The sequence below is a fragment of the Schistocerca piceifrons genome, chromosome 2, assembly GCF_021461385.2.
Source record: "Schistocerca piceifrons isolate TAMUIC-IGC-003096 chromosome 2, iqSchPice1.1, whole genome shotgun sequence".
Classification (NCBI taxonomy): domain Eukaryota; kingdom Metazoa; phylum Arthropoda; class Insecta; order Orthoptera; family Acrididae; genus Schistocerca; species Schistocerca piceifrons.
The window spans coordinates 520,778,644-520,850,732 of record NC_060139.1 but is presented as its reverse complement, the minus strand read 5'-3'; positions in this window follow the sequence as shown (position 1 = coordinate 520,850,732).

The window sequence follows — 72,089 nt, the reverse complement described above, 5'->3', positions numbered from 1 at the left end:
AAGGTAAGGAATTAGGAGGTTCTTTGCAGAATCGGAAAGGAAAGGAATATATGGAAGAAAACCTGACAAAAAGTGGGGATAAGATGGCAGGATATCTGTTGAGATACCAGGGAATAACTTCGATATTGATAGAGGGAACTGTATAGCGTAAAAACTGTAGAGGAAGACAGAGTTTGAAGTACATCCAGCAAGTAATTGAGGATGTAAGTCGCAAGTGTTACTCTGACATGAAGAGGTTGTCATAGGGGAGGAATTCGTGGCGGGCCGCATCAAACCAGTCAGAAGACGGATGACTCAAAAACGAAAAGAAAGAAATCCTTCCGCATTTAGCATTTTCTTAAGAGCAGTAAAGGGACCACATCAACCACGAAATACACCTTCCTCATAATTCAGTGTTCGCATTACACATGATTGGAGGTAACGTTCTCCAGGCATTCACTAAACTCAAACAATTCCTTCGGATTGCCACAGAGTATAGCGCGGTTCATCCGAAACACTCGTTTCCAGTCAGCCACTGTCCTGCAGCGTCGCCCTTTACACCACCTGAAGCGTCTCTTAGCGTCGAGTACAGAAATGTTTGGCTTAGAGAAGCTGCCCGACCATTGTGCCCCCTTCTTTTTAACTCTCTACACACAGACATCGTGCTAGTTGGATTGCAAGTAGCACTTTGAAACTCGCGAGTGATTCCTTCCGCTGATTTCGTCGGATTTCTTACAACCACCCTCCGCAGAGCTCGACGGTCCCTGTCCGTGAGTCTTAGTTTAGATGTGGTTGTTACGGATTGACACTTCACAACCAAGCTTTGGAAGGCCTGAAATGTCCGTGATAGATTGGTTACTCAGGTGGCATTCAATTGCTAGTCCACTTCCGAAATCACTGAGCTCTCATGACCGAGCCAATCTGTTATTTTTGGTTCTCGGCTGACAACAGAATGCTCCCCGCCTCTTTTATACTGTCGAATGAGCCTCTCGTGATATCTAGTGGTCATTTCCGCATTAGATCGGGGTGCCCGTATATTTTTGATCAGATGTGTAGAATATCACTTGCGAACACCCTTATGGTATTTATTCACCTGTTGATTAATGTCGTGACAGATAGTGTCCTGTAATGATTCACTTGGTTATTACCGATGGTGTGTGTGTGTGTGTGTGTGTGTGTGTTTTTATTGAACTGGAGACCTAGAAACGACGGAGAGGCTTCGTCCCACCGTAGTCCTCTGGTTCACAACCCCGTAACAGGCCACAACAGTCCACCCACCCCACCGCTGCCCCACACCGAACCCAGTGTTATTGTGTGGTTCGGCTCACGGTTGGCCCCTCCCGGGAACGTCTCATACCAGACGAGTATACCCCAAATGTTTCCGGGCTAGAGTAATTATGGTGTACTCGTAGGTGGCGACAGTGTTTGCGCAGCAATCGCCGGCATAGTGTAACTGAGGCGGAGTAATGGGAACCAGCCCACATTCGCCGAGGTAGATGGAAGACCGCCTTGAAAACCATCCACAGGCTGGCCGGCATACTGGACCTCGGCACTAAACCGCCGGGAGGATTCATCGCCTTCATCAGACATACACAGATACTGCGACTATTTAGCTCTGTTTAAATGATGCATAGAGTCTTATAGACATTCACCCAAGTGACAGCGTGGGTAAAAAAATGAACCTACACAGACGTTCTCCGGTTTTCCTCTTTATGCTTCATGTGTGATACAGCAGTAGAGCAAGGCCCACAAAAAGAGGTATTATCGACATTTAATTTCAGCGTATACAGGACGAGCCATATGACCGGGCCTCTCTCTCGATGCCGATTTTTATTTGGTGTCCCATGTCAGTCAGCAGTAGGCTATGACCCAATATGAGGAATGGAAATGGGCGTGACGTAGTACATTCATCCACAACTACATGAGGAATGGAATTAGGCGTGACGCAGCACATTTATTAGGCAACACTTCGAAGGGAAACACAAATAAACACCCACCTATCACTTAACAACGCTTCGAAGGGAAACACAACGAAAGACCCGCTTATCACTTAAAACACATTTTTGGCCACCACCAACGTTGTTATAGACATTGTGCCTATGAAGCATACTGTGGTACAAACTCTCCATCCCACCTGGTGCCCCTCAGTTTCTAGTGCAGCAGCCACAACTCGTGCCAGCTGATCTTCTTCTGTCTCTACATGAGTCTCACAGCATGGCAGACGTTAAGTGAGATGAAGTGCCTTCTGAGATACTACACGTCATTTTGTCTACCCTACTGCACACCAGGGCAAGCAACTGTGAGACTTTTCGCTTTCCCTCAGGAGACAAGGACACGTTACACATCTGAACTGCAACCTTCGAGAAACGGAAATGTTACGTTTCTAGACATGGGTTCCTATTCAGAATAATATGTGCTCGCTTTCCTCTACAAGTACTAGAAGTTTGTGTCGGGAATTTCCCAACATCCTGTAGGTATAAAGAGGCACGACAAAAACTTGGGTATCATCTGTTACCTTCAAAATCTCAAGGACGAACAGACTAAGCCGAGTTTCACAACTTCGCTGTTCACGGAAATATTGTTTATTTCTACCGATTTCTGTGCTCAAAAGAGGTCCTAGTGTGAACATAATAGTGTCTACTCAGGATTGTGGGAACAGTATCTGAATGTCACGATTTCGAACGTGCTGAAAGCCGATTCCGAGTTCATACATTATAAGCAACATAGCAACATTTCGTTTTACACATTTGCTAGAAAATATTGTGCACAAACTCATAGCCGTAGTATGGGACCTATAGCACACGAACGAACTCAGAGAAAGCCCTCCGTGGAGAGCGTTCAAAAAATATTGAAATGTGTGTGAAATCTTATGCGACTTAACTGCTAAGGTCATCAGTCCCTAAGCTTACACACTACTTAAGCTAAATTATCCTAATGACAAACACACACACCCATGCCCGAGGGAGGACCGGATCCTCCGCCGGGACCAGCCGCATAGTCCATGACTGCAGCACCTTGGACCGCTCGGCTAATCCCGCGCGGCGTGGAGAGCGTCATCACCTGTCAGTCAGGACTGTTTTGCATATTCACGATGACTGCCCAAATGAAAATACAACTGTTGATTGGACGGTACATTTTTGAATGAATATACCAGTTGGTGATCCGTCTCCAAACTCACCATAAAGCGTCTTTCCAGCATGCAGGACACCATGGACTGTGGAGGGTGAAAAGTCTGTGGGACGCTGTACGCAGAAGTCGCTGGCGTTGAGATTGGTGTGTTGCCGATATCACCAATAGGTGATTAATGTACACCAGACTGGGAAGAAACAGGCTATTGCCAAGTGAACCTGTGCCTAGTATATCAATTTACTCAGTTAACACACACTAATAGACTTACAACCTGTGAAATTCCAGTTCATATAAAATTGTTCCATTTAAAAAGTACTCAGATTATTGCTTTGAAAATCTCAACAACTGGAAGAAGTCTGGGCACCGGTGGCTTTGTTGAATGTACTAGAAAGTGTTATCTTGAAACGTGTGATGATGAGATGATATATAAAAACTATGTTGGTGACCAAAACTATTGTATTTCGAGCCAGTGCTAAAGATGATCGCAGTTCTCCTATGAGGCTTCTTATCTAAAGTGGTATAAGTGTTGTAAATGTTACTATTTTCAAAACTTGACCACTGCTCTACTTTCTACCTTCTCTTCACTGAAGTAGTTCGACTACGAGTGTTATCTGTTTCTGCATATGTATGTGGTTTAAGATTTTTTCAAGTCTGGAGACTGCTTTCATCAATGCTATATCTCTAGTGAATTTCAGCAATTTGGAATACATGGTGACAGTACTGGTCCCCAAAAATTATGACCGATAATTAGTTTTGATGGTCAAACGACTGTTTGTTCAGCCGTTCCCGCCGACTGCGTGAAGGACAGAGTTTACACAGGGTGGTGTAACATCTGTATTTCATGTCATTTTCATATCACGTTTAATTACTACTAAAAAGCAGTACTATTCCGTCGTTTTACGTAAGGATCTTTTCGTAAAATCAGCTGGGATGGAGGCGGAGTAGAGGGGGACCCAAAAGCCCCTACTGGCTGAGCAGCAGCAGTCATGCGGAAAGGGAGCGACCTAAGCAAGGGGGCATTGTGGTGGCCGAATTGCGAGTGTAGACGTCACTAACTGTGACACGCATAACGCTAATATGAATAAACATTGGTATCCAAATTGATTATGGAATAGCTAATGTTTGCTCCATTCGCTATTTAAAACTCTACACTGCCCATAAATACATATAAGACGCAAGTAGAATGAGTGACGGTATCTTGGTTAAATAACAGTAAAATTAATCATAACTGAAATCCGATTTGCCGGGTAAGAGCAGTTGTGTGGTGATCGTTACCGGGAACACTGAAAATCGCTCTGTACCGTGAATGATGAAATTTTTACAGTATCCACATCTCTTCAACAGTACCAAGTTTTACTTAATAAAGGCTTTTCGCACTGGTCACCTTGAGGACAATTTTCACCGAAAAGAAGATGCTAAAATTTTTTATTTGTGCGGATCCGCAGCCTCCAGATGCTTAGTAAATATAAACATGGTCCGCAGTAGGCTGTAATACGATGTTTATTAATCGTGCGATTACCTAATTTCGATTAAGGGTCATTGTAGAGCATATTTGTAACATCTGTATTTCATGTCATTTTCAAATCACGTTTAATTACTACTAAAAAGTAGTTCTATTCCGTCGTTTTACGTAAGGATCTTTTCGCATAATGATGGAATATGACTACTTTTTACTTTGTAATTAAGAGTGATTTGCAAATGACATGAAATACAGATGTTTCAAGAGTGCTTGACAGTGACGCTAAGTGGAAATTAGCTAATCGCGCGACTAAATGAACATCGCATTACAGTCTACTACGGACCATGTTTACATTTACTAAAGAAGAAGCCATGAACGTAATTGTATGTGAACAGTAGATCTATAGATAATTTGACCTTCGACGGACGACCGTCCAATAGTTGTATATTAGCTTTGAAAAGTAGTATTTATGCCGATCATGTCCCCTTTTCACCGTGTTTATAGCTCTCCGACGTCCAACCCACCAGTCGAAAAGACTCAATGAAACGATCGAGATCTCTGAAAATGCTCATCGGATCTCTGGACAAAACGTTAAGAACAACAATGCAACGCGGAGCATTCGGCAGCAGCTAAGTTTTACTAAATATTCTGCATGGTTATCATTGGCTGTATCAGATATATTTTGAAATTTCACTTTAAAACTACTGATTATACTATTATTTTTCATCGCGGGTATCTTAATAATTCTTTTGACGTGTCTCTTAGCGTTTATACTGACGTAATCACACAGTCATATTATTCTGACATGTACATGATTACATACAAAAATGTATATTTCTCGATGTGAAAGTGAAAGACTGTATTTTTAAGTACAAATAGCTTCTCATTTGTTGAGTATTCCTCTGAAGTGGGATGCTGGGATTTCTGCATTATTGCCTTCAATGGTGAAAACGATGGAGCGCAAACGTTACAAATATTTACCAGCTTCAAATGAAATTTCATCGTCGACAATTTGTGAAAAAGCTATGAACTGAAATTGAAGAAGTTATGAGCAATAAATTCGCACACAAACGACACAAGTTCTTGTTCTGAAGGTGCTTCGGGTCATGTTTCAAGATTCCCGAATTTGTTTGGTTCTGTTTTCGGTTGTTTCCTAACTCATTATTCAAAAGTCTTTTCCCATACTTGCCACACAGTTTGTATCGAGTGCTGATATATTTTGTACATTGAACGTTTGCTCGGGATTTCCTTCATATGGCACTCCGTCCACTTTGTTGAGCAGTGTGAAAAAAGAACGGTACTGTACTATATTTGCAAAATATGATGAAGCTTCTTCAGTTTCACTAATTTGTTCATCAGCTTATTGTTTTGGCCATATATTCATTAATCTTTGATGATACTTCGTCAGTACCTGTACATTATTCCTTTTGTATTCGTGTGAGGCCTTTTACAATTCAGACGGGGACTGGATCCCCTGTCATCTTGCATTATGTTCTTATTTTCCATTGGATTAATTCCATGTGGGCATGTACAAAGCTTTGCCAATACTGTTTCCATCTTCTCGACTTTTTCATGCTTCTATTATCCAGTTATTTTTATCACCTCGAATCACTATGCTCCTTGCTCTTCCATCCCAGAAGTCATTGTTTACAAGTTTGTGTACAGCATAAGTTTTGTGTCTCACGCTCTTAGCATGTATCCTCGATCCATTCTTGTTTCCCTTTTTTGCACTTACAGTTAATTACATTTGTGATATTGTTCACACTGAACATATTTGTTTTCATTTTTGACGTTGCTTCTTAATTTCAGTATCTCATTTGTTAATCTTGCCTTTTTTATGGCTTTTCAATTCTAGTTCCTTTCTTGCTATATTAACTTCTTTTCTCATGTGGTCTTTCTGATCAGCCTGAGTTTTTAGTTTTTTTTTAACTTGCCTAGATTCCAGCATTTTATACTTTTCTTTTTAACATTTTGTGTTTTAATTAGTAATTAATGTTTACTAAATTATTTACATAATCGATTTCATTTTTTGAATAATTCTTGTAACCTTGAACTTGATTCATGAAGATTTGTTTCTCTCAAATATAGTTAACATGATAGCTACTTAAATCCTCTGGATTCATCTATCTGCAGATCCTTCTCAATGTCTTTTCTTTTATATCTGATACCAATATCGAACTTGATTGGGTGGCTCGTTTGTTGAATGAAGTCTGTTAATTATCAGATGTGAAATTTCGACAAGCTGAAGTAATAAAATAAGATTCAAAAGTTTACAAAGCAAAAGCTCGTAGTTTGGGGACAAGGAAGAAGGCCCTTTAGTGAATCATGAATGTATGGGTAAGACTCTAGTTTCATTCAGATTAAGTCTGATAAGACAGATTGGGACACACTGCTCTAGTCAGGGATAAGATGTGAACTTTTCGAAGTATGGTCCCGCTTACGGGGAAGTTATCGGACAGGAAGCACAAAGTGGCAGCCGACGAGAAGGAGACAGGAAAATTGCTGCGGGCTATTTGAAGCAATCATCGCGTCCCTCTCCTGATAGCCACAAGAAACTTACGGTCATTTCAAACCTATCTCTCCAGTATGGCGGCCCAATGCCTTAAACACTAAGCCAACTCGTTTATCATCAGACAATGAGACGAACATATTTTCTTGGACACGCTAATAATAATTCCTGTGTTTTTGTAATGTGCTGACAGTTCAGGTAGTTACACAAAAGGAATGAGAACTTCATTCCGTAGCTGGGATCAACTTTCGTGCGTTAAAATATAAATAATCATCTGGCGTCTCAGATAGCATCTAACATGGGATCCAGAATAGGTGTGGGGAGAGAATCAGTCCTAAGCAGATGCTCAGCTATAAGATTCTCAACGAAGTGTTTCTTGAATTTTCCTGCTCCTGCCTCACTGTATTTGAAGGACCACAAATTCAAGCTTACCGGAGTACTATTCCGCCTTAAAACTCAATCTTCACCATTTGTGAGATTCAACAATTACAACAACGTGAAAACTAGATTGTCTAATCGTTTATCGTGTCGAACAGCATTCGGAGAATTTATTAATGCTACAAAAGCAGCTTCAACATTCTGTTCATTGATGGAATCTTACTAGCAAAGACAATGAACAGTGGGAAGACATTGTAAGAGAATTTTACATTCTGATAGATTTAACTGAGCCGTTACAGTAGAGCATCTTGTGTCGAAGATGGCAGCACTCTGCTTGCAGCTACGGGACGCCCTTTTTTAAGTTTCACAGTCACTCACTCACGTACGTCGGTCGGCACTCAGATCGCACCAAGCGCCAAACGAGCGGCTGCTTTGATGTTCGTGTCCTCGCCACACACGTCGAAAGAGTCCGCTGCTACAGACGCTCTGCAGTCGGGCAGTGACGGTTGCCAGACAAGGCCTTTAAAATCAGTGTTTAATAAAACTAGCATTGATACTTTAAACTGTCAAATTTTAATTATAATAACCTGAGAAAGAGACACTCGCCATTCACTCGCTATCACTTACAACGAATAGCTGACGACACATACAGCTACACAACTGGCGACTAACTGCACCGCACCACTAGGTCAACTTGACATATGCTGCTACAAAGCGCTATTCGGATTACTACACTCTGATTAGAACTGCATGTAATACCGCGTTTGTGACGTGACGGTACGCGCGACGGTACGGCGCTTACACACAAAAAAGGATAGAAAGCGTTTTTTGCCTTTGCGGTCGGAGACACCTCCACGCTCTCCACATCATCTCCCAATGAAACTTATCCAATCATGAAATCCATCCTGGTTCATATCCGTCCTACCAGATCTGAAAGAAGCCCTCCCTCCCCGCTCTCGGACAGGGTTCCCTTCCTCTCCACTCACACCTTAAAGCTTGCTCCGCAACGGCATCCTTCTTCACTCTCCCGAATTCCTCCTCAAACACCCACCCACACAAACACCCAACATCCCCATTTGCACAATCCCAACGGCTACTTTCCCATGATATCCCTCTTCCTGGTAGTCACACATCTATGTCTCTCTCTTAACCAGTCAACACAACGGCCTTTTATTTTTTTACCTAATGCAACTACACCTCTGTCTTTTGTGAAACATTCATTTTCTTTCCTTTTTCATCTGTGTCATTCTTTTAATTGAGCAACAAATCCGCCTTTTACATTTACATTTTAAATTACGCAGCTGATTGTGTAACTTTTTATTATGCTGAACGTTCATTTTGTCAACCACCGTATCCAATTTTACAATATGTTTTAAAAGCTGTACTGTGGCGACTTCTATCTGCTGACAGCTCGCAGGCCGCCGATATGGGGAAAGGGAAATGAAATGACAATCAAGGGAAAAAAAGAAGGCCTGGCTTCTGACGAGTACCGTAAACTGTATATGGGCAGACGACCAGACTCTCGTAGTTTATTTTGTTGGGGGCCACGAATAAAATTGGAGAATAACCTTAACTAAGTGAATATAACTTTTGCGATCTAGGCTGAGCACGCCAGGAAAGTTGTGTGGAAGTATGAACATTATGTGCTCCTTCTTGAAGTGACGTTTGGAGCGACGTCTCAAGCCAATAATGGGAGCGCATCGTGATGTAAGTAATAGCTTTACAAGCAGTGTAAATATTGAATGCGAATAATGTGTGTGTGTGTGTGTGTGTGTGTGTGTGTGTGTGTGTATGTGTGATTCAGTGGTGTATCTAGTCTGTCTGACGTGACACAAATAAAAGACGAAATAAGAAATAATGCGCATGATGTAAATGTTAAGTTCGTGTTACAGCACTCCTTTTGTGAATCTTAGTACGAGCTGTGATGTATTATTGAGACTCATTGCCACAATTCCTTGTCTTGGACTCTCCATGTCAGAATTCTTCTCCGTGCTGCGCAAGGAATCCCGTCCCCTTATATGTTTGATTTATGAAAAGCAGTAAGGTGAAAGTTGTTTCATCTGCTGTGCTGCTGAAACAATGTGTTGTTTATAGACGAAGCAAAGTTGAAGTACTTTTCCGGAAAACGTATTACTTGAAGCATAAAAAAATTAAACACCTCAACTTTTAGATTCGCACGTCTTTTTGCTATGCAACTGTTCTCAAATGATTGCAGGGAAAATATTGGTTAAAATATGTGATGATTTTAAATTGTAAGTCTCACATCACAGCCTGACAATGAAGTGGTCATATTTATTACAATACTTCAAAGTTGCGTAACTCATTGCCTTGTTCGAAGAATTTGCAGTGAATTAAGAGTGAGCTTTGCGATTCGTAATCTGAGAGAAGCAGAAATTTTCCGTCTGAAATTGCTTTTCAAAATGGTTCCTCAAACATTTCTAATAGTACTTCGACATCTCTTGCATTCATCCGCAAGAAATTTCTGAATTCCAATCAAGAAGATCGTGCGCATGGATTTGTGAACCTGAAAAGCCCTAAATTCCTTTCTCGCCAGAAAGTCATTTGCTGCGCTGCTATAAAATTTTCTTAACGTAAACGAAGCTACATCCCATGGGTGCGTTTGAGACGCACATGTTTCTCCGCTAGTTGTACTGAAACGACTGCAATCAGCTGGATGTCGCTCAGGCAACTTGCATGTCAGTACTCTGTTATCGATCTGGGAAAGTATAACGTGGAATGTGAGACACGTGTTCTTTCTGGCGAATCGCCACATCACTGAGAGGTGAATACTAGGTGAAAAGGGAGAGCGAAGAAAATTTACCTAACCGGGATTCGATCTTGCAACTTTCAGTTCCTAGGCGAACGTTCGAAAATTAGAGTCTCCAACCGAATGTCTATTTCATCATGCCTTCTACTAACTCAAGGCACTGCTGTTCTTTTGAGTTATGGGAGCTGTTCGCTAGGTGGCACTGGTATCGTTTTCACGACATTAATCCATAGTAATTCAGACAATTTGTACGAGATGTTGTAAATTGTATACAAAAATCTTCCTTGCGAACCAGTGTATCTATTAGTAAAAACCGTATCAAAATCCTTACAGAATTTCGTGAGATTATCCTGCATATACAGCGACTTACACGATATGGTGTACACTTGAACGGATTTTAACTATTTTTGTATCGTGTTTTGTTTCGCACTTCACTGTGTTTCGTCGTTCCAGAGGATGGCCCGGCCACTGCCTGAACATTGGGCTTACGTAGTGGTGGCGCTTTCAGTGTTTCTGATGAAAAGAATAACAAATGTTTTTAACGCGTAAAAAGCAATTTGGCGCGAAAAAGTTAAGCGCCTCACCTTCTATGTTTCAGAATGAATTTCTCTGATAGGGCGGAAAAGCTGAACATAAACTAATCACAATTATTTGCATTCTTTGATTACGCGAGCAGTCGATGGTTATCATCCGACATTCATATTTTATTGTAAGGAAAGCAATGGTAAACACTATAGATCTCTAGAAAGTATCAGATACGCGCTTGTCAGAGAGAAAATAACTAGCAGCTAGCGGACAGCTAGGAGGACTGTCCGAGATGCAGTGGTGCTGCAAGGGTCATCGAAGCGAGCTGCGCGAGTAAATAAGCTCGCCTCGAATATTAATGAACCGGTTCGGCCGAACTCTGCCGCAACATGCGAAAATCGTGCGGGTAACAGAACAAAGGTGCCGCCGCCTCGCAAGCGAGCGCTATGAATATTCAGATTAAGGGGGCAGTGGGAGGGGGGGGGGGAGGGGGTAGGATGGAAGAGTAGGCGGGCAATAAACCGCGTGCGCTGGGGACTCCCGCGAGCGCAACGAAGCACCTTCATCGATATTACCTATCGATAGCGACGGAACTTCGAGAGCGCCCCGCCGCAGCGGTCCGCCGGGAATTACTATCGGGGGACTATCTCGTGTCGAACGAGGCCGCGGGCGGGTCTGGGGCATAATAAAGGAAGCGCTTCCTGCCGCGGACAGCGGCGCGGCGTGTAGCCGTCCGCCGCTACACGTGTGTGTGGTATACGACTATCGCCGTCGCCATCGAACGACAGCGTGTTCTAGCCGTGCATACTGCCCCGCAGCCGCACGCACTGCCGCACGCAGAATACATCCTCGGGCACCGTTGCTGCGCAATAGATGCTCGAGATTCCGCTTAATTCCGAGATCGTGTATCCACTCCCGATAATAAAAGGACTTCAGACAAGTGAAGCTTCGTTTGCGGTACGTTAAATGAAATGTCGTGTGACTAGGGCCTCCCGTCGGGTAGACCGTTCGCCGAGTGCAAGTCTTTCGATTTGACGCCACTGCGGGGACAACACAACACCCAGTCCTTGAGCGGAGAAAATCTCCGATCCAGCCGCGAATCGGACCCGGACCCTTAGGACTGACATTCTGTCGCGCTGACCTCTCTGCTACCTGGGGCGGACAGGTACTTTAAATCAAACGTTTAAAACAGGATTTTACCAAACGAATTTCGTGGGTCGTTGTAACACCGGAAAGGGAGCTTAGGAATGCGTTGACAAGGTTGACGACCTGCTAGTAATTAGTGAACTGATGCTGAAGAATGTTGTCTGGCTTCTACAGTACGTTTTTTGAAATTTGAAATAGTTTGAGACGCAAATGTTAAGGTCTGTTTATTTGTACAGGGTTGTCGCGAACAGTCTGAGACGCTTGTAAGGGTTTTGCAGGGTGTTGAGAAATAACTGTTAAGAAAAAAATTCGATTCGTTGCGCCGATTCCGAATTAATTAGAATTGAAATTCTTCAATCAAGCCGTTGAGCAAGCAAGTGGGCCGATGATACAGTTAATATCAGTTGTTCTAATAACATAGATAATAGAGCATGTGAATGCCCAGCCTTTTGATCTGGTTCGATCTTTACTTCCGTCCCATGTTTAATCTTTGTATCACTCTCTTTTTCGGTTTTAGGAAATCAAACGCAGAACGCCTTTGGTGAGACAGTCACTGGTGCACCGCTTGAATTTGCTCACGCAGCGGCCTAATTGGCTAATTTCAGTATTAATTAACTCCGAAACGGCGCAACGTATCGAAGTTTTTTCGTAACAATTATTTCGCAGCACAATCTACCCTGCAAGACCCTTACAAGTTTTTCAGTCTGTTTCTGACCATGCTGTATACACACCCATAAAAAGATCACCCGCTAGAAAGGAATTATCCAAATGGGGCGAAAATCGGTAGATGTGACGTACGTGTAACACAAACAAATGATTACAATTTCAGACAAATTGGATGATTTATTCCAGAGAAAGAACTTCACTAATTGAGCAATTCAGTAACGCAGTGGTTCAAAAAATGGTTCAAATGGCTCTACGCAGTATGGAACTTAACATCTGAGGTCATCAGTCCCCTAGACTTAGAACTACTTAAGCCTAACTAACGTAAGGACATCACACACATCCATGCACGAGGCAGGATTCGAACCTGCGACCGTAGCAGCAGCACGGTTCCAGACTGAAGCGCCTAGAACCGCTCCGCCACAACGGCAGGCTAACGCTGGTTCACAATTGGCCCTTACGCAAGCAGTTATTCGGTTTGGCATTTATTGACAGAGTTGTTGGATGTCCTCCCGAGGGATACTGTGCCAAATTCTGCGCGACTGGCTGGTTATATCGTCAAAATCCCGAGCTAGTTGGACGGTCCTACCCATAATGCTCGAAACGTTCTCAGTTGCTAGTGAAGATAGGGTTTGGTAAACAGGAAGACAAACAGTAGAAACTCTTGCCGCATGCGGGCCTGCCATTATCTTCCTGAAATTTAAGCCCAGGATGGCTAGCCACAAAGGGCAACAAAACATGGCGTAGAATATCGTCGGCGCACTGTTCGAAGTGTGCCGTGGATAACAACCAAAGGGGCCCTGCTATGGCATCGTTCCTATTCAAATGTCGATCGGTTCGCCGACACTCCAGCCGGCTTCTTTGAGCCCACCTACTCATCCACGCTGAAATGCTGACATGTGGGCATATTGTTCACTCGCCTGTCTGCGAGGCTTAATTACTGCCCAACTGAGTACACAGAATGTCCTCTGTTTACTATCCTTGCCATCTGCGATGAAAGTAAGTTGCAACGTCACACATTTCTACTTCGCCCGCCAAAGTTTACAATTTTACATCTTCCATCGATGTATGAATGTCACTTTGTGACCAATTTGCGTATGTCTTCGTGGTGCGTCGTTCTGTTGTATCAGATTGTATATTTCCTTTATTTTTTTGTTAATGCTACCAGTTATATGAAACATTTACATTTTTATTTATATGTTATACATGTATGTTTCCTGTTGCAAGCGTACTATGTCGACAGCGATTAATATTAACGTAAAACTGGAGAAACAGACAATTGAAGAAAAGTCAGACATGTTTCCATAAATCGTTTAAGGTTGAGCGCTGGGATTTTTCCTGTGACAGACCACTGCCAATTTCCTTCAGCATTCTTTTCTAATCAGAGTTTCTACTCCGTCTCTGATCACTTTGTCTTCGATGGGACGTTAAGACATCGCTTCCTACTATCCTGCAGTACACTGCCTCAGTTACTCCCCAAGTCCCCAACCCCCGTCACCTCCTCTCTCGCTCTCTGTCCAACAACTTAATCCACAGCAGTATTTGATTATTTGCCTAGAATAAAGGGAGAAAAACTGTAGCCATTAGAGGTCAAGAAGGCGTCATATCCAGGATATCTCGCCTTCTCAAACTGTGTGCCGTATGGGGTGGAACACAGATCTACTCATGTAGATATACATTTAGTAATTCTGCAGTCCAGTAGCAATGGTGTACAGTAACGTGTCAAAGTGAGGAGAGGGCGACCATTTTGATCCAATCTTAGGCTCTCGAGAGTCAGTTCTACTGGATAACTGTATAAATGTAGCCTGTATTCCTGTAACCCAAGAAAGATGCTTTGTTATAGTTTAGCAAGGCAATATCAAAAAATCGATGGCATGAAAATACAACAATAAATCGATTTACATGGTCTGGCATGAAGTTTCTTAAGCAAGCTATGATACGGATTACGAGATTATAAAACTTCTTGGCAGATTAAAACTGTGTGCCCGACGGAGACTCGAACTCGGGACTTTTGCCTTTCGCGAGCAAGTGCGACGCAACGTGGATTTTGCTAATTCTAAGGGCAAGGTTCGCAGAAGAGCTTCTGTAAAGTTTGGAAAGTAGGAGACGAGGTACTGCCAGAAGTAAAGCTGTGAGTACCGGCTGTAAGTCGTGCTTCGGTAGCTCAGTTGGTAGAGCACTTGCCCGCGAAAGGCAAAGGTCCCGAGTTCGAGTCTCGGTCGGGCACACAGTTTTAATCTGCCAGGAAGTTTCGTATCAGCGCACACTCCGCTGCAGAGTGAAAATCTCATTCTACGAGATTATAGTTCCTGTTCCTCCACTTGCACTCAATCACTCTGACTTTATAGCTCTGTTGCCGATTTCCATTGTAAACCTTAAACTATCGGTAGATGAATGACATTTTCATTTGTAAACATTTTATTTTTATTTGCCAGTTCGTTGAGTTTAGTCATATGAAGATGTGATTTTATAACGTTAAATCAAAAAGGTAGTACCCATATTTATTATTACAAGTGTCAGGGGTCCAGTTGTAAGTGGAGCCCGATTTTGTAATATATTTCATGAAAAATGACATGAAATGCTTATCACATGTAGAAGAGATTGTATCTTCCACACCACTGAACCAAAGATGTTGCCGTAGTGGCACAATCGATTGTAAGTAAGGGCGCACAGACCGCAGTAGCAGTTGCCATAGTACTCTGTCAAAGGTAGGATGTAATACTTAAAGCTAGTGGCTAGCTGTGAGAATTTAGCTGTTGACCTATGGACGCAGCATAATACAGTTTTGTAAGGTAATGAAATTTTGTATATTTAGTTTTAAGTACGCAGCGACGCAACGTGGATTTTGCTAATTCTAACAGTACAGTCCCTTGAATGTAGGAACCAAGTACCTTCCATCAGATTTAATGTATAGGTTGATTAGGTATGCCCGATTTGTAATATTTTGTGTGTTTTGTAATCCTGATACAGACAAGTTAAATTTTGGAATCTATTTTGTTAAACGATGTTAGACTTTTGTCATGTAACAATCCAAGAATTGTTAACTACGTCAATAAGAGAGAATTGTAGAACAGTTGAGAAGTTTACTGATTTGAAGTTAATGCAAAATGTTTCATATTAGATTTTGTGAAGGAGAAATTTCATTTTGAAAACAATTTTTGAACTGAAGAATCCGGTCTTAGTATACTCTGTTATCAGTACCTCATCCTCTACCACATGGTAGTGTGACATTCTTTGTATGAAGCTATTTTACGGCCGGCATTGCACTTCGGTGAGCCAAGATCCAGTATTTTGCATGCCTACTGTGGAAGAACAGAATACCAAGATTACATCCGTTGCGACTCAAGAGCGAAGGAAATTGTATCTCATTGTTTATTTGCATAGGGAATTTTATCAGTTTGTTGCACAGGGCCATAGAATTCGGTGCTCACGAGGCTGAGTAAATTTCAGAGGGATTGCTTTCGTTATAAGCATTACATACTGCTTTTCCAGATTAAGTTGTTTAATTTTTCTATGGATTACAGCACGTCATTTGCTCAACAACACACCACCCAGTAAATTTGGATAACACAAAGTTATTTTTAAAGAACGTTACACAAGAACAAAAATATCTACTTTGCATGTTCTGATGCTAATCAAATTATGCTTACATTTAATGTATCAGAGTACTCAGTGAGTAACTATAAATGCTCTAAGGTAGAATAAAATTCGTGTATATCATGCCAAATTTTTGGGCTACCAGATTCGGCGATATATTACGCCATCTTCAGCCCCCTCACCAACGAGTAGGAAGACACCCACCATAGATCCAGTTAAAACAGGGACCAACATTCAAAAATCTACGAGTGCCAGTCTTTGAATGCTGGGCTCTAACTTGACTGGACCAAAGGTGGGAATCTTCCTCCACGTCAGTCCGGGGGCCTGAAGGTGGCGTATTACGAGGGATGAATGGAAGGTAATGCCTCCACCTTCGTTAACTGGGTTTGGTTGGGAATATTTTAATAAATAAAACACAGAAATAATCCTTAGAATGTAATATTTGATTACCAATATTCACTTTTCCGCATAATCACCAGGCAGTTGGTTACATTTCTGCCAACGATGAAGAAGTTTTCTGAAGCCATCACGTAAGAAGTCGACACTGTTTCGGCAACCACAGTCTCATAGTTCTCTCAACGTCTTCATCAGAAGCATAATGATGTTCCCGCAGATCGTCTTTCATTATCGGGAACAGATTGAACTCAGACGGTGCTAAATCTGGACTGTATGGAGGATGCCATGGTTGCTGTCGCAGGACGACCAACTCTTTGTTTGTCATTCAGATCAGATGTTTCCGCCTCAAAATCTTGAAACTTACTCGCCCAGCAACGCAGAGTACTCACATCAACACATTCAGCATAAACTGCACTCATTTTCTGATGAATTTCTTTTGAAGTGACACCTTCTGCTGCCAAGAATTCAATGACTGCACGTTGCTTAAATAGCATTGACCAGCCGTCTATGCAGGGTTTCATACTTTACACTGCAACAACACAACCGTTCAATGCTAAGGCTTACCGCCAACTGGAGCTGTAGGGAAGAGGCTACGGAACAATCCAGTAACTGCCACATACCAATGCTGCCAAGTGTTGAAGAGTTACGAAGGTGGAGGCATTACTTTTCAGTCAATCCTCGTAGCTCAATAGAACAACAACTTGGAAATTTGGAAGGCTGAAAGGTGTTTGATTTGACATTCTGTACTAAACACATAAGGTCCCCGCAACCATCTGTGGAAAGATGGACATACAGAGGCCACTCCAAACGTGTTCCACTGGTTTTATGTTGAAACTCAAGGCAGGCCAGTCCATTTCAGAAATATTGTCCACAAACCGTTGCCTCACAGATATGCTTTATGCCAGGTTGCATTCTTACGCTCTTACAATTGTTTCGGAACTAATCATCTGCTGTACACAGTACAATCTGCTATAAAAATGTTAATATCCTTCCGCAATAAAGGATCATACCCCAACCACGAAAACTTACGAGTTCGTGGCGCCCTCCACCGGTAACGCTGGAATTCAATATGGTGTTGGCTCACCCTTAGCCTTGATGACAGCTTCCACTCTAGCAGGCATACTTTCAATCAGGTCCTGGATGGTTTTCTTGGTGAATGACAGCCCATTCTTCACGGAGTGCTGCACTGAGGAGAGGTATCGATATCGGTCGTGAGGCCTGGCACGAAGTCCCAAAGGTGTTCTATAGGATTCAGGTCAGGGGTCTGTGCAGGCCAGTCCATTACAGAGATGTTACTGTCGTGTAAACATTCCACCACAGGCCGTGCATTAAAAACAGGTGCTCGACTGTTATGAAAGATGCAATTGCTACCCCTAACTGCTCTTCAACAGTGGGAAGCAAGAATGGCTTAAAATATCAATGTAGGCCTGTGCAGTGACAGTGCCACGCAAAACAACAAGGGGTGCAAGCCCCTTTCATGAAAAACACGGTCACATCATAACACCACCGCCTCCGAATTTTACTGTTGGCACTACACACGCTGGCAGATGACGTTCACCGGGCATTCGCCATACCCACACCCTGCCATCGGATCGCCACATTGTGTACCGTGATCCGTCACTCCACACAACATTTTTCCACTGTTCAATCGTCCAATGTTCACGCTCCTAACTCCAAGAGAGGCGTTGTTTGGCATTTACTGGGGTGATGTGTGGCTTATGAGCAGCCGTTCGACCATGAAATGCATAATACTTGAAGTGGATAATGTTGTGGTTTGGAATTCCTGTCTGATAGTTTGGACAGATGTCTGTCTATTACACATTACGACCCTCTTAGACTGTCGGAGGTCTCTGTCAGCCATGGAAAGGTCGTCCTGTGCGCATTTGTGCTGTACGTGTTCCACTTCACTATAACATCGAAAATAGTGGACCTAGGGATCTTTAGGTGTTGAAAGGTGGCTACACTGAGCCACTGCGCCAGAGATTGCGCCAAAGAGTATTATTAAGCCGCCTCCACAGTGCTTGTTGAGAGCTCGTAGTAGTCAGTGCTTGTCGAGAGCTCGTAGTAGTGAGTGCCTGTCGAGGACTCGGGGTAGTCTGTGCTGATATGTTGTAGCAGAGAGTGTTTGTTGAGATGTGCTATTAGGCAGTGCTTGCTGAGATGTAATATTGGAGAGTTCTGGTTGAGATGTGATAGTAGAGAGTCGGTGTGAGATATAATGTAAGGATTAGAGTGATTTTCATCAATATAAATGAGGTAATAAACTCCGTTTCCTTTTATTTCAGTGTCCTAAATAATGCGTCATTACAGGTTCAGTCAACAAAGCATCTGGCGTGTGTTCTTGTATTAGAGTTTAATTCTGCTTTCTTGCGCTATTATAGTATTTCTAATTTTCTTTTATCACGTCAGTATAATTGGTATTTAAAAATTCTTGTCTTGTTGAAGAAGAACCGTGCCAGATGTGCGTTGAGTCATACTTCCACATACAGAACAGTTATACTTGTGCTTTGGTTTAGTAGGTTTTATAGCTGCTGGGGACTTAATTAATTAACTGTGTTTACGAAAATTTTCTTTCATTATTTGTTGTTATTCTATGCAGTCAGATTGCGTAATAATACTAGTCAGGGCCAACCGATTACGAGACACAGCGTAATCGGACATACAGCTACTAAAAAATAAAAAGTATTTTCAATTTTATTTAATTAAGCCCCCATGCACGTGGCGACCGCTGCTTCGGATCGTCCCTTGGAATTCTTCTGATTGTAAAAATAGTACACCGTAGTATTGTTGTAGTAATTTGAGTTTAGCAATTGTAGTCTGTATTGCATGTGTAGATTTGGCAATTGTCATTCTTCTAATGGTATTTTTCAAAATTTAAATTGTTGTCTTGTCTACGGGTTTGACAATTTAGTGCAATTATTTCAATTGTTCGATTGATCGTGTTTGAGGGAGACATTGCATGTAAATGGTATTGTTGGAGATAAAGAGTCATTGTGTGTAATTTTCGTACAGTGATGAATTTTTTTATGTTTTGTAAATGATTACGCAATCAATGAAAAAGGCGAAAATGATGAATAGTGAGAATGACGGAATTGTTAACATGGCGAACTCGCCAACAGAGGAAAACAGTATGATGGATAATGAAGTGGAAAACAATGTAATAAGTCGGGAAAATAGTCCGGAAACATTTCAAAATTTTTCTCAGTCAGAAAATTCACAGAATCCGAGATTAACGACAGAAGATTCTGGAATAGTATCGAACACAGGTAGCCTTATGGCTATGCAGAAGGAAGTTAGTTTTGCGGGAAATGTTAGGGGCGAAAAGAATTCTGAACCATTTAACATGGAGCAGTTGATGGGTGTAATATTAAATTTGGGATCAGAATTAAAAACACAGTTAGACTCACAAATGGGAACAATGGAAAAACGGTTAGACTCACTGGGATCACAATTACGATCTGAATTAAAAACAGATAGGGGAACAATGGAGCAGTTTCGATCTGAATTTAAAACAGAGATTGGAACAATTAAATCAGAGATGGGAACTTTGGGATCTGAATTAAAAACAGTGGCAACACGTTTAGAAACAGAGATGGAAACAATGGAAACACGGTTAGACTCAGGAATAGGGACATGCTTCAAAAACATGAAAGATGAATTAAAGAAAGAAATCAGAGAAGAAGTACAACCGATTTTGAATTCTCGCAATAATAGATTAATTGCAGTAGAGATTAGACAAAGGGAACAGGATAGAGAACAGGAAGAACAAGATCGCGTGATAGTACAGAAATTTTCAGAGTTAAATTTACAACGTGCAAACGATAAGAAAGAAATATTTGAGAGAATCGAGGAATACGTACCAAATGACAGAATAAATAACCTAACACAACAATATGAACAGCTAACTACCAAATGTGTCAACACTGAAACCCGAGTCGCGACACTTACAGAAGACGTAAATAAACAGAAAGAACAAATAGGTGACTTATTGGAAAGAGTTGAGGAGATTTCAGATAAATTGACAAATCTTAGTTTACATGGGGACAGAGATTCGGATGATACAGCTCTATTACCATTTGCAGAAACCGATGAGTATCAGAACATAAATAAGCATGTTGAAAATCAGGGAAAATTTAATGAATGCGTGAAAAGGGAATTTGAGGCTTTAAAATAGCAAGTCAAACAGATTGAGGGCGAAATCGTAGGAAAAGACAGTAGAAGAAACTTAGAATCACAGATAGCAGAGGGGTATGAAGAAAGCAATTTATTTCATTTACGAGAAGCAACAAAAGAGCGCCAGGCGCGCGAACTTGACAATAATCGACATTCGGACTGGGACAGACGCAGTAGGTCTTTGTCGCCACGAGGCGAAAACTTTGATTATAAACACTTTTTGACCGTTCGGAAATTTAAGATCTTCCGCAATTCTAAGAATGACATACATCCATGTTCATGGTTAGATCAATTTATGTACGCACTTCCACTAAATTGGCCATTAAGTCACAAACTAGAAATTATGTGCGGCTATTAAAGTCCTTAGGGGATTCACTACTCTAAGTGAATATGTGCCGTAGCGAGCATAGGGCCCCGAGCTGTAGTGGTGCTATTTCTCTTTTAGTTTTCTGTACCGCTGCCTACTCTTTTACTATTCTTTGCATCTGTCAAACCAACTCTTCGACTATCAATCTATCTAGTGAGTAAGTAAACTTACTATCTTCAGCAGCATTCATTCGTAGCTTAAATGAAATTTTACCTGTTTATCCTCGTGACAATATTACTTCATGGGAGTGAGCACAACAAAATTTTGGATTCATTATTAAGTATTTTTGCACGAGTTGGCATTACTGTGAACTTGGAAAAATCTGAATTTGGTCGTTCTCAGGTGAAATTTCTCGGTCATATTATTTCTACAGAAGGTATTCTTCCTGATCCAGAGAAATTGGACGCTACTCGTAATTATGCTGTTCCTACTACAAAACGTGATGTTCGTAGTTTCCTTGGTGTCTGTAATTTTCTTAGACGCTTTGTTAAATTGGACGATTTGGCCACACCTCGTTTATGTGAACTATCTGGAAAGAAATCTAATTGGTGTTGGGATGAGGAAGCTCACTTAGAATTTGAACAGCTTCGTGATGCTTTAGTTGCTGCTCCACTTCTTGCACATCCGGATCTATCTAAAGATTTTTGTTTGGCGACGGACTCATCATACAAGGGCCTAGGTGCACATTTATTTCAAGAGATAGAAGAAAACGGCGTTGTTGTACAGAAGACTATTGCATTTGGAAGTCGTGTTCTTTCTAAATCAGAAAAGAATTATTCGATTACTGAACTTGAAGCTTTGGCTGTTGTTTGGGCTTTCACAAAATTTCGCACATTTTAGTTTGGCAGACATACTAAGGTTTACACCGATCATCGAGCTCTGGAACTTCTTATGTCGACAAAATTAACTCATGGCAGATTGTCACGATGGGCGTTGTACCTACAGGAATTTGACTTTAGTATTGTTTACATACAGGGTTCTTCAAATATTGTTGCCGATGCTTTATCACGTGCACCTATGGGTTTGAAACAAAGTGCTGAAGAGGACGGCATAGGAAACAATTATTGTTTGATGTATATTCAAGGTGTTGCGTTTGAGAACTTTATTTCGTCTTCGCTCCAGGACATCGCTAAGGAGCAAAATAAGGATCCAGTCTGGAAGGACATTAAGGAGAAGTGGAGGAGAAAGGAAAGCGTGGCGATTAGACAGCATTATTTAGTTCGCAATGACATTCTTTTTAAACGAAAATCGGTCGAGAACTCTGTTTGGTTAGTTTGTATTCCTGATGAGTGGGTCAATAAATTGATTTGGTATACGAATTTCAGTTATGCACACTTTGGTCCCAGAAAATGCTTTCATAAATTACGAGAAAATTTTTATTTCAGTAATATGGAAAAACGTATTCGATCTGTTCTGGCCAAATGCAAATTATGTCAAAAGGCTAAGCCGCCAACAGTTTCTCACAGAGCACCGTTGTTTCCTATCATTCCAGCGAAATTAAAGGAGATGGCTACAGTTGATTTGTTCGGTCCAGTGGTTCGTTCTACTAATGGTTTTGCGTACATTTTCGTAGCAGTGGAGTTGACGTCAAAATATGTATGTTTTACACCTTTACGCAAAGCAACAGCTCGTTCAGTATCTAACGCTTTTATCAAACATTTTCTTAAAGAAGTTGGTCATGTTGATAAGGTTATATCAGATAATGGATCACAGTTTCGTTCTAAAATTTGGCTTCGTACTCTACAGCATCGTAAAATTAAACCAATTTTCATTTCACTTTTTCACCCTCAATCTAACGCTTTAGAGAGATGGATGAAGGAAATCAATAAATTGTGTCGACTTTATTGTCATCAGAATCACAGAACTTGGGATCAGTATCTTCATATTTTTCAAAACATTCTGAATGAACTCCCTAATGATTCAACTTCTTTACCGCCTTTACTGATATTAAAAAACAAAGCACCGACAAATCGCATATCTGAAATCGTTCCTTTTCCGCCTTCACGGAAACTGCGGCGTTCTGAAGTTGTCAACCTGGCTCTACAAAATATTGCATCTGCGGCTGATAGAAGAGAGAAATCAGCTAAGCGTCCTGGTCGTTCAAAAATCTTGTCAGTTGGTCAAAAAGTGTTAATTAAGTCTCACTGTTTGTCTCATAAAGGAAAAGGCTTGTGTCGCAAATTTTTTCTGCTTTATAACGGTCCATATAGAATTCGTAAAATTATTCATGATAACACTGTCGAAGTAGAAACTCTTAAATCACGACGCTCTAAAGGAATACATCATATATCTAACGTAAAAATTTTCTGGAATGATATACTTTTAAAAAATTTTTGTGGAATGACATACTTTAGAGAAACTCACAGCTACATGTAAACATGCCGAGAGTACAAGGATACCGCGCTGTGTTTTGGCGGTGGCACATACTCAAAGCAACAGTCAAGTCTGCGCATCGCACAAGGCAGTCGTTGACCTCGAACAATTGCTTCCTACGTCACGCGCCTACAGCTGATCGAGCGCTCATTGCGAATGCACTGACAGCCGTAAACAAATACACAGTTTAATTTCTCCGATTAAATTCAGTGTAAAGCTATAGTGACTTGATGAATTATGTTATTAACATTCAGTATTTTTCAGGATACGGTTCTATAAAATATTTAAGAACTTCAGGTAAATTCTGTGTGTCTCCGACGTTAAGAGGACTTGCTATCGAGAAATTTTCAGGAAGAATGTAATTTCGAAGAAGAAACTAATAAACTAAAAATGGTAACTATTAATTGAGTTTATTTTTCAGGTAACATATTTCCACTTAGGTACGTACTTTAGACGTAATTTGCTGCTCGCGATTACGTGATTCATACTTTGTGCTAATTTCATGTTCTATGAATTTACGTGTGAAGCGACGTGCTTGCGTACATTTGCTGATTTTTGTCAGTGTTTTATTAATGAACAGGATTGTTATTTTTATATATTATGCATCGCTTGGCTGCACTGCTTTTTCACTGATGTCATATTTTTTAATTATGTGCCTGCTGTGCTTATTTATTTAAATTATAATTGTCACCTGATTTATTGTGCTGATGTGATTATGTATCTAAGTTATACTTTGTGATTTATCTGCTTGCGCCTTCATGTTTACTTACTAAGATGACATATGAACATTTATTTGCTTATGCTGATATGATGCTAATGACCTGTTTATTATGTTAGATAACATATGTTTGTTGCTATGCGTATGGATTGCATATTTATACATATCTGTTGTTGTCATAACTACTCTTTAATTTGGTGTATAGAAATGCTGATATACTGTGTACAAAAATAGAGTATAGGTCACACTATGATATTAGTTACAGATTGTTCGCTTGGCAGAGCCTCGTTGTAAGAATTGTGCTGCATCCACTTGTTGACATTCTGTTCTCTACTGGTATATTTACTAGCTATTGCATGTTTTGCTTACGCTCAGTGCCTTATATTTTTAAGATAAGTAAATGAACTGCTATAATTCGACATAAACGACATTAGTACAAGAAACTTCATAGAAGTCACATGAGCTGGAGGTTTTATGAGAGCTGTATAAATTTATGCTAATAGGAAGGAAGCTAACGACATGACATACCGAAACTAGGTTTAGACCATTGACAGTTATTACACTGCATTTTTCGTGAGCAATTGAAATAGGAAGTGACACTTGACACAAGAAATACTCCACATGTTTGCTTCTGTTTGCCATAAGTCTTGAAGTGGTGTACACATTGTGAAATATTATGATCGTTCACATTCCGTAATCGTACTTAATTACTGAGAGTTATTCGAACTAAGTCTGTTAGAGGTCATGTATGCATTTCTTTTGTTTATAATTCATAATTAGTAGAAGATTTGGGTCAGACGGATTACACAGAGGTTGTGTGTTGACAATGTGTCTTCAGATTGTATGGGAGGATGAACTGAAGTTTGCACTAGGATTTTATCTGCACTTGTTCGAGGAGATTGACTAGAGGAAAGAGTTGTGTTGGAAGTGAGATGATATTGGCAATAAGGTTCATATGTCTCGACGTATTGAAGAGGTATTATTGAGGTATAGAGATTATATGAAGTTGATGATTATTGGAGTTTTTGTGGACAAGAGGTAAGGTAAATGATATTGATGATAAGATTTATATGTATCGACGTAAGAGGTATTATTGAAGTATTGAGATTATGTGATGCTGATGATTATTGGAGTTTTGGTGGATAAGAGGTGAAGTGAGTGAGGTGCATATTTTTTTTGTTGGTCTTATGGAACAAGGAGGATGAAGATAGCAGACTAGAACACTAAAGTAGAAGGAAGATAGTCTATACACACACTTTGTTAAATCACTAAGCAGTATATACTTTTTTTTGAAGAGAGGAAGTATTTGCATATCTTGGCTCACTGACAGTTGTTCAACATCAGTACATTTGATCTGGTTTGGCAAACATTTGTCTTGACATGGTGACTATGACGTTGACTTAACTATTATTGACTGTTATACATTGCTGCCACTATTACTTGATACACATGATGAACATCAGATTTTGACAGAATTGCATTTACACAGTTAACACTATTCAATTACACAGTAGTACTTAATGTGGATGAAAGATGAGTGAGTGTGTTTTGTGTGTTTTCCTTTCCTAATCCTACCCACCTATCTCCTAAATATTATTTTATTTGTTTGTTGTGGCTTGCACTGACACCCATAAATATTATAGGTTTACTGATATTTGAGTATTTGTAATAGTTAATATGAAAATTATCTGACATCATTTGTGTGTTTGTTATGATTTGTATGTTTAGTGTAAAAGCATTTGTATGTGCATTCAAACTATTGTTCATGCCTGAACTGTCTGATTAGTGATGGTAAATATTATGAACTGTTACCTGCACTTTTTCAACATAATGTGTGACACTTAGGAATGATTAATTTCTGCTGATGAACTGTGTGATCAGTGATAGTGAATATTATGGACTGTTACTTGTACTTTTTCTACATGATTGGTGCCACTAGGACATGTTTAATTTCTGCTGATGAACAGTGTGATTAGTGATAGTGAATATTATGGACTGTTACTTGTAGTTTTTCTACATGATTGGTGCCACTAGGACATGTTTAATTTCTGCTGATGAACAGTGTGATTAGTATGTGTATTCAAACTATTGTTCATGCTTGAACTGTCTGATTAGTGATAGTGAATATTATGGACTGTTACTTGTACTTTTTCTACATGATTGGTGCCACTAGGACATGTTTAATTTGTGCTTATATACTCTGATGAACAGTGTGATCGGTGATAGTGAATATCATGGACTGCACTCTGGACCTGCTCATCATTGCTAGGTGCAACTGATGGACTACTTGTATGGAAATGAAGTCACTTGTTGCTGTCTGCACCTACTCAACATTGCTGGGTGCCACTGGTAGAACTGTTTCTACTGAAATCATGTCACTTGTTGGTTTCTGCACCTGCTCAACATTGCTGGGTGCAACTGATGGACTGCTTCTATGGAAATGATGTCACTTGTCGGTGTCTGCATCTGCTCAACATTGCTGGGTGCCACTAATGGAACTGCTTCTACTGAAATGATGTCACTTGTTGGTGTCTGCACCTGCTCAACATTGCTGGGTGCAACTGATGGACTGCTTCTACTGAAATGATGTCACTTGTTGGTGTCTGCACCTGCTCAACATTGCTGGGTGCAACTGATGGACTGCTTCTACTGTGTGTACCTCTTCAACTTTACTGGGTGCCACAGATGGAACTGCTTCTACTGAAATAATGTCACTTGTTGCTGTCTGCACCTACTCAGCATTGCTGGGTGCCACTACATTACTGGGTGCACAGATGAAGCTACTTCTATGGAAATGATGTCACTTACCGGTGTCTGCACCTACTCAACATTGCTGGGTGCCACTGATGAACTGATTCTACTGAAGTAATGTGACTTGTTGCTGTGTGTACCTCTTCAACATTGCTAGGTGCCACTGATGAACTGCTTCTACTGAAATAATGTCACTTGTTGCTGTCTGCACCTACTCAACATTGCTGGGTGCCACTGGTAGAACTGTTTCTACTGAAATGATGTCACTTGTTGGTTTCTGCACCTGCTCAACATTGCTGGGTGCAACTGATGGACTGCTTCTATGGAAATGATGTCACTTGTCGGTGTCTGCACCTGCTCAACATTGCTGGGTGCCACTAATGGAACTGCTTCTACTGAAATGATGTCACTTGTTGGTGTCTGCACCTGCTCAACATTGCTGGGTGCAACTGATGGACTGCTTCTACTGAAATGATGTCACTTGTTGGTGTCTGCACCTGCTCAACATTGCTGGGTGCAACTGATGGACTGCTTCTACTGTGTGTACCTCTTCAACTTTACTGGGTGCCACAGTTGGAACTGCTTCTACTGAAATAATGTCACTTGTTGCTGTCTGCACCTACTCAGCATTGCTGGGTGCCACTACATTACTGGGTGCACAGATGAAGCTACTTCTATGGAAATGATGTCACTTACCGGTGTCTGCACCTACTCAACATTGCTGGGTGCCACTGATGAACTGATTCTACTGAAGTAATGTGACTTGTTGCTGTGTGTACCTCTTCAACATTGCTAGGTGCCACTGATGAACTGCTTCTACTGAAATAATGTCACTTGTTGCTGTCTGCACCTACTCAACATTGCTGGGTGCCACTAATGGAACTGCTTCTACTGAAATGATGTCACTTGTTGGTGTCTGCACCTGCTCAACATTGCTGGGTGCAACTGATGGACTGCTTCTACTGAAATGATGTCACTTGTCGGTGTCTGCACCTGCTCAACATTGCTGGGTGCAACTGATGGACTGCTTCTACTGAAATGATGTCACTTGTTGGTGTCTGCACCTGCTCAACATTGCTGGGTGCAACTGATGGACTGCTTCTACTGAAATGATGTCACTTGTTGGTGTCTGCACCTGCTCAACATTGCTGGGTGCAACTGATGGACTGCTTCTACTGAAATGATGTCACTTGTTGGTGTCTGCACCTGCTCTCAACATTGCTGGATGCAACTGATTGACTGTTTCTGCTGAAATGATGTCACTTGTTGGTGTTTGCACCTGTTGACCATTGCTGGGCTGGAATTATCAACTATTTGTTTTTCTTTTGAACAATTAAAAGTATTTTATGTGAACATTTGTATAAACTGATTTTTTGTGTATTGTGCAAACTATTATGTAAGGTCACATGTATGAAAAGAATTTGTATTGCCTACTGTATTTCATATATTAGGTTATTGAAAGGTCAGTGCAAAGCCAAAATTTTAACTAATTATGTGATATTTAGGTATTAATATTATCTTTTATTTTTGTCTGTATTTTTCTGGACGAATTTGGTGGTATTTTCACCACCTATGCTGGCAAAAATACCATCAAATTCTGGCCTGTGGAGGAGGGGCATATGAAAGGTGGCTACACTGAGCCACTGCGCCAGAGATTGCGCCAAAGAGTATTATTAAGCCGCCTCCACAGTGCTTGTTGAGAGCTCGTAGTAGTCAGTGCTTGTCGAGAGCTCGTAGTAGTGAGTGCCTGTCGAGGACTCGGGGTAGTCTGTGCTGATATGTTGTAGCAGAGAGTGTTTGTTGAGATGTGCTATTAGGCAGTGCTTGCTGAGATGTAATATTGGAGAGTTCTGGTTGAGATGTGATAGTAGAGAGTCGGTGTGAGATATAATGTAAGGATTAGAGTGATTTTCATCAATATAAATGAGGTAATAAACTCCGTTTCCTTTTATTTCGGTGTCCTAAATAATCCGTCATTACAGATTCAGTCAACAAAGCATCTGGCGTGTGTTCTTGTATTAGAGTTTAATTCTGCTTTCTTGCGCAATTATAGTATTTCTAATTTTCTTTTATCCCGTCAGTATAATTGGTATTTAAAATTCTTGTCTTGTTGAAGAAGAACTGTGCCAGATGTGCGTTGAGTCATACTTCCACATACAGAACAGTTACATTTGTGCTTTGGTTTTGTGGGTTTCATAGTTGCTGGGGACTTAATTAATGAATTGTATTAACTTAAATTTTCATTTCATTCTTTGTTGTTGTTCTTTGCAGTCAGATAGCGTAATAATACCAGTCAGGGCCAACCGATTACGAGACACAGCGTAATCGGACATACAGCTACCAAAAAAAACTAAAATTATTTTCAATCATATTTAATTAAGCCCCCATGCAGTGTGTGGAAATCTCGCATACAGACGTATGACACAAGTGACACCCAATCACCTGATCACGTTCGAAGTCCGTGAGTTCCGCGGAGCGCCCCATTCTGCTCTCTCACGCTGTCTAATGCCTACTGAGGTTGCTTATATAGAAGACCTGGCAGCAGGTGGCAGCACAATCCACCCAATATGAAAAAAGTATGTTTTTGGTGGTGTCCGGATACTTTTGAGCATATATGTATATATATAAAATTATGAAATACGGTATTTATGATTTATGGGACAAGTACTAATATAATGTGACGTAATGTGCAGATTTCTTCGTCTCTGTGGAATTGCTGCAGTCTACATCCACTTGAACCTATTACTGCAGCAAACCTTGGTATTCCTCTACATTTTTCAGCCCCCCTCCCTCCCAAACAGATCATTTCCTGATGGCACAATACAGTTCCTACAAACGACCTTCTCTCTTAGTGAAGTTGTGCCATAAACTCTTTTTCTTTCCTGTCCAGGTTAGTACGTTTGTATTAGTTATCCAGTCTACCAGTTAATCCTCAGCTTTCTTCTGTACCACCACATTCTGTTTTCCTCTGGACTGTAATTGTCTCAGACTTAACCTTTATTTACTTACTACTCGTCTGCCGTCTGAGCTCCTAATATTGATGAAGCTGCTTCTTTTATCTCTAAGGTGTCTTTAATTTTCTTATAGGCATCATCCATATTTTCCGTGGTCATGCATGCTTCTACAGCATTTCTCCGGTATCCATTACTGCTTTCCCATTGGGTAGTTTCTGCCAGTCTCATGTTTTACGTGTCTGTATTCGCTTTTGTCTACTTGATTTGTTACATTTTTATATTTTCTTCCTTCATCAGTTAAATGTTACATGTCAAGTATTACAAAGGATTTCTCCAGCGACGTGTCTCTTTGCTCTATTTGGTCGTCTACTAGTTAAACTATTTCATCTGTCAAAGCTATTCTTTATCTTCTGCTCTACTCTTTTCCCCTGTTTCGCTCAGTCGTTACCAAATGCACCCTTTGAAACTCTCAGCAACATCTCGTTAATTCTGTTTTTCAATGACCCATCTCCTTCAATCTATAGTTCGTAACTAATAAATATGTTACAGTCTACATCTGTCCTGGAAGTACTTTGCAATTTAAAACTGGCTTCAGAATCCTTGTCTTACAGAAACCTGGTAGTCAAGGGAAGGCAGGATTCGGTTACGATTGTGGACTGGGCCGTAATCAGTTACTATTGGTTGCCTTTTACAGTTACACACAATTTATTTTAAATATGTAATTCCAGACTCAACAATAAATAAAAAATACCACACGTTATTAATGAAGGAATAAACAACTGCGTAAATAATGTGCTTTCAGTGAGTTACAATTTAGCAAATCACCATTAAATACAGATGCAGCAGATAATGTTTTAAAAGCAAGCCATTGTGATCTGGGCAGAAGGCCTTACACGCCAGGAACGGCAATAAATTAAGAATTTTTTAAAACTCGCTGCAACTTACGCATCACAGGTACTGAAGTATTAAAGGTAAGTCGCCACAAACGCAGCAGAAGGCATCAGACGCCAGGAATGGCAGTACATAAGGTTTTAAAGGCTTACTGCGTAAATACAAATACCAAATTTGAATGTTAAGGCAAATGACCACAATCACGGCTGAAGGCCTTACACACCAGGAACGGCAATAATGTAAAAAATTTAGAAACCTGCTGTAAAACAGCAAATACAATAGCAAATTTTAATTAAAACACAAGCAACTGATCACCAAACGGGTGAAGTAAGATGATGGTAAACTTTGTAGCACAACCCTTAACATCCACTGAACACTACACAGCTAGTTTTATTCCAGAAGGCTACCAGAACTATTAACTAGACACATATAACCTTCAATGTAGACATTACAAGGTACTGTAATAAATAATAGAATAATAAAACACAAGGACCAGTACATAAGCTCCTGAAGGGCACTGAGGCATATTACACCCGCAGAAGGCGTGGACTGAAGGAGCGTGACACTGAACTACTGGCCATCAGACCTTTTATAACACACATGTCTTACAAGAACCAAGGGGCCACAGACAGTGCTCCAGGAATCGACATCTGAGAAGGTCCGGCAACAAACACTTTCGCGAGCGATGAGATAGGCAGACAAGAGCTGCATTAGCTTCACAAGATGGTAACTCAGTCTAGTGGCAGTCCAACGAATGGCTAATGATAATCTTGCTGAAGCTACCTGACGTCTGATAAACCAAATGCAACGATGGAACAATACGCGAAAGCCGAAACCGGTGATCTGCACTGCGTCCCCAGAATAGTGTGTTTAGAGCGCCCAGAACGAGAAGGGAATCGTTACCACCAGAGTAGAAGAATCACCAACCGGCCTACAGTCAAGTAAGCTGTCAAAACTACACGCCTTACCAGACAACAGCGGCAAGCCGGGGATACGTATACTGCCGTTACGTACACTAACTCCCAGGGCAAGTAATTGGGGCGTAAGCGGCCACCAGCCAAGAAAAAATTACCGCTGGTTGAACTTAACAAATTGTAACAAGTTGAACGCCGTAAATAGTAATAAGAAGTCGAGGAAAACTAATCATATCCGTCTTCCCCAAGCACTCCACTCGCTGCTCTTCGCCTCGTCGACACTACGAGCAGCAACACGAACCCAAGTCACTGGAGAATCGCGGGATATCACAATGGTGTAGGTTTCCAATGGTGTAGGTTTCTCTACTTGAATTGAAATGCACTCATCTTAAAGCTTGTTGGATCCGGTTTACGACGAGGTCGTGCACCCTCGTGACCACAGCCCTTCCATCCGGCAGTCCATGGGTGGCGCCAGTGGTCCTGGCGTGTTCTGGCACTACGCAGACCTGGTTCCTCCTGAGTCCCCAACCGAACTGGCCCACTCACACAACTCGGAAAAACAACCACGTCGCCCCAAAGAAAGGGCAACAGTTACTACACATCGACAACCGCCGCTGCTGCCACTGGCGGACAGGCAACACTTGTGAAACCGAGTGGCGCCAGTCAACACGAGAAGAAGATAAACAACCGCAACCATGCCAACTAAACGATACTGTCTGGCTCCAAGAGAGGGCGGAAACCTACAAACAGCACCAATGCGAGCCGCAGAACGGCTCACTTAATTTATGCAATTAGTCTGAAACCTACTGGTATCTCCAAGTCTTTTCCATGTATATACCCTTGAATCGTGTTTCTTAAACTTAGCTTTTGCAATGTTTAAATTGTGCTTTGTGCATAATTGTGTCAGCTGACTATCTTACATCCCTTTCCTCCAGTTCTTGTTCTCCTACAGTCTCCCATCATATTTCAGTTTTTGGTCTCCTTACGTAAATCTAAATCTAAATAATTTCTGTTGTCTTGTCACACATTTTTTCGTGTCTCCGTTATTTGTGGAGCTAGATGCATAGGTACTTACAGTACTGTGTTGAGTCTTGGTATTATGTCTGTCTTGTCTACGTTAATTCGTCCACTATGTAATTCTTAGGTCACTCGCATAACGAATTTCTTACTCATTACTAACCCAGCTCTTGAGTTATCCCTATTCATTTTTGTGTTGCTCGCATTTTACTCTTCTGATAATAAATTTTGTTCTTCCAGCCACCGTACTTCACTAATTCACTCTATTAATAACTTCAGTCTATGTGTTTCGCTTTTCACATTCGTTAGCCTACCTAGATTAAGAGATCTAACATTCGATCCTCCGGCCCGTCGTAGGCGACATTTATTTTTCTTTAGGATGAAAACATACTCCTGAGTACTTTTCGACTGGAGATGCAAAGAAGGGACTATTTAACCTTCGTAATATTTTATCAAAGAAGGTGCTATCATCATTTGTCAACACTTTCTTTTTCCGTTTTGGGCATTTCATTCTCTTTGTAGTTATGCTTCAACAGTTGTCAACAGTGACAATGTTTAGTAGTACAGTAAATAAATAACAATTAATGTAGAATGTGTTCTATCTCGGACACCATTCGGAATAGGCCATAATCCATATGAAGTTTTTTATTCAGCGTCACGAGTAGTATCACACCTCAAACCATGTACCTTTCCTCCTGACTCACCCTGTATAACTTTCGATTAATGGTACGACGCTAACTTGTAACAGACCGTCTGAAGTACTTGGATATGAAACATTGACACTGCACATTGTGAAGCTCCTGCAGATAGTAGGAACTGATAGTAGTAACCAGATGCTGAAACATTCGGCGCAGTATTGTGTACCATTGCATCTTGTGCGACTGTTTCTCTTTCTTCATACTCTCATTGCGGGTTGTTCAGGCGTTAATTTATTTAACATGAAATGATTTGGGTCATTAAAGCCTCCCTTACATCTTGCTTGACATTCTATATATTTTACATTACATTCATTGCGATAAGCATATTATAAGTTAGATGTACAGTAATATTTAATCCGACACCTAGAAACAGGTGCAGTGCAGTAAACTTGACTGTGAGAACAACAATAATTTAGACGAATTAGAGACAGGTAGATTTAAACTAAGAATGCTGGCAGCAACGCACACGACAGAAAGGGATGGAACAGGGTGAGAAAGTGGAACGTGATAACACACAGTCAACGATGATGGTGGAAAAGAAAGTGGTGTGACTGACTGAAGAATTAAGGAAGAAAGTAGCGTAACAGAGAAACAAAGGGAGTGTTTCCTTTACTGTTTGATAGAAGCCATGCACATTAATTTTTGGGGAAGCCGTAAGAGGGTGACAAAAGAGGTGCTTCAGATTATTCTTGAAAGCAGCAATCAATTTAATTGTGGTAGTGTATGCCAAAGGGCGATGCCAACTGCAGAGCCAGTGTCTGCGAAGGTTTCTGCTTTATGGAGGAGCATAGCTACAGTACTGCATAAGTGGGACACCTGTCTCCATTATAGTAAGATGAGAAATACTTAATTTGTGATGTTTCTTAGTGCCGTGAATGCACACTAAAGAGCTGATAAGCTACACGTAGCGTATGGTAGTCTTGTAATTTGTTCAGCCGCAACCTTGCTAACTAGGCCTATGTAGCAATGAAGCAATGACACAGTAAGTACACAGATGTTGCAGATGTGAAGTACAAAAGCACAGGGACAAGTTTTAAATTGATATTAGACGCTGAATACTGACGACATTTAGCGACTATAGTAGGTAGAAGGAACTGAATATTTTTCTGAGGAACGAACAAAATTCTGTAATTTTTATGAGAGCAAACGACGCCATTATTTTGTGCTAATCGCTTCTACTGGGTTGCACAAAATTCAAAATTAATTAAAACAATACATTTACCGTGACGTTAATTTCACTATCGACCTCAACAGGCAAGAAAACATTCTGATTTATCAAGTAAATCAGTGAAAGAACTGACTTTGGGCTAAGTGTAGTCTGTGTCGTGTCACTATCTCTCGATTTTTCTCTGCTGTATATGGACCAGGGAAACACTTATTAGCGTTACAGTTAGTATTAATACTACGGGTTTTTCAATAATACGTTTTATGTTCAAGACATAGCTCGTTTTACGATCGTGAGATCGGAAAAATAACTACATTCTATCGGATGAATCTTTCCTGTGGTAGTAATATATACAGAAATATGACTAGAAACGCGAGATACTTTGGGTAGCTACTGAGCCACTGTGAAGCTTTCCCAAAGGGTCATTAATTTTTACAGTTCCTTGTGCGGCAGGGATAATGAGGGCATGACGAGAAAAGGCGGCTAGATAAAAAAGGAAATAAACATATCCTGATGGAACTCGTTTATTAGTGTAACTGTTTCCGTTTCATTGCTGGCTTTAGTTGAATTTTGGAGTACATTTACATACCTGTCAGGTGAAAATCTGAAAGCAAACGATTAATGTCGTGCGTGATGAAAACTTTTCACACAAATGACTGAGCAGCTGTAAGAAGTCAAGTGGAAGCGCCGTTTCTTGGTGTTTCCGGAACTGATGCAATACATTCTCGTAGTTAACCGTTATGTCCACGACAGTATAATTCAACGGGCACGCATGAGTCGTTCGGAACGTGCTGCATCACGGAATGTAAGTGACGTCACGTAATTCGAACCTCAGTCATAATTTGAGACATTTGTCAAACATCACGGTGTTTCAACACTATCGTTTCGTTGGAAACAAGAAAATGCTTTTCTTCTGACTAACGGAGTCAGGTATGGAGCAGTATCCTCATTACGTTCTCGCTAAACGTAATGGCATCTAACAAAAATATGTGACAGCAGTACGGAAGCTATCATTCAGGAGAAGAAGTTGACTGGTCGGAGGAAGAGTTAGAAATAGCAGGGTAAGATTAGCTGACAAGATGGAAAAAAGAACAATAATAGAAAATGTAGAGAAAAGAATGGATAGTGTACAGTGTGAGAGAAATAATGGTTAACTTTTGGGCGAAAAGAAAACAGCTGGGATATGCCGAGAGGGAAGTTACGCTGTTTATGGAAATAAAACATTAATCTGAAGATTTGATTACAGTGTAAGTGATAATGGTGAAGGCACAATGCTTTACAGCCTCAGACAACTGCAATGCAAGAGGGGCAGAAAATGACATATGCAAACACCTCAAAAAATATTTATGCAAACAAATTCACTTGAAAATGAGAATAAATTCTCAAGACGCATTGTGCTAAGCATGAAAAAATAAGTAACGGGTGCAGTGACACAGTTGCAGGCTTTCCAGAGTCATCGATTATGATGAAAGAAATTAAGTTAAAACGTTAACCTGCTGTTGAATGAAGAGCAGTTTTTGTTGAGAGGGAGGTTACAGTGTAGTTTGTTCCATAACCGTACAGCTATCGTGCATAACGAGGTGAAGAAAGGTATTGTGTTATGCAAAGTTTAATCTAAGCTGCCAGTCCTATCCCATGTGGTATTACAGTCTTGGAATGATGACAGGTAATTGACATGTGGTAGGGGGACGTGCTGAAGACACTAAGTGACTAAGAAGCACATGAACAAACAGCGTGTGAAAATCAAGCCTCACTTCCGGTGGCATTCAACCTAACTGAGTGTATTGAGGACTGACGAGATCAAACAACCGAATGTTATCACATGTCTTACGCATGCGTTCATAGTTAACTCTATAGTCTTCTGGAGTTTTCACTGTTAATGTCATGTTGAAATAAATTATGGTAGTGAATATTTTTCAGGACTAAAAAATTGGATATTTTTTGTTTAATTTTAGGCCTCAGTATATTTCTAAATTTTGCAATTGCGTTTAGGCTAGAGACAGATATTTCCTGTATTATGCAAAACAGTTTACTTACCAAAGGCGAAGACACTCAACCTAACATTCAAGATTTTCATTGGACTGCTTGTGTATCGTTATGTGTCATGGCACGAGGGCATAACATTTTCCGTTTTAGCTAATTAATTCAAAGTAAATATGCTGCAGTGGCTCTTGCATTTAATGTAAGATCTCTTCGTCACGTTGGGCTAACAGTTTGTTTTGTTGTGGGAGGCTGTTGAATCATGATTTACTGTCTTTCCAACACAATAAGATGATATTGATATGCATAAGGTTTTCTTCACGTATTTGTTTGAGCAAAAGAAATCTTAGTTAAAAATACTGAAAACATACCACCAAGACGGTACTTCATACCTCAGCGTAAATTTTTGATCTATCCCCCGTCGTTAAATGAAGTGGCGCGGTGGCAGGCAATCAGGAAGTATGTATTCGAGCGTCAGAAGGCATTAGTAGAAGAGGAATCGATGTGCAATTGCTGGTCAACCAATTAATCAGCAGTCAATCGTAAACTCCTTTGCAGTGTCTTATACACTGAAGTCGTGATGTATTTTCATGATCTTCAGCATTACTTTTCAAGGAGAATTTCAGTAGTGGGTTCACAACTGACAAAGTTTTTTGTATTTTTTTTGGAAACACACGTTCCACAGCTACGCTGTTTCTACTTAAGTGTCTTACGTTCTAGGAGTCGTAGCCTTATTTTCAAGCAACCATTTCGGCACCAGCCAAGCTTTAGGCTAGTATTTCCCATCACCAGTAATCGTCCCCGAAAACAATGCATGTTTCTAAAACAAAAACCTGTGAGATACGGTCAAGTGTGTTTCGTTGGAACACTTTTCAGACTTTCGCCTCTAACGAGTACTGTAATATAAGTTTAAATTTTTTCATTCCATTTTGGAATTATAGTATTCACTTTAACTGTGGTGCAATCTTTCTCTGAAATCACAAACATTACACCGGAAAAGAAAGGTTTTTTCGAATGAAAAATTTGTTGCATGGTACAACATGGTTATGTATCTACGAGCAAACATTCTATCTAGCTTTAAAAGTATTGCAGACGAGAAAATCTTGACAATACGTTCTGCATTATTATTCTATTACACCCAAACAATCAGTAAGGAGAATCAAATTAAGAAGAAATGTAATGAAAAACGTTACAAATTAGAAAAATTTTGAAACAGAAACTATTCTTTAACCAGAAGTCATTAACTACTAAGACAAATTTCCACTTGCAAGAGAAGGGAATTGGAAAAACAATGAAGGAAGTATTTTATCCAGCCTCAGCAACTGTAGTTGTATGTAACTAAATAATAAGCAACGAGTTGCATAAAGGAAATTTAGTTTCTTTACCAGTTAGTGACATTCTTCAGGAAGTTACACCTACCGTATTATTTGCAAGTGTCAAGTATAGGATGCATACAGCGAAATCACGTGGTCATGTATTTTACTGTTTCTATATATACAGACACTTTGAACGACATGACAAAGGCGTTTTGCTGTATGCATCTTATTATGATACTCGCTGATAATGCGATAGGTATAACCTTTTGAAGAAGGGCACTAAGTGCCGAAACCATTATGGAAATTAATTTCTTTAACGCAGCTAGTTGCTTATTATTTGGTTACTCAGTGTATTTGCAAATATCACGTTCTCTGCGATAGAAGACATTCTTCCGTTTCAACGTACAAGATTGTGCACGACCGACGCAGGTGGCTTAGCCACACGTACGTTATGCAACTGTTGTAGTTTTAAAAACGTATGGAATTTTACTCACCATAAAACTTTGCAACTGGAGAATTAACAATAACCTCCAGACAGCTTTATTATATTACACAGCACTTACAATGTAGAACTCGTAATATTTACAAATCTTGATAGGGGGCTGTAGATCATTTCAGGGCATTTGTCTAGTATTTGTATGTCATGAACTCGAAATAACTTTGTACTGTTGGAAATTATAAGAGCACAGTGTTATCAGAGATGCTGTGTCGCCTGGGGGCTTGCTTGGACCATCTCTACTTTCGAAGACGTGCAAGAGATGATGCGCAATGTTAATCGTGAGATGATGAGACACAGTAGTCGGCAGTGGTCTGTCATGAGTAATAGTACGGCACAGACCGAGTGGAACGGTAGCAGCTACATTCTGAGGAAGTGGAACTTGTTGATTTACTGATATGAGGAAAGAGATTGAAGAATTTTGAGAAATACATTTCATTATGATTATTTTGATTAATAAGAAAGAAGATTTTGTTTAAGGTAATTGATTTCAGATTTTGTACTTTATTGTGGCAGTTTGTAGCTACACATTCTTGGTTCAGACATCCAGAGACTTGAATATAGAAAAAGATAAACAGCCATCCACAATTTTCAATTGTCATTTTTACGAGTTGCTTTTCTGAAGAGATCTCATTTGATGTTACTCCGTAATTTTTTGTGTTTTTATGTTTGTGAAGCAAAGGAAGATAATTTTTCAGTATAGAACTTATCTAATCAGAAAACTAATTACACATGATGTTATAATTGATTCCAGGTCATCGTACGCATCCAAAGTCCAAGCCAAAATATGACTTACCATTTTTATGAACCAAGTATGCTTTGATAATTTTTTAAAAAGAGAACGCATTGCACCAGCAAATGCGACACGCTTTCAGGACAAGAGCAATGTCACGGTGTCTCCGCTGTGCAACAGATAAGCCAAAATTAAATAATAAAAAAAGTAACATTGAATTTTTCCAGCGCCAAGTTAAAAGTTTAGAAGTTTAATGGTTCGCAGTGTTGAATTCAGACGGTATTCTTACCGTTACGAATGTTTAAACAGACAGGAAACCAGATAGGCACTTTCAAGTTTCTTTCTCGCAGTCCAATTTAGCATCACATTCTCGAGTCGAATTATTACATTCAAAGTTCACGAATTCCTATACTGAAAGTTATCGTAAGCTGAAAGATAGCTTGCACTGCCAGTAAGCAAAAATTTTAGTAAATAACAACAATCATATTATTATTATTGCTAACATAACTTTCACGCTGTACAATACACGTCATGTCTCACTAGTGGCGGATACAGAAAACATACAAGACAATGCCATCTCATGATATAAAAAAGTTACCATTGTGGTTCTCTTCCTTAAATGATGAATTCTATGCTCCTATTCTTCTTGGCAAATTGGTTAATTACATTGTCAATAGGACAATCAATGTCAGGGTGAGTGTTCAACAGAGCTAAGCCATTAAGTCGATCTTCATTGTCGACCTCAGCCATGTCTTTGTACGCCGCAGTGTTGAAAAACTTCTTTCTACTCTAGCAATAGATGCAGGTAGACATGCAAATATTTTGTACAGCGTCTGCAAAGTAGGACGGTCAGATCAAGGACAAACAGACAACGCTTGCGTAACAGAAACACGATCATTAAGACGTTTGTGCTCGTTTGCTTGTATTGAAGAATGTCTCCCATTAGCCTCTTTTTAATCACAAAGAGTGATTCTTCTTCAAAGAACGGTAGTTTAGTTAAGCACTGATTCAATTTATGTGCCAGATTATTACCGCCGTGTTTCAGTAGTTGTGAGGGCAAAAGCATGTTGAATTTTAAATACCAAATATTTACTTCAGCAAAACGTCTCTCATGTCAGTCGTAACATGGTCCAGTGTAGGAATGAAAACAGTTCTTTTCCAGTATGTCACAGCATCATCATTATGATCTCTCTTTTCTCATTCTCTTCGTCTGTCCGTAAGACAAGGAACACTCATCTCCACGTCTAACTCTTCCATAACTGCCTTCGCCTCTTCGAAGATATTAGCAAAGTGGCTATCAACATTAGCTGTCATGCCGTCATACTAAAGAGACTGCTTACACCTCACTTGTCCGCCCTATTCTGAAGTATTGCTGTGCAGTGTGGGATCCGCATCAAGTGGGACTGACGGATGACATCGAAAAAGTTCAAAGAACGGCGGCTCGTTTTGTATTATCTCGCGTTTTCCGTTGCGACGGAATCTTCTCATAAAATTTCAATCACCAGTTTTCTCCTCCGGTTGCGAAAACATTCTGTTGCCTCCTACCTACATAGGGAGAAATGATCATCACGGTAAAATAATAGAAATCAGGATTGGCACAGAAAAATTTAAGTGCTTGTTTTTCCTGCGCGCCGTTCGAGAGTCGAACGGTAGAGACAGCTTGAAGGTGGTTTATTGAACCCTCTGCCAGACACTTAATTCTGAATAACAGAGTAATCACTTAGATGTAGATGTACACCTTGAGCGTCGAATTTAATTTTGCTTTTGCCATCACGACGTCCAAGCTAGGGCCGTGTTAGATTTTACTGGATGGTTATGTTATCTTCATAATATAACTCAGTGTAAACAGAGTGATAATAAACTCGCAATTAGAGAGAGCTCGAAGGAGAATATGGCTTTCGCAGCCGTTGTTCCATCTCTCCAACACTGTATTTCTTTGCGAATTTTGCGAGCTGTTCCAAGATCAGCTGCGAACTGAATAACAGCATCATGTGGCTCAACCCAACTCGTTTGAGAATGTGACAGCAGCGAGTGTTTTAGGTATCTCTTCAATGTCGCGAACAGCTTGCTAAACGCACTGCGCGTATTTCTAATATCACTAAGTACAACACTGACTGCAGTCCGTGATAATAGCCAATAATCGCAGTTGTTCACATTTTATCACTTCCAAGTTATCGCGACGATTGTAGCTTTCAAGCTGACTACCTGGCAGTGACTCTGCTTCCCTTATATATGTTGCTCAGTTGTTTCGAGAACATTTGCTGCCAGAATGTTCGCTTCCAGACTATTATGGAGTGTGAACAAATACCTACTGTGAAAGTGACAAGCCAATATGTACCTTACAACGTGTAAGATATGGGCGAGTTTCCAATGATGACATCATTCGGCAGTTTATGTGTGTGGAACTTTTATTGTCGATGCCGTTCCTTCGTAGTGCATTCGATAGAGGGCCTATATAGTGACAATGCGATTTTAGAAATCTTCTCGAAAGTCACTATTACAGAGATAATAGTTTCGCATACCTAACTCGTATTACTATTAATAATACTTCACGATCAACTGATCTCTCTCACTGTTCGCTAATCTTCACACTTGCACTTGCTACAACTAGGACGTTTTAGTTATTCATTCTTCTGTCTCTATATTTCTGCTTCTGATTATAAACTAGCTTCCTGTTCGGCGAACAGTCCGCATTTATAGCTCTAGGCATCGAAGGTTCTCTGTACAAGAAAACAGTACAATATTCGAGACTCGAACAAATTCTGGACAGAATAACGTATCGAGGTCACTAGAATGGCTGCGACTTTTCTCTTAGGTATCTGTTAGCTATCTATGTGCCCCACAGAAACGTATAATACACGATGGTGCGGACGCGCGTGCTACATAGGAAAGTACAGCTACTCGATAACTCGATTCAGTCGAGTCGACTGACGTAAGAAACGAACGAATAGTGTGACGGCTGACTGGCGTGGGCAGCGCGGGTGGTGGTGTGCCCCCCCCCCCCCCCCCCATATGTATCCGCCACTGTGCCCCACAACAACGAAAACAATAAAAACTGCCGGGAACTGCTTGATTCTAAAATCAGTCACGAAGTTTAAACATCTTATGTTCCTATGTATACTATTTGCCAGGTGCAACATTCTCCCCTGTCCTTCATAATGGTCCAACAATCGAATGGTGATCGTAAAGCATAACTAATGTTTGAGGGATGAGAGGAATGCGTACCTAGCTGTTCCACCTTTTCAACCCACAATCACACACTACTGCAGGACATTAGTGTACAATTTACGAGCCCTCATTAAAAGCATCTAAGACTACCACTCCATGTCAGAGACAATATGGTTCAAATGGCACTGAGCACTATGGGACTTAACTTCTGAGGACATCAGTCCCCTAGAACTTAGAACTACTTAACCCTAACTAACCTTAGGACATCACACACATCCATGCCCGAGGCCTGAGGCAATAGAATACACATATATGGGTAGAGGGAGACAGGCAACATAACTAGGATATTGGTGCATTACTGAGAAATCTACGTGATATTCCAGTATATCACTGATGACTGTGAGCTTAGTTATACCTAAGTAATCTACAGTGATCAAATATAGATTTATTTGCGGAACCTGTCTTAATACAACTAATACTTTTAATATCTAAAATGTCTTCTTGCTCTCTCATTCTAAATGATCGTATTAAGAAGCTTGTTGATGTACTTATGCATTCAAAAATTATTCGACGTCAGCATTTTAGTTGTTTATCTTTTTATGTTTACTGCTACGGTTTGGTTTTAGCAGTGGTGTGTGTAACAGCAGGGTACCTTAGTTCCTGCACTTCCCTTACGCGAAAGCGTCGAGGATAAGAAAAATCGCTATATTGCAGTAACGATTGTGAAAATTTGTGACTCCATGGTGAGACAAAAAACAGCGAAGATCGTTTTCTCCAGACAATTTCTCTCTGCCGTTACCGATTTCGTATACTGCCTCAATTAATGCTAAATTTAATTATTATTATGTGACAAATGTTAAGGTGACGACTTCCTGAACGAGCTAGAGCTTTAGCATTCTCTCCCTCCTCCCAGTAGTATTGATCTATTAGGAAGAGGTGCCCCAAAATGTGTAAAAATCTACTAGGGTTATTAGTCTAAGCATTTCTGAGAAAATCCTTTAGATTATTATTACACTGTGGTGGTGTTGACAATAATTACGAAAGAATAAAAAACAGAACAATGTGTACCCGAGGCACCATTTTATTTCCTGACTAAACAGCCTAGAAAAACAGTTAGTTCGAATACGGCATTAAAGGTGTGTGGCTTGACACAGTTAAGTCGATCAAATATCAAGGCGAAACACTGCAAAGTTACATGAAAGGGAACGACCACCTTTGGTTGGTTCTATGGAAGGAGAATGATCAACCACGACACACTGAGCGACTTCTATGAAAGTGTAGCTCATCTAAGAAGGTCACAGCGTACAGAACACGTGCGCACATACACGTTCTTGAGTACTGCTCGAGTGATTGGGATCCCAGCCAGCTCAGAGTTGAGAGAGACATCGAAGCAGTTCAAAGGTATACTGCTAGTTTTATTGCCGGTATGTTCGCTCAATATGCGAGTATTTAGGAAATGCTCCGTGAGCACAAAAATTAATGGAAATGTCTGGTGGGAAGAAGACGTCCTCTTCACGAAACACCGTGAGAAAGATTAGAGAAGAGGCGTTTTCGACTGGCTGCAGAATGATTCTACTGACACCAATGTACACCTCACGTAAGGACTACAAAGACAACCTAAGATGAATTTTCACGTATGGAAGAATACAAACATTGGCTACTCCCTTGTACGTATTGCTAGCTTAACAAATGGTTCAAATGGCTCTGAGCACTGTGGGACTTAACATCTATGGTCATCAGTCCTCCAGAACTTAGAACTACTTAAACCTAACTAACCTAAGGACATCACACACATCCATGCCCGAGGCAAGATTCGAACCTGCGACCGTAGCAGTCGCGCGGCTCCGGACTGAGCGCCTAGAACCGCGAACATAACAGGTATGGGAATGATTGGCAGTGGTACAAGGTGGTGCACGTAATGACTTCAATGATTTCGGTCCTATCTGTGAATTCCGAGTACAAGTTCCACAACATTTCTGTATTTAGCTGAAGTTCCTCTTGACTATTTATTTCCAACTTTCCTGTTACATGAGTTATAATCTTCACTGTATATAATATACAGTCGCAATGCTTGAAAGATAATGTCTACTCCAGTTTCTCGCCCAGGAGCCAAGTTTCCTCGGCCTGTTCGATTACCAGATCTCTCTCCGATCGAGCGCACATTAGACATCATCGGATTACAACTCCAGCGTCATCCACAACTCGCATTAACCGTCCTTGTAATGACCGAATGTGTGCAACGGGTATGAAACTCTAATCCACAAACTGACATCCGGCACCTGTGCAATACAATACATTCTCGTTTGCATGCTTGTAGTCAACATTCTGGTGGTTGCTCGGGTTATTAACGTACTAGCATTTCACGTTAGCAATGGCTTATTTCGCGCTTCCAATAACCTGTGATCTTGCAAAGTTAATCACGTAAACATGTTTCCTCGACAATGCATTCCTGAAATTTCATTGCTCTGCATTAATTATTCTTTGGTGTTATATTTTTTTTCTTTAGAGCAAATCATTAAGCTAGCCACTCGCACACTTTTGATGTTGCAAAATTGTGGAACGATTTATCTATGTGTACATTAACGAGTGAGGAATCCGTTGGCACCTACGTACTAGCGTGCAGCCCTACCATTGCCCATTGTGGACGGCAAAGCATAAGGCCATAGACTTTGCGAAACACCAAATGCGTTGGAGAGACGAACTTATTCACGACGCAGTTCATGCAGGTCGTCCGGAGATCAGCTCGTGGTTTGCAACGCATGCTCAGTGATGTCACGGTTATGTGGTTAGGTGACCCGGTGGTTCAGCACTTTCGTGTTCCTCGAATCACTCTTGACACATTTCAGCCGGACTGTATGTGGTGGTGCATTGTATTGCTGAACGTAGACGGCGATTGCAGGGTACTATAGACAAACAAGCGAATTCTCGTGAGTGGAATATTGCTTACCGTGTCACTCGTTGGTAAGGGACGACGACATACTGCCAGAGAATTCATTTCATGTAAACAATCATCACACAATCCGACCTCGCCCAACGGTAGCGGAATGTATCGTATCGCATTGTTTTCTGCGTATTCGTACCCATTATCTAGCAACATGAGCCTCGACTCCTCGATTCCCGGAAACATATAACAATATATGAGTGTCTTCACACCAGTGAAATGTGGTGAGTGGCAGCACTCACGTTGGAAGCTGTACCTCGAGGTGATACGGTTTTCTGGATGGTTTGGCTGCTCACCAATTGTTGAGCAACTTGGAACTAAAAAGTTACCTCCACCACTTTCACCCTCTACCCACTGTCATATCTCACAATAGCCGATGACGAATCCGCCATCAAGACGTTGTTGCCACCAGTAATGGTCGCTGTGGCCGTTTTTTCCCCCACCTCTCCTCCCTTCCCCCCCTTCCGCGCGAAACGTCGGGTTGTGGGTAGGTCCTAGTCTCTCAAGTAGCCCAGTGTGTACACGATCTCCGGTATGCAGTATGTCATTCATCGTGCATCCACTATCTGCCCGTGATCAAACGCTCTGATTTCGCGCTCACTGGTAATGGTTCAAATGGCTCTGAGCACTGTGGGACTCAACATCTGAGGTCAGCAGTCCCCTAGAACTTAGAACTACTTAAACCTAACTAACCTAAGGACATCACACACATCCATGCCCGAGGCAGGATTCGAACCTGTGACCGTAGCGGTCGCGCAGTTCCAGACTGAAGCGCCTAGAACCGCTCAGCCACACTGGTCGGCGCTCATTGGTAATCCTGCTCTCGACTGTCGCAGTCGCGCCCAGTATAGGGTATGACGACACCCCATTTACATGATAGGTCGTATTATATTCGCCGTTACGACAGGAGCGCTTTATTTCCAATACGGGGGAAATTTCTATTTCAATGGGTCATTTATTGTATTTCCATAATACTTAGATACTTGATGGTGTGGTGTGATGAAATTGCTTCTCAAAGTGCGTGAAATCTGTAGGGAGGAACAAGAAACATAGCGTTGGTGACCTTGACCACAAATGGGACTGCTGTTAGCGGCCGCGTCCTTGCGGTAAGCCGTGGACAATGGCGCAGCTGCGGCTCTGCTGCGGAAGCTGTTTACTCACCGAGATGGCTCGGGGCGGCGTACGTGGGCAGGCTGCGGCTGTTTTCTTCAGGAAGGACGTAACAGCGTCAGTGGGCTGTTCCGGTTTTAGAATCTGCTTTAGTGTTAGAGAATATCCTTTACTGTTGTCTGCCAACAGGCTGGCAAGAGTAAGCTTTAATTCTTTCAGTAACTCCAGAAAACCTAAACAACGTTAACTTCAGAGTAAGTGAGGTTTCGTAGATTCGAATGTAAGGTACAGGTCTGTCGTTGAAAGAATTGATTGAAGTCTTCTTACATTCCTGGAGTAGGTGTGTTGTTATCGTTTCATTTACTGCTTAGTTCTCGTCAGGAGGTCAGTCAACTCTATCGGGATACATATGAATCAAATACATAGCTGCCACGAATTTGTAGGAGGATATAGAGCATACTATTCTCATTTTTATAACTGCCAGTCCAGTACACATTGTGATAACAGTTATGGGGTAGCGATATGCACATACACTGATGAGCCGAAACATTATGGCCGCGCGGGATTAGCCGAGCGGTCTGAGGCGCTGCAGTTATGGACTGTGTGGCTGGTCCCGGCGGAGGTTCGAGTCCTCCCTCGGGCATGGGTGTGTGTGTTTGTGCTTCGGATAGTTTAGGTTAAGTAGTGTGTAAGCTTAGGGACTGATGTCCTTAGCAGTTAAGTCCCATAAGATTTCACACCTTTGAACATTTGAAACATTATGACCACCTGCTTAATAGCTTGTTTGTGCGTCTTTGGAAAGCAATACATCACTGATTCTGATCACTGATTCTGATCACTGATTCTGATCACTGATTCCGACAATTTGTAAGTAGGTTTGTGGAGGTATGTGGCATTAATTGTCTACGTATAGTCATGTAGATAGCGTAAATAACGGACCGCTGTTTTGCGTACGCGGTGAAGGCACCCAGTAGTGACCCAGATGGATTCCATCGCATTTACAGCAGGCGAAATTGGTCGCCAACAAATGAACGTGAGTTCACTAGAATGCTCAAAAATGGCTCCGAGCACTATGGGACTTAACATCTATGGTCATCAGTCCCCTAGAACTTAGAACTACTTAAACCTAACTAACCTAAGGACATCACACAACACCCAGTCATCACGAGGTAGAGAAAATCCGTGACCACGCCGGGAATCGAACCCGGGAACCCGGGCGCGCACTAGAATGCTCCCCAAACCAATATACACAATGTGATCAAAACTATCCGGGCACCTGGCTGAAAATAACTTACAAGTTCCTGGCGCCCTCCATCAGTTCAAAATGGTTCAAATGGTTCTGAGCACAAAGGGATTTAACATCTGAGGTCATTAGTCCCCTAGAACTTAGAACTACTTAAACCTAACTAACCTAAGGACATCACACACATCCATGCTCGAGGCAGCATTCGAACCTGCGACCGTAGCAATCGCGCGGTTCCGGACTGAATCGCCTAGAACCGCTCGGCCACAGCGGCCAGCCCTCCATCAGTAACGCTGGAATTCAGTATGGTGTTAGCCCACACTTAGCCTTGATGACACCTTCCACTCTCGCAGGCATACTTCCAATCAGGTGCTGGACGGTTTTCTTGGAGAATGGCAGCCCATTCTTCACGGAGTGCTGCACTGAGGAGAGGTATCGATGTCGGTCGTTGAGGCCTGGCACGATGTCGGCGTTCCAAAACATTCCAAAAGTGTTCTATAGGATTCAAGTCAGGACTCTGTGCAGACCAGTCCATTACAGGGATGTTACTGTCGTGTAACCACTCGGCCACAGGCCGTGCGTTATGAACAGGTGCTCAATCGTGTTGAAAGATGAAATCGCCTTTCCCCGAATTGCTCTTCAACAGTACGAAGCAAGAATGTGCTTAAAACATCAAGGCGTGGAAGTCCTCTCCATGAAAAACACGACCACACCAATACACCACCGCCTCCGAATTTTACTAAAAATTTGTAAATTCGTGGTAAGATCTTAAGGGACCAAACTGCTTAGGTAATCGGTCCCTAAGCTTACCCACTACTTAATCTAACTTAAACTAACCTACGCTATGGACAACACACACACCCATGCCCGAGGGAGGACTCGAACCCCCGAATTTTACTTTTGGCACTACACACGATGACAGACGACGTTCATCGGGCATTCGCCATACCCACATCCTGACATCGGATCGCTACATTGTGTACCGTGATTCGTCACATCACTCAACGTTTTTCCTCTGTTCAATCGTCCATTGTTTACGCACCTTACACTACGTGAGGTTTCGTTTGGAATTTACCGATGTGATGTGTGGCTTATCAGCAGCCGCTCGATCATGAAATCCAAGTTCTCTCACCTCCCGCCTAACTGTCATAGTACTTGCAGTGGATCCTGATGTAGTTAAGAATTCCTATGTGACGGTCTGGATAGATGTCTCCCTATTACTCATTACGACCCTCTTCAACTGTCGGCGATCTCTGTGAGTCAACCGACGAGGTCGGCCTGTACGCCTTCAGGCTGTACGTGTCCCTTCACGTTTCCATTTCACTATCACATAAACAGTGGCCCTAGGGCTGTTTAAGAGTGTGGAAATCTCGCATGGAGACGTATGACACAAGTGACACCCAGTAACGTTCAAAGTCCATGAATTCCGCGGAACGTCCCATTCTGCTCTCTCACGATGTCTAATGACTACTGAGGTCGTTGATATGGAGTACCTGGCAGTAGGTGGCAGCACAATGCACCTAATATTAAAAACGTATGTTTTTGAGGGTGTCCGGATACGTTTGATCTGATAGTGTAGCACCGTTCTGACTCCGAGACTACTGCTGAAAGATGACATCATCGTCGGTGAAGACATCAAGAATGGAGCGATGCATGTTGTTCGCAGCTGTCTGCGTGTCTTCGATTATTACCACAGGTCCTATGCAAGCGTAGGAGAGTGCCTCCCAAAGTATAACAGTGCGTCTATGGCACGCTGAACGTTTTTCTCGAGCCGCCTTCACCTCGTTGACTGCATTTGTGGAGACGACCATCGATCTGGTGTAGCTGAAGTGTGATTCACCCGAAGAGCCGACACGTTTCCATTTACCAAAGGTCGAATCCCGATGGCCCCGTGCTCACTTCAGTCGTAATAGACGAGGTCATTTGGTCAACATGCGAACACGCAAGGGTGGTCTGCTGCGGAGCTCCACGTCAACAGTGTGCGATGAACGGTGTGCTACGAAACAATTGTGCGTGCACGAACATCGTACTCTTTCATCGGAGATGCCGCAGATCATTATCTATCCTATTTGACAGAGTAGAAAAGTCTCCGAACCCCACGTTCTGTGAAGAGTCGTGGACGTCCAACGACTTACCGTCCAGCGGTAGTTACTCTGTCATTCTACCTTTTTCCACAGATGCTTACGACAGTAGCACGTGAACATTCGACCAGCTTCCCCGTTTTGTAGATATTTGTCCGTCCATGTCTGCTCCGCTTACCGACTTTTGTTACCGCGTCACGTGCCGTTATTCAACGACGCGGTGGCCTATTAATGTATGCAGATGGCTGTAGTATCGCTCACAACCGATCATTGACTTGGAATCGTCATGTTCGGCGACTTAGAGTGTGTTTGCAGCCATTCGGGGACTTCATGTTCGCTAACAACGATGGAATTTTTCTGAATGACAGTGCGCCATTTACTTGGGCCATACTTGTTGGCATTTGGTGTGAAGAACATTCTGGACAATTAGAGCTATGGTTTGGCCACCCGATCACCCGATATGAATCCCATAGGACACTTAGACGACATAATCGAGAGGTCCGTTCGTGAACAAAATATTTCCCCAGAGGCACTTTCGCAATTATGGAAGGCTATAGAGGCACCATGGCTGAATACTTCTGCAGGGTGACCTCCAATGCCTTGTTGAGCCATCCTACGCCGAGATGCTGCACTACACCTAGTAAGAGGGGGACCGACACGATATTAGGAGATATCCCATGAATTTTGTCTCCACGGTGTAACAATGTATTCCACTTCCTTCGTTCGTCCAATCGTCCATTATTTTAATCATAATTCATGCACTACTTTTTCCAATCTTTGTCTTCCACTACAATTTGCGTCAAAAACCAATGTTGCTCCTTCTATGCATATGACAGAACGATCTTTCCTTCTTACGGTAAAATGATTCTGTGGTTGCTTCTTCGTCTTTCAGTGTAACATTTCTTCATTTCACTACTAAGTCATATATTTTCCTCCTATTCGTACATCGGTTTTTCATTTTACACGTTACACTTTAGGGCTGGATTCCAAATACATAATCTTAAAATATATTCTTCAAAACTTGTCCAAACACAGAGTCTCAGTTTGAGGTGTTCTTCATTGTTTTATCCGTTCCTTACTGATCGTTAGTTCCAACGCGCCACAAGTCCATTTAACGCACCACCAGTCCATTTAACTACATTTCCTTTACTTTCAGCATACTTTTACTGGTGAAGTTGTGATTCCTGCCTAATTCTTAGTCACATTTTCTTGTATTCCGTTCGCTTTCATCTTGCGCGAAAATTTAATTTTATCATTTTCTGTTTGGTATTCAAGACAGCATTAATAGACCAGCTGTGTTCCTCAAACCACGTGATGGCGTGTGGACAAGAGCACTTCGTATACCATCTTCTCTCTATCCCGTTAAGAATGATGCGCATGAAGAGTGTCTGTAGGTAAAAATGTTTAAGTTTGACGATCTAAGATTTGACCACCATTTTAATTTGCTGACAAACAACGTATGTGGAAATAAGTAGTGTGTTGCTTGATTCTGCTTGTTTGTAATTTTTGCAGTTGACCTTTCTATGATGCACAACGCTTGTCGTGTACCACCTGCCACATTTTTGCGTTTGCAAGACACATCTATGACGAAACACATCGCTCTCTGTTTGGCTATCTTTAACTCCTGTTTCATTACCACTTGTTAAGCGTTTGTCACAATCTTCGTGTAGAGAAATGAGTGAGAGAAATGCAGACTTGTGAAAGTAGATAATACAGAACTGTAGTGGACATCAATGAATCACGTGTCAAATCTGAGAAGGACAAAGAGTGATTCTCTTAATGGCCAATCTATGGAAAGCTATTCGAAAGCATCGATGCAGTTTTAGAAGCTGCTTACAACGTAGTTGTTCCGTCTTTACTGATGTACTGTTTAAATATTATAATACATAACTCGCTGAAGTACTAAGTGGCATTAAGCGATGGCGGATGGGAGAGTGTAGCAGAATTACCGAGAAGTTAGAAGTGAAAGAAATTCGAAGCAGACTCCCATCATCATCATCATTATCTTCATCATCATCTTCACTTTAAGCATTAGGTTATTTTTCTGTTTCGCCTGTTACGGAACGCGTCGCTCCCTTGAACTTCCTTGACTTCTTTTCTGAACTTACTTAAATCTTCTTATTTGGGAACTAAATCTTTCTCCACTCATTCCTTGCAGATGTTCATTCCGGTTTCTCCTATTTCCTTGTATCTTATTGAGGATTTAAACATTTTCAGTTCTTGTCTGATTTTTGAATTTCAACGTCTGTCGGCTCTTTGGTATCCCTTTACTGCTCGTGGAAACCTCATCTCCGTCGTTTGTACGCGATTATCTTTACTTTCACTTATACGCACGATTCACTTCCCTAATCAAGCATAGGAACTTTCGTTGCCTTGAAAAATTTCAGCCACGTTTCTTTCCTTGTTACGTTTTCGAGGCATCTCTTTATTGTTCCACATATATTCCCAAACTTTGCTAATTTCTTCTCTATGTGATCTTCATACTCAAATGTGACGTTACCACCTAAATAGTTTGACGGGTTCTGTTGTTCTGTAGTCAATCACAATTTTTGTTGCACACAATGTTTTCCTTTAAAAGCCATTAATTTTGTCTTGTTTTCTGACGGCGTCATATGGTACTCTTCACAAATCTTACCCAGCATACAGTTTCCCAAAAAAACATCGACAAACTTTAGGAACAGGTTCCTTGTAAGGAGACAAGTATAAAAAAATGTCTAGTCAATATGGGCTCTGAAATACATACGTTAAGAGGTATAAGCACTTGTTCATCTTCGATTCCATGACACAGATCTCTTCTACTGCAAGTTCTTTGCTTTCCATATTTTGGAAGCTGGAAGTAGTGACCAAAACAAGGAAAAAAGTGTATAAACACGGCTTCTAAAATGGATACTTTAACAGCTGAAGGCACTTGTTCATCTCCGCTAGTGTGAAATCGATCTGTTCTAGTGAATATGTGCTCATAGTTCTTAAAGTACGCATTTTACCTACCTATGTTTACTAGTCACAAAAAAATGGCTCTGAGCACTGTGGGACTTAACATCTGAGGTTATCAATCTCCTAGAACTTATAACTACTTAAAGCTAACTAACCCAACCACATCTCACACAACCATGCCCGAGTCAGGATTCGAACATGCTACCGTAACGGTCGCGCGGTTCCAGACTGAAGCGCCTAGAACCGCTCGGTCACACTGGCCGGCTACTAGTCACATTTTCTTGGTTTGATATGTACTACCTCCTCCCAAAATATGAGAAGCAAAGAGCTTGCAGCAAAAGATAATTGCTTCATAGTATCGAAGATGGACAAGTGCTCATATATCTTAATGCATGTGCTTTAGAGCCCTTATTTACTAGGAATTTTTTGTCTTGTTTTAAATGTAAGGAAATTGTCCCTAAAGTTCGTCGACTTTTTTTTGGGATACCTTGTATATATTCCACTTTGTAGATCATCTTCATTCTCCGCCAGCTGTATGACTTCATCAGCATATAAAACGCATTTCAAGCTGGAATTTATGCTGATCTCAGTTCCCCCGTTAAAAAATATCCTTCCGTTTCAGAACTGCGTCATCAAAATAAGTGTTAAGGAGTGTGGGTGAAATGATGTACCCTTGTCTAACTCCTTTGTGTTTGTGGCTATAGGTTGTGTTAGAGTACCATTTACATCTGAAACTACAATCGCGTGTTTGTGGAGATTTTACAAAACTTTTATCAGATGTTGTGGATATCCTCTTATCCTCATAATTCTCCACATTTTCTTTCCACATATATTATCGAACGCCTTAATAAAATGAAGGAATGCGAAATAAATGTCACTATTATGCTCTCTCTCTTATTTATTTAATTATGAATACTGCATCTGTTGTCGACATTTCACTATGAAACCCTATTTGTTCTCCGCCTAATAAACTCTGAGCTATAGCCTTTAACCTCTTTTTCAAGATTCTTGCGTAAGCTAGTATGCGATGTCCAGTATGCTGATTCCTCTATAGTTCTCGCGCAGATTCCTTTTTTGAATATTGATATCAACTTTGCTTGTGACCATTCTTCTGGAATAGCTCCATTTTTCCAGCACGTTTTAAATAAATGCTGTCAGCCCCTTTGTTGTAGGGTGCCAGCATATTTTAGAACGTAACTGTTTATCTCATCCGTTCCAGTATATTCTCCATTCTTTGTGCAACTGAGGGCTTCTCTTAATTCACCCATACATAAATCGTGTACACATCCTATTTCAGTTTCATCTTCTTTATTTTCTGTGTAGTTTGTTTCTCTGAACCACAAGTTTTTGTAATATTGTCCATTTTGTTTGTTGGACGTTATTTATGTGAGCTATTTATTTTACTATTTGATTGCTTTGTAAGCTACCACTTGCCTTTCGTGAATGTTCAGAAGTATTTCTTCCGTTACCCAAGGTTTCTTGGCAGTTAACTTGTTTTACGTATGTTTTTCTTTCCATCTTCTGTGGTTACCCTTATTAGGAATGTCCATTCGTCTTCAACTGAACTGCCTATTCATTATCATAGTATCTACAGCCTTTGAGAGCTTTAAACGCATATCGTCATTCAGCAATACCTCAGTATCGCACTTCTATACACACTGATAGTTTTGTTACTAAATTGTGATCCGAGTCTGTATCTCCTTCTGAGTCCCCTAGAACTTACAACTACTTAAAGCTAACTAACCTAAGGACATCACACACCTCCATGCCCGAGGCAGGATTCGATCCTGCGACCGTAGCGGTCGCGCTGTTCCAGACTGTAGCGCATGGAACCGCTCGGTCACAGCGGCCGGCACTCTGTTGTCCCGAGTCCATGCGTCACCACTTATTCTGCAGTGATTGCACGACAATCAACGGTTAGCGTGATTTGACGGTACCTCATATTCTTCGCTCCAATAATTCGACCATCCTCACAGTCCGACAGGTGACTATAAGCTACTCGTGCACGTCCTCTGCCAAGCAGTTTTGCAATCCTTACCTGAAGGATTCCAGTGAAGTTAGGCACGCCCGATAGCCGCCACGTTCTCACATCATTCTTCAGCTGCAGAAACGCATTTTTCTGTGCAATAAGTAATCTTTCAGAAGGACGAACTTTTAGTCAAAGCCTTCCGCAGGCATGAAAACAGAGATCGGCTGACTAGCCTTAGGAAAAGGTGTTCATGGTATAATACTTTCCATTTCCCTCAGTGTATTTTCACTAATGCGAACAGCCGCGCATCTGCATCGTACCACCACGTGAGCCATTACTTGGAGACCCGGTGCGTCCCCCGGCAAGACCACCTTTCGACTGCTGTACTGCACGCAGGGAATAGATACCTGATTCTTCCTGCTTGTGACACAAGACAATCGTCGCAGTGGCTCTGCCCCACTAAACAAACTACTTCATCATGGTTTGCAAAGGGATAAATAAACACTCCAGTCGTTCTGACCTCGTTACAGAGTTAATGGAAAGGCTCTGGGTAACATAATAAATAATCACTAAAATGAGTTTCACTTGAGGATTATTAAGAGGCACATAATTTAACAGGTCCTGCTGATGCCAAGTGAATAGTCATTTACCTTGATAAAATTCGGGAGAAAATTCTCGAGTGTTTTTTTTTTCTTCTAATGAGGCACGATTCAGTGAAACAACAGTTTATTCAACAACGAACACTCGCAGAACATGCTCAAAAGAAGCATATGTTTTGATGGTTGATAACAACAATCCCTTCATTGAATTTCTGTGCAAGCTGCCAATTTGAGTAATGAGCTGTTTAAACACTGCACCAGAATTTCTATCAAAGCTACTAAAAAGTTTTGTAGTAAAATTTCTAATCACTGCTTTCGTTAAACTGAGAAAATTCCCTTGTTTTCATCGTTATAAAGAAGCATGATATATACATGGCACGTGTACATTTTTTTCTAAATTATTTTTCAGGCTAATGATAATGTTGAGATACTGTTTCATTAAGCTCATCCTTCATAATAATAAGCACCAACATTACGCTGCAATAACTTATAAGAAACTACAGATTATAATAATCAATAGCGAAAAAATAAACCGAGCGAGGTAGCGCAGTGGTTAGCACACAGGACTCGCACTCTGGAGGACGATCGTTCAAACCCGCCTCTGGCTATCCTGATTTAGGTTTTCCATGATTTCCCTAAATAGCTTGAGGCAAATTCCGGCATCGTTCCTTTGAAAAGGCACGGCCGACTTCCTTCCCATCTTTACCTAACCCGATGCGACCGATGCCCTCGCTGTTTGTTCCCCTCCCCCAAATCAACAAGGCAACTGAAATATAAGCAAGTTCTGTTCGTTGTCATTCTATCGCTTGGCTCTCTTGTACCTTCTCCTGGGAATAGTATTCTTTGTACGAGTTCACCTCGTATTTCAATAACGAAATGTTACAATTTTAAAATTATAACTTCTCAACGGAACATGAGTTCTTCTTTCACGAGGCTATTTAGTCTGTTGTACTCCGTATCAAAGAGACCGGTAGTTAAAATTACCGTTTTTCATTTTTGCTTAATACTTTCATGAAGTGACAACGACCCGGAAAACAGGAATATGGACGCCAAAGTTTACGTGTTAATACTTTCTGGTCTGTTGTAGAGTGATGTTAACGTGACTGGAAAACGTGAAGCTCCGTGAGGTGTGTGAACTGAGTGTAAACCTACTTCCGAGGTTTAGTAAGTTCGTAACTTTAGCTTTCTCATACAGTCTGAATAGCAGATTTTTTCCTTCCATTTTCAGTTACGGTGAAAGTTGCTTAGCTCAATCACAGCTTTTAAAACTATTCTTTCTTTAATGTATTCTGGATCGAATTTTATTGGAAAGAAGTTCTCTGCCAAACTATCGATTATTGAAGGTGTCACAGTGTTTGACCAGATGAGAAGCGATGTCTGAAGTAAGATACTTTTGTTAGCCGAAGCGGTAGCCATGATTTCAGCGAGTTCTCGGCACGCGTGACCGTTTAAATCAAAAAATGGCTCTGAGCACTATGGGACCTAACTTCTGAAGTCATCAGTCCCCTAGAACTTAGAACTACTTAAACCTAACTAACCTAAGGACATCACACACATCCATGCCCGAGGCAGAATTCGAATCTGCGATCATAGCGGTCGCGCGGTTCCAGACTGTAGCGCCTAGAACCACTCGGCCACTAAGGCCGCCTAATTTAAATCACACAGAGCATTCTAGTCTGAAGCCCGTAGGCATTTCCGGGTGGTTTTCTGCGACAAGCGTTCTTGGTTGTTGCTTCCACGTGTCTGCGACGAACGACAGATATAGTAACCCACTTTGAAGCTGCTTTTTGATGGCCATTCCCATGCAACGAGTTGTAGAGAGTATGGTGAGACTGCGGCTCGCATCATGCAGCTTGGCGTAATACTGACTGCAATACTTTCAGATCTTTAAAGTGCCTTTATTTGTGATCAAACTTAACATTCGTTGTTCATTGAGTTCGTTAGCTTCCGATGCACGTGCCTTTGAATCGAGTTTTTATTAATGTCCGAGTAATAGGCTCGCTGAACACATCACTCTCTCGTTCGTTTACATGTTCCCAGATTTTCCATTGTACCTTGAACATTTTGGTGTTCATTTCTTTCTTATGTAGTGGCAAAATATGTCTCGTGTTTCATGTACGAACAGTTTTATTCCTTCGTGTACCAATAATTATGTTTTGAGTCGAAATAATTACCAAATGAATTGAAATTTCTGATTTATTCACATCCGCGTCCGCCGATGAATTTATGTTGAAAGATTCGATTACTTACATGGAACTGTGAACATTGTGTAATCTGCAGTCAAGTTAAGACATGAATATTTATGCATTCTCTACCTTCAGCAGGAATGTTGACTCAATGCGAGGCACAACTGCAATTAATACAAACTTTCTAAGAACTGCAATTAGCAGAAAACTCTTGGTATTCTTTGCACGGTTTTCTGGGCAACAGGTAAGTGGCGGCGTGAAGATCCCGTGACTGTTGGCTTGTTTAGTGTTTCAAGTTCGACGTGGCTGCTATCCGTCTTTGTTTCATGGCTTTAGATAGAAAAGTGTTAGGTTAGGACTGAGCCGTATCACCACTGCACATAACTTGCCTATAGGATTGATAATCTATACATTACGGAAATAAGATTGCGAACGTGTTAGAAGTGAGTGTATCCAAAAAATCCACTTGAATATTTTTTTGCGTCCTGAGTTCTTTCCGTTCTGCCAAGTAAGCATTAACTTGCCCTGAATATGTATCTTGAAATATGATCAGATTTTGTTAGAAATGATTTTCATTTACGTTGTATGATAAAAGGGGCATTTATTCAGGGTGTTCTTCCTGAAGACATCTTTTCATGTACTAAAAGAAGAGGAACGAAGAAGTTACCTTATAACGTGATGACAGGAGTGGCATGTGATTAAGGGTATACAGGGTGAATCAACTAAAACTTGTAATCCAAACACTTGTGAAATGGAATGCGCTGATGTGCTGCTTTCACAGATTTTCCGTCCACACATTTATTTTAATAATCACTACAATGTTCATTTCCATTTGGAAACTCGCAAATTAAAATAAAAATTTAACTAGAGTAATTTTAATAACCTATGCATGGGCTGCACTTGTGGACCCTTATTTACAGTTCCTTTGTGTGAAAACAAAATATCGGTAACACATTCCGCTTCGAGAGTCTTAGAGGTGCAAACTTCAGGTGATTCATTCTTCATTATGTCGACTGCATACAGAATGAGACACTGGTCGTCAGGCTTGGTCTATAAAATCGGAATGAAGGGAAGCGACAGGTTGTGCTATAACCGCCTCGTCAACATTCTTTATGTACACTAGCCCTTATTCGGGAGGACGACGGTTCAATCCCGTCTCCGGCCATCCTGATTTAGGTTTTCCGTGATTTCCCTAAATCGTTTCAGGCAAATGCCGGGATGGTTCCTTTGAAAGGGCACGGCCGATTTCCTTCCCAATCCTTCCCTAACCCGAGCTTGCGCTCCGTCTCTAATGACCTCGTTGTCGACGAGACGTTAAACACTAACCACCACCACCACTAGCCCTTACGAGTGCGAAACTACATCATACAACTTATCATCGGATGCGCTGTACGAGTGGAAGTTTCTCTTAGAGATTCTTGTTAAACGGGTTTCGTAAGCTCCTCGTGCAGCTCACTATACTGCGAATATGGAGCTCTGGAATGTTCGGTATTACATGCCGATATTAGTCTCGGTCCTCCAGCCGTTCGCGTGTCGAGCGGATCCAGATTAATGTGTATCGCGGGTGGTTTTTCTGTAAAGCACATGCGGCACGCTGTTAATTCCGAGTCTACGGCACAAGAGAAAAGAAAAGAACCAAGTCGACAAACGCGGCCCGCCTCGGGTGAAATACGGCTGCCGTGCCGTTTGTGCGGCGGCGGCGGCGGCACGCTAATAGCGTTGTTTGCGGCCCACAGGGCGCATGCGTCAAACCGGGCAGAGGCGCCAGGGATGGGCCAGGGGAGGGGCAGCCGCGCCACGCCGGCATAAATCACGGCAGCGGCGCTCTGGTGCGGGGCCCTCGTCTCTCAAGCGCCATTATCAGTCGTCTCGAATGGACTTACACGGTGTTCTCTGCGTGTCAGCGGAATATGATAGCTGGACTAGCAGGGAGACCACACAACAATCGAATTTTTGAAACTTTTCATAGCTGTAGTACGTGATGGTCAGAACTCAAATATCAATTGCTCAAAGAAGCTCGATGCAACTCCCAAAAAATGCTCCAGCGTGTTGAATTCACTAAAGCTATGCCGTTTCTTTCGACTGACCACGTGTTTCTGTGGCAAAATGCTGACCCACTCTGTGGCTGGCCTGGGTGCGATTCCCAGCCAATGCAAATTTCTGAACAAAGGTGAATATTCTACAACAATTTCCGTGAAGCGTAAAGCACATGAAAAAGCATTAGTTTTTAATGTTTTTTATTCTGAACAATAATTGTCAACAATAATTATTGACGACCGGTAATAACGAGTTTATATTTGCAATGAAAACTAGATTTTTATGTGATATATATAAGGCATTCCTGGCCAAGAGAATTGGACCGGCGTGAGAAATAGGGCATGACGAAGACATTTCTGAGAATCTACTTTTGGACGACTGCATTGTATTGTAATGAAACGTGGACTGAAGGCAAGCCGGAACAGAACAGAACTCAAGTGTTTGAGATGTGGTGCTACAGAAGTGGACTGATAACGTTAGAAAACTGGGAGCTTCCGCAAAATCGGCGAAGAAATGAATGTGTGGAAAACGCTGACTAGCAGAAGGCACAGGATGATACACCGTGATTTAATACATCCTCAAGAGGGAGCTGTACAGGGCAGCGATTGGAATACATATGGCATATAATTGAGGACGTAGGTTGCAAGTGCTACTCTGAGATGAAAAGGTTGCCACGTGAGAAAATCGTGGCGGGCTGCATCAAATCTGTCAGAAGGCTAGCGACTCATAAAAGGTAATTAGAAATACACTGAAGAGCCAAAGAAACTGGTACACCTACCTAATATCGTGTAGGGACCCGACGGGAGCACGCGGAGGTGCTTCAACACGATATGGCATGGGCTCGACTAATGTCTGAAGTAGTGCTGGAGGAAACTGACACCATGAATCCTGCCGGGCTGTCCATAAATGCGTAAGAGTGCGAGGGGCTAGAGATATCTTCTGAACAGCATCCCAGATATGTTCCATAATGTTCATGTCTGCGGAGTGTGGTGGCCAGCGGAAGTGTTAAAAGTCAGAAGAATGTTCCTGAAGCCACTCTGTAGCAATTCTGGACGTGTGGGGTGTCGCATTGTTCTTCTGGAATTACCAAAATCTGTCGGAATGCACAAAGGACATGAAAGGATGCAGGTGATCAGGCAGGATGCTTACGTACGTGTCACCTGTCAGAGTCGTAACTAGGTGTCCCATATCACTCCAACTGCACACGCTCCACACCATTACTGCCTGAACAGGCACCTGTTGTCATGCAGGGTCCATGGGTTCATGAGGATGTCTCCATACACGTGCACATCCAGACACAATTTTAAACAAGACTCGTACGACCAGGCAACATGTTTCCAGTCATCAACAGTCCAATGTCGGTGTTGAAGGGCCCAGCTGAGGCGTAAGGCTTTGTGTCATGCTGTCATCAAGGGAAGACGAGTGACCCTTCTGCTCCGAAAGCCCGTATCGATGATGTTTCGTTGAATGGTTCGCACGCTGACACTTATTGATGGAACAGCATTGAAATTTGCAGCAATTTGCGGGAAGGGTTGCACTTCTGTCACGTTGAAAAATTCTCTTCAGTCGTCGATGGTCCCATGCTTGCAGGATCTTTTTCCGACCGCAGCGAGGTCGGAGATTTGATGTTTTGACAGATTCCTGATATACAGGGTACACTTGTGAAATGGTCATACGGGAAAATCGCCACTTCATCGCTACTTCGGAGATGCTGTTGTCCTATCGCTCGTGCACCTACTGTAACACCACGTTCAAATCCACTTAAATCTTGATAACCTGCCATTGTGGCAGCAGTAACCGATCTAACAACTGCGCCAGACACTTGTTGTCTTATAAACTTGTTGCCGACCGCAGCGCTATATTCTGCCTGTTTACATATCTCTGTATTTGAATATGCATGCCTCTACCAGTTTCTTTGGCCCTTCAGCGTATAAAGACGTGCATGTTTCATAAAGGAACGACAAGAGTGTATTACTTAGCATAAACCATAAACTGGATTAATTTTATAATCAAATGACTCAGATATTCGAACACAAAGGAAAAAAGAATGGAGAAAAAAATGACGGAAATGTGACTCAAACTATCATTAACAAGTCTAGAGTTTTCCTATTTTATTTCATCTTTATGTATTTTACACTTTACGTAAATGCTCATAGAACATACAACTTTTTACTGACACGGATTGGATAAAGACATTGCCTACTTCGTGTCGGCCTGCACCACATGCCAAACACGTCAGGCAGCACCCCAGCGGCCGTATTTTTCGTGGCCAGATGCAGCTGCTCAATGGGAATGCCTCTACTTTGATTTCGCAGGGCCATTTTACGTATCCCAGTGGCTCATCCTGATTGTCTCCGGATCGGGATACCTTTAGGGGTCCCACATGATGAGTACCACTTCTGCAGAGACTATCAAAATTCTCCGACGCCACTTTGCTGTCGAGGGACTCCCAAAACGATCGTTACTGATAACATTCCACAGTTTACTTCGACCGAGTTTAAGCAATTCTGTGTTACCAATGTGATTTCCCTCGTCCACACTGCCCCGTTTCACCCTGCGTTCAAACGGCCACGCAGAACGTTTTGCGCCGACGTTCAAGATCCAACTCGATAAGCTGCTGTGCCATCATCCGTTGGAGGAGGCGCTGTTCCTTTTTTTTTGGCTACGTACCGCGCCACCCCGCATTCAGGTAAAAGTCCTGTGGAGATATTTGACGTTCGACCATTCCGCTCTCCCTTATCTGTCCTTGCTCCCGAGACTTCTCAATCTCCCTCCCGCACTTCAGCGCACTTCTTCTGCAGCAGGCCGGAGATCTGGGCGCGGATCTTCTCTCATCCACGGGCGCGCTGGACGCCTGCTGTCATCACCAAGCTCTGTGGCCTGGCGATGGCGTCTCTCCAGTGGGCCGATGGTTCTGGCGCCTGCCGGCGCCTCTCGCCCCATCTTGTGGACCACGACGCCCCGTGGGAGCTGCCAGTGCCTGTCGACGACCACCCTGTGATGGAACCTCTGTTTCCACCCCCAGCTCAGCCGCAGCCTCCGACGCCATCTGCCCCCGCTGCATCGCCGCCTCCAGCCATTGACAGCCGCCAACCTTGACCAGGACGCTCCCCATTCCTATGGCCGTTTGTGGTGCTGTGCAATCTACACTCCTGGAAATTGAAATAAGAACACCGTGAATTCATTGTCCCAGGAAGGGGAAACTTTATTGACACATTCCTGGGGTCAGATACATCACATGATCACACTGACAGAACCACAGGCACATAGACACAGGCAACAGAGCATGCACAATGTCGGCACTAGTACAGTGTATATCCACCTTTCGCAGCAATGCAGGCTGCTATTCTCCCATGGAGACGATCGTAGAGATGCTGGATGTAGTCCTGTGGAACGGCTTGCCATGCCATTTCCACCTGGCGCCTCAGTTGGACCAGCGTTCGTGCTGGACGTGCAGACCGCGTGAGACGATGCTTCATCCAGTCCCAAACACGCTCAATGGGGGACAGATCCGGAGATCTTGCTGGCCAGGGTAGTTGACTTACACCTTCTAGAGCACGTTGGGTGGCACGGGATACATGCGGACGTGCATTGTCCTGTTGGAACAGCAAGTACCCTTGCCGGTCTAGGAATGGTAGAACGATGGGATCGATGACGGTTTGGATGTACCGTGCACTATTCAGTGTCCCCTCGACGATCACCAGTGGTGTACGGCCAGTGTAGGAGATCGCTCCCCACACCATGATGCCGGGTGTTGGCCCTGTGTGCCTCGGTCGTATGCAGTCCTGATTGTGGCGCTCACCTGCACGGCGCCAAACACGCATACGGCCATCACTGGCACCAAGGCAGAAGCGACTCTCATCGCTGAAGACGACACGTCTCCATTCGTCCCTCCATTCACGCCTGTCGCGACACCACTGGAGGCGGGCTGCACGATGTTGGGGCGTGAGCGGAAGACGGCCTAACGGTGTGCGGAACCGTAGCCCAGCTTCATGGAGACGGTTGCGAATGGTCCTCTCCGATACCCCAGGAGCAACAGTGTCCCTAATTTGCTGGGAAGTGGCGGTGCGGTCCCCTACGGCACTGCGTAGGATCCTACGGTCTTGGCGTGCATCCGTGCGTCGCTGCGGTCCGGTCCCAGGTCGACGGGCACGTGCACCTTCCGCCGACCACTGGCGACAACATCGATGTACTGTGGAGACCTCACGCCCCACGTGTTGAGCAATTCGGCGATACGTCCACCCGGCCTCCCGCATGCCCACTATACGCCCTCGCTCAAAGTCCGTCAACTGTACATACGGTTCACGTCCACGCTGTCGCGGCATGCTACCAGTGTTAAAGACTGCGATGGAGCTCCGTATGCCACGGCAAACTGGCTGACACTGACGGCGGCGGTGCACAAATGCTGCACAGCTAGCGCCATTCGACGGCCAACACCGCGGTTCCTGATGTGTCCGCTGTGCCGCGCGTGTGATCATTGCTTGTACAGCCCTCTCGTAGTGTCCGGAGCAAGTATGGTGGGTCTGACACACCTGTGTCAATGTGTTCTTTTTTCCATTTCCAGGAGTTTATTTCCAGGGGGAGAAATGTCGTAGCGGCCCCTTATCGGATAGAGGGCCCTCACAACAGACAAGCAAGGTGGGCTGCCAACCTCCCTTCAAGAGCTCATATCAAAATATCCCCACTAAACGTAAACATCAACAGACCTTCTGCATAAATATGGCACTACTTTCTGAAAAGCCATGTGACAGAGATCCTCCAGTTGGACTAAAGTAACTAAGTGTAGCATTCCGCAGAGTCAGTGTTAGAAGCACGCCAGCAGAGTCTGACTAACAATGTGTATCTACAACTAGGACAGCTCTGTCCGATACCTATGCCCTCTCTAGCTCAGTAGACACTCGCCGTAGTCTGCTGTAGAGCCAGCCGCGGTGGCCGTGCGGTTCTGGCGCTGCAGTCCGGAACCGCGGGACTGCTACGGTCGCAGGTTCGAATCCTGCCTCGGGCATGGGTGTGTGTGATGTCCTCAGGTTAGTTAGATTTAAGTAGTTCTAAGTTCTAGGGGACTTATGACCTAAGATGTTGAGTCCCATAGTGCTCAGAGCCATTTGAACCATTTCTTCTGTAGAAATTTGTGTCTTGTTTGGCTGAACGCAACTTTGGAATTATGTAGCGTAGTATTTTTGTTGTCATTATTTCTTTTCATTACCTTGTAAATTTTGTCTAGCTTTTGCCACCACAAGAATTATTGTATTTCTTCTTGTTTTTGAGTAATTAGTGCACGCCAAGACGGCGTTTTAGTTAAAAAAAAAGCGTGTTCAAACTTGATCGTTAGTTCTTTCCTGCGGACTGCAGGACACTACTGTCTGTTTAAAATTACGCACCTGCCGGGAATCCAATACAGGCCACAACGATGCAGGCGAGCATTGTACCACAGCACCACATGGTCCGTCGAAATATTGTTTAGCAGTAGCGATTTAAAGATGCTCGGAAAACTTCAAAGTCTATTTTATACGGAATTTTTAAGTGTTCCATCGGCCTGCTTTGGAACTGATACTTGAGTTATGAACTTCATGTACCATACATGTAAAAAATTACATAAATCCCGTTATTGTGTGCTACGGTCGCAGGTTCGAATCCTGCCTCGGGCATGGCATAACAATTTGAAAAAAAAAACTTCATTCGTAATTTACGTTCTGTTCGTTCTCCTTTAGAAAATTCTGGTGTCTACAAAATTGTCTGCGATACTTGCTCCTCTTACTATATAGGACAAACTGGACGTGCCTTCACTACCAGATATAAAGAAAACTTGCTAAGAAAAAGTGGCACTACTCTCCAAAATTCGTCTTTTGCCGACCATCTTCTAATTACAGCTCATTCACCTAAAGCCATCTGCGATAGGAACATTTTGCACACCGAATAGAAAGGGCGTAGACTAGATATTCCAAAAGAATTAGAGATTTTCAAACATCTTGCTCGAAAGCATTGCCTCATCCTTAACGAACAGCTACAACTATGTAAGAAAAATTTTTTCAACGGTACAAAGCCGTTACTCGATATCTGACTTCTGGTCTCCTTGTGCAGGTTGCCGAAATGTTCTTTCCCTTCTAAGGTAATCCTATGTTTTCTAATTATCAAATTGTTCCTTGGCTGTATTTCACGTCAATATTGCTTTCTACAAGTTGTCAATCGGTCCTATCTACATTTTCATATTGATGTTTTCATGTTTTATCTAACTGTTATAAGCTTCGATCTAGACAAATGTTATGTTGTATGCTACTATCAAACAAACATTGCTTTCCATTATGTACCCAATACTGTTCCTTTATAATCATTTCTGCCCATATTTCAATGTGAAGTAGCCTAATTGTATCTACGGCTACTAGATGGCGCGCTCGTTGCAGTGCCTGGCCGCATTTTTTTAACGTGGGCACCTCTGTCCGTTTGCAACCTGTAACCGCGTAAGTAACGAGCAACCCCTAGTGGCTCGCCATCACAATTTTTTATCTTAAATATCTTTGTGACTAATGCCCTTTTGGCATATTTATTATTTTATAAATGACGTACTGCCAGTCTTTCACGATGATACTGTATTTATACTCTGTATCATACCCTTCAGTCATAGGTCTGTGACCATGTTATGGACCATTCTTTGATTTAAACTCTGAGGAAGACACTCCTAGCAGTGTTGGAACCGGGTTAATTCGTTAAAAATAGTGACCGAGGACTGTTTTCTTTCAATTGTAACTATTCGCGGTCTCTGGACGTGCTGCCATCTACAGAATTTTGCGTTCCTTTTTGTTATAAATGACACTGAAATAATTGCCCATACAACTGTAGTCGGTATCTTTCTTTCTGCTGTACCACTGTTGTACCTATTCTCATCGTTTTCTGATGTCTTCATTCCTTGCACTGTCCAATATTGTATCTTTACCGTACCTTGTCCATTATTTCCTTTCTGTTGTGTTGAATCTTTCTTCACTTTGTGCGTCAGTGTGAACACCAATGGCCGACCGTTGTGGCCAAGCGGTTCTAGGCGCTTCAGTCCGGACTCGCGCTGCTGCTACGGTCGCAGGTTCGAATCCTACCTACGGCGTGGAGGTGTATGATATCTTTAATTTAGTTAGGTTTAAGTAGTTCTAAGTCTAGGGGACTGATGACCTCCGACGTTAGGTCTCATAATGCTTAGAGTTATTTAAACCATTTTTTGAACATCAATGCCTCATTTCCCACTAACTTTTTACAGTCCCGTCTCTAATTTCCTTGTCGCCGATGAGATCTTATGCCCTGAGCGGCTCTGCACTCATTTGTTGCGTACAGGTTTGGCGACCCTGATGTTCCTAAACTGGGGTCTGGTAAGCGCCGTCAGTCCTCCATCACCATAAGTTCTGGGCATGCTTCGGCAAAAACTGTAGGGTACTGCAAAGTAACGTCGTGTGCCACAGGGAACGGGGTTCTTGGCTTGATAGCCCGGATTGCGAGGATGGTGAAAACCTCTATAAAAAAAAATCCTTAGTCTGAAGGTGCGCTACGCTCCGATAAGTTGCGTGGTTGTTGAGGTGAAACAGTCGTTAGTGGGGAACCTCTGGGGAACTGGCCGCACCTCAATGTATAAGGCTTATCTAGGCACACATGGGGCTTTGTCTAGGTAGGCCTTTATTTCCCTAATGGCTCTCCTCCCAGCGGAATGGATGGGCTGCTGGTTAGTACCATCACCAAATCAAACAAGAGCTGACGTGCAGCCAGTTCTTTTGAATGAGGGATTAATTCCCAAAAGCTGGTCTACAGTAGCAGAACGCATGCAAGTAATCAGGATGTTCTCGTCGCAATTTTAATTCACCAGAATTGCGTGTATGGGACATTGTTCTGCCTTTAAAGGCTGTGCCGGCCGCAGTGGCCGTGCTGTTCTAGGCGCTACAGTCCGGAACCGCAAGACTGCTATGGTCGCAGGATCGAATCCTGTCTCGGGCATGGATGTATGCGATGTCCTTAGGTTAGTTAGGTTTAAGTAGTTCTAAGTTCTAGGGGACTGATGACCTCAGATGTTAAGTCCCATAGTGCTCAGAGCCATTTGAACCTTTAAAGGCTGTGAGGTTTCTAGGTCTTATTTTTGACGCAAAACTTTCGTGGTTACCACACCTCAACGACAAGAAAGCAAGATCCCAGAAAGCAGCGAACATCCTGAATTATCTTAGTAACGGGTCCTAGGGATCGGACAGGATGCGCCTGCTCCAGTTTTATAAGGCCCCGCTACTGCCACGTCCCCAGAATACCATACCGTTGCATCCATGTGTGGAAAGCCTATTTACCCATCGTCTACGGGCAACGGGACTGTCTGGGCTCCGTGCGAAACGTCTACTAGACCTTTGGTGTGGGGAACACACACGCTCAGATCCGAGATTATGACCGACGGCCATCCTGTTTGCTGCAGAGGGCCAGAATGATTTTAAATTTAATGCAGTACGGAGAGGTCGCGCACTTTCATGTTTTTTAACACGTTATTGTATGACATTTTAACTCAGCGCCACAAATTTGTAGCTATATTTACGGACGGGTCTAAACAGGGGACTCTGTTGGTTGCTCTGGGCACTGGGCGTTTTTCGATTGCTAAATTCCTTGTCTGTTCCTATTTCCTGAGTGCCCTTCAATTTCTACAAAGCTTGTACCCAGCAGACAAAGTAGCCCAGAACATCCAGGACTCCCATCTCCGACTACAAAGGCTGGGGAGGGAGGTGTCTTTCTACTGGATACCAGAGCAGATGTGTGTTGCTGGGTACGAAAGGGTGGATGTAGCAGCCAAGGAGACATGTCGTGATCCTCAGATAACTATGTGCCATCTCCCTACATGCTATCACATCGCTGTTAAGGTACAGAGTCGTGCGTCGATGGGAAGAAGAGTGGCTGAAAATGACGGACAATAAGCTGCGTCTAGTAAAATCACCAATGCGGCCGTGGCGTACCTCCTTCCAACCACGCAGGCGGAATGAGGTCCACCTTACTCGTCTTCGCATAGGCGACAGCTCTATGACGGATGGCTTCTTGGAACGGAGAGAGGATCCTTCGATGAACGGTGTTTGTGCCGTACGGAACAACGTGCGCCAGATTTTGCTAGATTGTGTTTTATTTTCGGATAAAGGGCGGCAGTTCATTTGCCGACAGAGTATTAGCTGACAATCAGACAAACGTGGTACGACTTTTAAAATCTTGGGAATTGTCCGAATAGTTTCTAAAATTTTAGGGTGCCGTTTTTCGTTTTTAATGTGTCATCATGGTGGCTGGCTCATCCGTGTCGTTAGGTAAGTGTTCACATATTGCTGTGAATCTCTTTTAGTTTTCATCTGGTCTTCGTTGTGTTTTAATTAACAGTTTTCATACACCTCTCCATTTGCGTCGTTGTTGTCCATGTTGATTGCTAGTGTGACTGAGTGTGTGACCATGAGTGGTGTTGGGAGAGATTTTATTTTAGTTCGTCTTTTATGTTTTTGACGCATTTTCTACGTTTTAACTGCACTCATTTCAACTGATGTTCGTGTGGGCGCTGATAACCTGTGTGTCAAGCGCCATAGACCACAAACACAGACATATGAGATGTTAAACTCAGATTTTCCTTCCTTTTCCTGTGCAGCCACCTCTTTGTAGGTTCGAACGGAGTGCCATCTGATATTTCTCGATGTAGTTGATTAATTACGATCTTTACTTCTCTTACTTTATTTTATACTACTTGATCATGCCGCCGGCCGCGGTGATCTCGCGGTTCTAGGCGCTCAGTCCGGAGCCGAGCGACTGCTACGGTCGCAGGTTCGAATCCTGCCTCGGGCTTGGATGTGTGTGATGTCTTTAGGTTAGTTAGGTTTAAGTAGTTCTAAGTTCTAGGGGACTGATGACAATAGATGTTAAGTCCCATAGTGCTCAGAGCCATTTGATGTGATCATGCCTTTCATACATGATAAGGGAGACGCAAGTGTCTGTTGGAGTGCCCTTGCGGCAAGACGGTTAACACTCATAGTGACTGGGCCATCTCGCAAGTACATAAACTATGATGCACTAAAATCAAATTCCTGTCGGGTCCACAGCTAGATTATAGAGTCATCTAGACACGATATTTCAGCGGCCCGTTTGGCCACCACAACTGGAGATGTTAGTCGCATGAACCGCCAAAATATCGTGTCAGCCATGACAAAAATGTTACCAGTTAATACTCTGGGATTGCGCCCACAGTCACGTATGATATTCTTCTATTTATTTGCTCGACAAATCACTATGTTAACGGCTTAAGAAAACTCTTTTCGTGTGAACTATGGCTCCCTTCCCCGTTCCTTCGAAACGACTCACACAATGAGGTCAAGTTTCCACCTAGTTTTATGACTCTTCACTGACTGAGTTTTCGTAACACTCTTCTTTTCAGTCTCAGCAGACACTTCTCTACAAATCTTCCGAGTTTGGACCCACTGGTCTATTCTGTATGGGGAGCGAAGGTATTAACCAAAAGTTATCCCAAGCGTAAGCGTTTAGTGTAGGTACCTGTGCGGCATGCTTGTGTAGCGCAATGATGTGGATGGGAGGAAGGAGAGGGTTAGACCTTGCGCCTATTCAGAACCTTCTCTTCTCGATCCGTATTCAGTGACCCTCCCAGCATAATATCTCCATCTTGCTGTGACAGTCCCTTACTGCACTAGTAACAGTGGTAAAATGAGTAATTTGGTCTAAGATATCTGGAAACAACATTTTATGAGGAACAATACTCTTTATTACACATTCCAGCTCAACAGAACAGATTTTTTTCCACCATCCCGCCAACAGGGTCCAGAATACATTGCTGGCTAAGCGATGGGGCTGAGTCAGTGTAATACGGTGTCACGGTTTCTTGGCCTTTCCTTTCAAGTGAAACTTCTTTGACAAGTCGTACAACGGTAGCTGGTTGGAGAATATTAAAAGTGAGAGATCGAAACAAGATAGCTTAGTGCCACATACGTGCAGGTCGTTAACAAGGGAACGCTGTCTACTTAGGTGAAGGTATAGGAATGAAACCAGATGTGTCCGACTTACAGGAACCATCATATAATCTGATTTAGGAAAAATCATGCAAAACGTAAAAGTGAATAGCTGTAAATGGCAGACTGTATAGCTTTGGTCGGAGCGGGTCTTATCATCTTCGGCGATCACACTGAGTCGTCCCCATAGCACGCACATCCTCACTTTGAGTAAAGACCGTAGCATACCTGCCTGGTAAACACATTACGTATAGCAGTTTGCAGCAGTATTACTCGCTACGATGTGTTACAGTTGCTGTATGAGACACGAGACATCAGGATGAGATGCTGGACGTCCTGACAATACGTCTATTTCATTTAGGTTAAAACGAGACTACTCGTTTCGATAGTGGGTGAACAGACCGCATAGAGGAGATACTTAATGTTAGTCTTCTCATTCACGCTGCTACCACCACTCCTGTAGTCTTCCAACGGACATCTTGCTCCTCTGTGGTGAACACTTTTCGTGATGTAACACTCCAGAGCTATTGTGTCTTTGGTATATGCCTAAGGGTAACGAAGGCTGGATAAATGTAGATTTTTACTATCATTTGTTTTTCGCGGTTTGTAAACTGATCTACCGTCTCTGTACTTTATTGTTGTACATCTTGTTCTTAATTAACCTATAAGGTCTGCGGTTTTGTAATGAGAGAATCACTACACCAACAAACCGTACGCAAGGCTCAAACAGCTGTGCCCTGCTTAGCGCACTGAATAGGAGGATGAGTAGGTCCCCGTACATGACACCGATTAGACCCGCGATGACATACGCTGCTCCAGTCTGGGGATATGCAGCTACAAGGCATCTGCACCGCCGGCAAGCCATACAGGACGAAGTGCTACATATCGTAAGCAATGCTCCACGATACGCACGTATCGCGGATCTTCACAAAGAATACTGCCTTGAAACGCTCTCGGCAGTATTCAAAAACCTCCCCACACGTCTATACAGGAACTCAAGACACTCGAACAACGCTTTCATCCTTAAACTGGGTAACTACGATCACAACCACAGTTGGAAGCATAATCGTCCAAAAACACTCCTCCTTAGGGATAATTAACCACCTACGTTAAGTTCAATAAGTTGAACTTAAGCACACACAAACAACGCAGTATCGGCGAGTCCCTGCAATACAGCAAATCTAACTGGCACTGCCGACAATCCGCCAACAGCAGGAAAGCCGAACGCACATGACACTCAAACAAACCCCACTCAATCCTAACACAGAGAGGCCGATTTTGTAAGCAAATCGACCACGCAGATGACAACTTGTTGCAGGTATACAGTGCTGTCCACTCTGTCGGTGCCTCTCATCGCTCGGATGGAAAATCTTAGGATGAACATTGGCTATGACACTAGTACCGAGTATTGCGCTGACGGTATCTAATGGCCCAGGAGATACCGTCGGTGTGTACCCTGTCGGTGCCTCTCATCGATCGGAAGAACAGTCTCATGATGAACATTCTCTATGACACTAGTACCGAGTATTGCACAATACCCGCTATTGACATTACCATACTCTTGCATAATCTGTTGCATATAGCTATAAAACCGCTTTTGCTCTTACTACCCGCCCAGACTGTCACAGGGGTCCGTTGCAATGGCGCTTGCCATGGTCCTTTTTTCCCTCTGCCCTTAAAAACACTGTTCTTGAAACGATTTTCGATTTTTTATATTACCCGATGGGCTGGTATTAGTG